Below are 55,067 nucleotides of genomic sequence, written 5' to 3'. Positions count from 1 at the left end.
AAAAGTATTGTTTTACCATACAAAGACATTTCAGAACACAGTAATGGTCGATAAAGAAGAATTAAAATCACTATAGACATTGTGCTTTAAATTAACAACAATTAAAGTAGCAGTCACCATCTTGAAATTTGTTTCTTTTAGGATCTCAGAGAAAAAAGGGTTTGACGAGACGTTTGACAGTGATTGTCATGAATTTATCAAACAGTCCAACAAATTTAAAAGTAACAAAAGTATCAAAGTTTTACTTACCATCCTCAAACTGTCAAACAGGTTTACAACTAACAAAAGAATCCAGGTTTTGATCATTTGCCTTAAACTGTTAAACGGGCTTGCTACTAGCTAAAGTATCAAAGTTTTACTTTCCATCCTCAAACTGTCAAACAGCTTTACAACTAACAAAAGAATCCAGGTTTTGATCATTTGCCTCAAACTGTTAAACGGACTTGCTACTAGCAAAAGTATCAAAGTTTTACTTTCCATCCTCAAACTGTCAAACAGCTTTACAACTAACAAAAGAATCCAGGTTTTGATCATTTGCCTCAAACTGTTAAACGGGCTTGCTACTAGCAAAAGTATCAAAGTTTTGATCAGCTGCCTCAAGCTGTCAAAGTAACACATAAATCAAGAAAATTAATCTCAGTATTTGACATACCCACCTTGCTATTTCAGAAAAGAATGATTCACTGATCTTTTGTTTTAGATTATCACCAATTAACTTCACTTAGGAAACTAGATGTTCAAAGCTTTTTGCAGACTGATTATTACACTGTCATAATTAGTATGGTCAGTCACACACTGTCTTTCAAATAACAGTCTTTAAAATGGATATAAGCATTCAAAGTTTCAAGAACAGACTTCTGTGTTAAGCATAAGGTAATTGTGTATCATATCTTAATGCACATCCGAATTAATCAGGAAAGAAAAACAAAAAACAAAGATCATTTATATTAAACTGTCTTTGCAGTAACAGCATAAGTCCTTTACGTAACGGGTACTTTTGAAAGATGTGAAACATACAAATTGTTCGGGAAAATGTCAGTTGTTACTTCAAACATAAACTTCCGTCCTAATGTGAGCCCATAGCAAATGCAGGTTCAGCCGTTAATGACATTGGCATTAAAATAAAAAGAATATTTGACTAATCGAGATATGTTTCTTTGAAGTAACACTGATTGTCTTTCCAACAACAAAATAGCTGTTACTGAAAAGACTGTTATGTGAGAGACAAAATGGAAATGGAAATTCAGACAAAATATTGGCTATTCCCTTTCCCATTTCAGACAACATCCCTGTGTTATAATAATCGTTCAAAATGCAAAGAGAAACACATATGTTTGGATTTTTTAAAATTGATAATTGATGTTACATAAAAGACACCGGTACAAAATATTCCCAAATGTTTACCTTTAAATTTCAACAGTGTGTTGAAAAATGTGTCTTGAACTTAACACCACATGTTTATCACTCTCAACCAGAAGTTCTTAATGTATGATAGGGAGTCCAACTTTCACAAAATTCAGCAAGAAAATGATACACATCTACCAGGAATGGGAAAAGGTCTATTCTTCTCAACTACTCCAGAAACAATATCTTCTTAAATGAAATTTACTGCACAGTAGACACATGATTTAGTAAATAGTAATAGGTGCTTTTGTTTGTAATAAAAGATTTCCAAGCCAGATTACAGGTTGCTAATGCAGGAGATATCAATTTTTTAACACACTGAAAACTTTGACGGTTATATTGAAGTTTTAATCTTGATACGTGAAACAGTTGCATCTTTTTAGAATGACTCATATACAGCCAACAATATGGGCATTTCGGATCTCATACAAATGGAGTAGTGGAGTGGCCTAGTGGTTAATGCGTTCGCTCGTCACGACAAGGCTTTGATTCGATGCCCCAAGTGGGTACAAAGTGTGAAGCACATTTATGATGCCATTGATGAGAGAGTAGGTGATACATGTTATTCGGTTGCAGGTGTGAGGTGGACTTTGCCACAAAGACAGGCGTGATCGATGGAGAAGACGTGCTGAGCTTCAAAAGAGTCAGGAAGCCAGTCCGTGACTGGAAGTGCTCTACGTCAGACGTAACGGACGGCACCCATGTCATTAATTTTGCCGGTTCTGATGAAGGTGCTAATACGGATGTGGCTACAAAGAGAGGAGTGACTGATGGAGAAGTTGCACACGACTTCAAGAGAGTCGTCAAGCGAGAGTGTGACACAAAGTGCCCTTCGTCAGGCATAATGAACGGCAGCCATGTCACTGATGTTGCTGCTTCTGATGCGGATGTGGCCACAAAGACTGGAATGATGGAAGAGGAAGTTGCACTCTACATCAAGAAAGTAGTGACGTCAGAGCGTGACACGAAGTGTTTTATGTCCGACATAACAGACGACAGCCATGTGACCGATGTTGCTGCTTCTGATGCGGATGTTGGCACAAAAACAGGCATGATTGATGGAGAACTTGCACTCGACTTCAGGAGAGTTGTGAAGCCAGACCCTGACACAAACTGCTCCCCGTCAGACAAAACTAACGACAGCCATGTTACCGATGTTGCTGATTCTGATGCTGATGTTGGCACAAAGACAGACGTGATACGTGGAGACGTTGCACTCGACTCTAAGAACGTCGTGAAGCCAGAGTGTGACACAAAGGACTCTCCGTCAGACAAAACTAACGACAGCCATGTCACCAATGTTGCTGATGAAGGACTGATTGATGTAGAAGTTGTACTCGACATCAAGGGCGTTTTGAAGCCAGCCCCTAATACAAAGTGCTCTCCGTCAGACAAAACAGACGGCAGCCATGTCATCGATGTTGCTGGTTCTGATGCTGATGTCACAAATACAGACGTGATTGATAGAGACGTTGCACTCGACATCAAGGTCGTCATGAAGCCAGAGTGTGGCACAAAGTGCTCACCGTCAGGCATAATGGACGACAGCCATGTCAGCGATGTTGCTGCTTCTGATGCGGATGTGGCCACAAAGACTGGACTGATGGAAGAGGAAGTAACACTCTACATCAAGAAAGTAGTGACGTCAGAGCGTGACACGAAGTGTTTTATGTCCGACATAACAGACGACAGCCATGTGACCGATGTTGCTGCTCCTGATGCGAATGTTGGCACAAAGACAGACGTGATTGATAGAGACGTTGCACTCGACATCAAGGGCGTCGTGAAGCCAGAGTGTGACACAAACTGCTCCCCGTCAGACAAAACTAACGACAGCCATGTTACCGATGTTGCTGATTCTGATGCTGATGTTGGCACAAAGACAGACGTGATACGTGGAGACGTTGCACTCGACTCTAAGAACGTCGTGAAGCCAGAGTGTGACACAAAGGACTCTCCGTCAGACAAAACTAACGACAGCCATGTCACCAATGTTGCTGATGAAGGACTGATTGATGTAGAAGTTGTACTCGACATCAAGGGCGTTTTGAAGCCAGCCCCTAATACAAAGTGCTCTCCGTCAGACAAAACAGACGGCAGCCATGTCATCGATGTTGCTGGTTCTGATGCTGATGTCACAAATACAGACGTGATTGATAGAGACGTTGCACTCGACATCAAGGTCGTCATGAAGCCAGAGTGTGGCACAAAGTGCTCACCGTCAGGCATAATGGACGACAGCCATGTCAGCGATGTTGCTGCTTCTGATGCGGATGTGGCCACAAAGACTGGACTGATGGAAGAGGAAGTAACACTCTACATCAAGAAAGTAGTGACGTCAGAGCGTGACACGAAGTGTTTTATGTCCGACATAACAGACGACAGCCATGTGACCGATGTTGCTGCTCCTGATGCGAATGTTGGCACAAAGACAGACGTGATTGATAGAGACGTTGCACTCGACATCAAGGGCGTCGTGAAGCCAGAGTGTGACACAAAGTGCTCACCGTCAGACATAACGGACGACAGCCATGTCACCGATGTTGCTGCTTCTGATGCTGCTGCTGCTGAGGTTGTCAATAATGGTAGTTTATCACAAAACTGTAACCACCCTTCCTCTGAAACACCATAGACAAAAGGTCCTTTTTGCCGTCCTGACGGAACCGTTGCGAATTTGCCATGCGTTTCCACATAAAATGAGGAGTATATATGCTCACATATACAAATACTGAATACTGCTACAATATAATACTACATAATACTACATTATATCAACAATAACAATTAGTCCATGTATATTGCGCTACATCCTCAGCGACACTATGGTCCTAGCGCAGGATTATTATTAGCCCTGATAACACAAGCGGCCTGTAAGAGATTAGTAGTCCTCTGACCTATCCCATCGGGTACCCATTTTCTGCTGGGTGAACAGAGGCAGTTTTGAACAAGCTCTCTTGCCCCAGGTGAGACCGCACGTACCACCTATGCCTCGTTTTGAGACTGGGCTGAAGTCTTAGAAGCTGAAGCCGAACAGTCACTGAACGCGGAAGACATACATATGTAAATTCGTGAATCTCACAGTACTCAGTCAGAGTGGAGATAGATACATAGATGAGAAAGTGTGAACGGCCATTGTCACCCCTGTATGAATAATGAGCAAAAATTAGTAAAATATTTGGGTGGCTTTTACTGATAGCTGTACCGGGAGGGAACACGTATTCAACATTCGTTGAGTGAGCCGGCAGGTACGATCCGTCGCTACGCCAGTACGAGGGTAATATCTACACTGAAAAGGTACCAGTGGGACAAAAACTCATTACTTGAAGTCTGCTTCTTGAAGAAGAAAATTATCAAAATGCGAAGAGGATTTAATATTTTCAGCTTGATGTTGATGTGGCGGCTTGAAATCGACAGAATAAACAGTATAGAAACACGGATTATTTTGTTTATGTTTACTGCTAAACTAAACCAATCACTGGGTCAGTTAATCTATTCATTGGATCGAGTAGATTAGTGAGATTGTTATTCCCTGACATGAGAAATGGAAAATGCCCATTGTCAGATGTGCAGTCAAATGTATATTCCTGATACTGTCACAAACTATCATGGGAGTCATAGTCGAAGACATCAGCAACTCGTACATTAAATGGTTTGCAGCACAATACACAAAACAATAGCGAATGAGTGTGGTTTTACGCCGCATTCAGCAATGTAAAATCGTTCTCGTCACGATATGGTTGAAACATTGTCGGTATGACGTTAAGCATTAAATCACTCTCTCAGTCATCGGCTAGACGTCCAAACGCTTTCACCGTCTCAGAGACTGGTGGGGACAGGGCGTGTGAGGTATTTCACAAAGACAAAGGAGCCCTGCGTTTAGAGTAAATGAAATGCACTTACTGTAAAAATGTGTCAGAAAACGTCCAATGGTATGCTCTGCAATATGGACACTCAAAAGTAGAAATACGTCAGTTTTGCTCGTGTTCATACACCATGAATACCAAATATGACGTTCTGAATATGTCTGTATGCATATGGAGTGATTTGTGTGAGTACAGTCCGTTTGACTTCAAATGATGAATGATTGAATAACTCGAAATAGTGATAAGTGCACGAGACATAAGTAAGACACGTGGTCATGAAACCTCTGTACCCAACAGGATCTGAAATCTAACGTTTTATTAATAATCACGGAAATATAGTATGACCAAAAATTATTGAGAATTCTAAGAACATGTTTAATTGGATTTCTAGTATTAAACAACCTTGATCAGCCATCAAATGTATCAGCGCCCAAAGTACAGTCCGAAATTTAACGTGTGGGATGGCATATTTGTGTTAAGGGCAATGCCCCTCCGTGTAAACAGTGAACGGTACACATATATTCTGGGGGACATTTGTTACCATCTGCTCACGTGTTACATGGAATGTTTTAGATTTTCCAGCAGGACAAAGACCCAAAACATCGTTCAAAGCATTCAAGGCCTGGTTTTTGGACCCAAAATGTCACGTTATTAGACTGGCCAAGCTACAATGTATAGCCCTGACCTAAATCCAAACTCAAACGGTTAAAAATACCCCCAAACGCAAACACGCGAGAGTATGAAACTGACGTGCAATATAAATGCTTTGACTGTAAACGTTATGGATGTTCATGTACCTGTCATCACATCTGGGCAGCAGGAAAGCAAGTCTGCCAGAAAACTTAACTTGATGCATTATAAATGCTCTGCCATTGTGAATTTTTTATTTCGTGAATTATGATTTAATAATACAAAATGTGGTATAACAAACTATAATTACAAAATTGACACAGTTCACAATTTGTTACGAAGGAGAAGTGAAGAAAGAAAATGGCGGGTGTGCGAGAAAGACTCATCACAGGTATATGAATCCATTTCACTCCTGGACCAAATCGTTGCTGTAGTTTCGGTTCGTGCTGCAAGTAGCTAAATATAGCCAGTGAATGGAATCATGTGAGCAAATGCATTATGTGCAATACACTGCAGGCAGTTAAACATTGCGGAACAAAGGACGGCACATGCATTTATTACAACACAAATGCATCCGAGAAGATCCGGGTTCGTTAATGAGATTTTAATCTCCTTTGGGTGACACCCTACTTGGCTTGTAAGGTGATGTCATGGAAAAACTACGTGCATGTGTGTTGACACGTGTGACTATTTTCGTGTCCTTATCAATGGTGATAGGTAGACGATATGGGAATGTGAAAACAGGAATCAACATCACTGAGATCAGCCGAATTAATATCCGTGATCTGATGCAAAAGAAGTGGGTCACAGAAGCAGGTACTACTAAATTGCATGATATGGAACCCTATATCGGTTACATCTACAGTCCATCTTTGAACTAATCATTATGCGACGTTGACAGTCAAGTATGACATGTCATGATTGTATTGATATTTTTTTTATCCCAAGGGATAAATATTTAAAAAATGTCAAAACAGTAATCTGTTATGTTAAGTATCATTTAAATTTTGAATTTTAAAAAGAAATAGAAGTATTACATTCGTTTTGATCAATGATTTGTAAAAGAATACACACTCTCGGTAGTTTGAATCGGGCAGGCGAGATAGTAGCTGTATCCTCGCAGTGGTTGAATTATTGTAAAATAATTACCCACCTTAGGTCTCAAAGCTATCAAAAGAAATCAATCTTACAACATAGTTTAAACGTAGTACTTATCTCTATAATTTTAAATTATAGCTGAATTCGACTACAATCACCAGTGGCTGAAGGGATGATGTTAATCCAATTATGCAGCAGGTAGCCAAGGTGCTGTAAGTTCCCATGGTCCCTAGAGTGATGAACTTCCTTCAGTTGCGGGTGATCTCCAGCAATTTATAATATGTTGTCCCAAAAACTTCAAATTCCATGCTAGGCGTAATTATCTACCTCTGATTATGTAGTCATTGTACTGCCCCATCTCAACAGATTTTCACTTTATCCAGTAGAGTGAATGAACTGTTTTAGTCTCGATATGTCGATATGTGGTTAAAATGTTGCCGATGTGATAATTTTAATCCACTCATTGTGTACAAAAGCCTTAAATCACATGATATATTTCTATATCAACAAGAGAATAATATAAATCACATGCTATATTGCTATTACAACTCTTACATTTTCCACCCAGGTAAAGTGTCACGGGAGGGTACTGATTAATTAATTTTGACATGCATAATTGGGTTAACCACCTAACAATCAAAATATGGTGGCAGGTGAGAGAGATTAGAGATAAATTAATCATCGTTTTGACTGATGACTTCACACCTGTCAGAAATAAGCTCTACTCCATGACGGTCCCCACGACGGTACTGGGACACCCGTAGAAGGAGTGGGATACTGGTGTCCACCATGGAAGGGCTGGGATTCTGGTGTCAACTATGGAAGGGCTGGGATACTGGGGTCAACTATGGAAGGGCTGGGATACTGGTGTCAACTATGGAAGGGCTGGGATATTGGTGTCCACCATAGAAGGACTGGGATACTGGTGTCCACCATGGAAGGACTGGGGTCCTGGTGTCAACTATGGAAGGGCTGGGATACTGGTGTCCGCTATGGAAGGACTGGGATACTAGTGTTCACTACGCAAGTGCTGGAATTCAGGTGTCCTCCGCGGTAGGGCTGCAATACGTGTGTTAATGAGTTGGGATACGGCGCAAATCGCTGGAAACCCCAGCGAGTACTCTTGCATAATCGCCTACAACCACCAAGAGACGGATCATCTTTTGTCAGAATGTTATAGTATATATACCAGTGTGTTGTTTGTGGACATTTCACATAATGTTATAAGTCAGTTGTATACCTTGTGTACATTGAACCTGTGTCATCAGTCAGGGACAGTCGTGTACAATATGGAGTGAGTGAGTGAGTGAGTTAGCATTTAGAGACATATCACCAACATTTCAGCTTTATCAATTATAGCTATATAAATCATAATTTCATAATATATAAAAGTAAATCATTAAACCTCGTCACCATAGGACAATTAAACAACTAGCCTATCACAGATATCAAGTTAAAACTAGTAATTACATTTAAAACAGATAACCATAGATATAAAATATAAGAAACATCATGCCATGTCTCAAATATACTTCCAGGAATAAACAACTTGAACTGCTCTTCTCAACAAATGTACAATCACTAGACATACAACGTCACGCTTGTTTTGGGATAGACAACTACTGTTTACGTGCGCATGATATTGTATAGGCAGGTAGATAGGTGCAGATTGGTGTGTGCCAGGGTTCTCGGGGACGACGTGAACTTTTGCTTGTGCCCACCGCTTTTCTCGTTATTTTTTAAAAGGTCTCAATCACATCAAATGTCCCATTTAAACAAACGAAGTATTCAGCTACTATGATTTGTGGTAGTGAAACTTTAAGCATTTAACGGCATGCATTTAGGCGTGTATTTATGACAAAGAAAAGCAAATATCCTTCATTATACAACTACATTAGCCAATTATTACAGTCAACACATATTCATTTGGTATGGAAGTCCGATGTCTGGTGTTTTGAAAAACAACTCCAGAACTTCTTTAAGAAAATATATGATCGAATTAATATGTAAAGCCACGTCAGCAATTTTCCAAACACATGCTCATGAGAACAATTTACACAATGAGGTGGTGTGGACTTGTTGTTGTGGACTTGTGCACGCTTGATTTGACTAGAGTTTCAATGGTCCTGTGATAAATTGAATGAGCGTAAGCTTATAAGCATCATGACACAAAATTAAACTCATTTTGTCTTAATTCAGCAAATTTAGAGGACAAGAGAGCGCTGGAGGTGGGGTTGCGGGTGGGCGTGGGGGGTTGCGCTCTCCTGCACCTTCCTTTTGGATCTGAATCTGCGGCCTGTAGTCGGCAGGCAGTAAGACAAAAAGCGCATCACATATTTTGATCTAAGATTTGCATGTTGTCATTATCACCTGGAAAAAAAAGATATCTGAATTGACCCTAGCTAGATTTAACACCATTCCTTCAGTAGTGGACGACTGTTGGGCAAACTAAGCATACATGAAAAGAACCTATATTCTACGATTAAGATATATATCAAATACATGACATACATACTAAAAGGGTGAGTGAGTATGGTTTTACGCCACGTGTAGCAATACTCCAGCAAAACTCAGCTTAACCCGGGGATTCGAACCCGTGACGAGCAGACACTTTGACTAATAGGCTATCCCACAGACCCATACTAAAAAAACGTGATTCAACGTGTGGTGAACTTAATGAATGTTTATCTGGAACTAACACAATCTTTACACCAAGTCAGTATACGAGGAAAAAGTCCTGTTCGTATTGTGTGTTGAACTGCTATGATAGAGTGTCGTGTGTCGAGACATGACAAAATCAGTATAAATATCTATGCCAAAAACGGCGTAAAACAATATTCGATCACCCACTGGACCCAGTTTTCGTTTCGTCAGATCTAGAAAGGGTTATCGTGACCTCTGAATGTTTTCCTCAATCTATCCAGCATTGTAAACCACTGGATATATTATGTATTCACTTATATTATGTATTGAATTTCACAGAACGTCACGCTTATTTGATAACGATAAACGGCTCCTCGTTATTCACACTGAAAGTAGGTACGTTGAAATCTCATTGTGGGTACAATGTAAACTCCAGCGAGTATTGCCGTCTGTCTGTGTTTGTACGTGCGTGCGTATATTTCGGTATATACTTGCAATATAATGTCTTTTGAAACGATTGCACCGAAGCAATACACTTCCCTGAGTTCCAGACTAAAACTTACCAGTCTTTGATTATTTACTGATGTCTTAATTACTCGAATCAGTGAGGAACCGGGTTAGAATTGGTCCTCAGCAACCCATGATTGTCATAAAAGGCGACTAAAGGGATAGACTTGTCAGACTTGATGAAGCTCGTAGTGTTGATCTTTGGATTGTTTGGTCCAGAGTTGATTATTTACAAACCGCCGCCATATAACTGAAATATTGCGGAGTCTGTTGTCCATTGTTGTTAGGCGACTAACGGGAACGAGTGGTGAGACTTGCTGATCTGGTTGACACATTTCAACATATCCAAATTGCGTAGATCAATGCTCGTAATATTCATTACTGGTATGTCTGGCTCAGACTGTCATTTAGCTGGAATACTGCCGAGTGTGGCGTTAAACAAACTAATAAACAAAGAGTGCGTAACCCGTCAAGTCAGTCAGTAAAGGAGACAACTACATGTTATCATGTTGACGAACGTCCAATTTCAGTTTCGCGGACTAGTAGACTTCTCGGATATACAACTGAAGCCTCTTCTTGGAAAGCCTCTTTCTGGAAAGAGGTCTCACGTGAGTCATACTATAAAAGGCGATACAGGCAGTACCACACAGTCAGTCTGCCGTCAGGTGTGTATAAAAATACTTCGAACGACAGGGATCCTTGTGAGTATTCACTACCATATCAGTTGGCTGTGGGTTGTTGTTGTTTAAAGCTCTACTCAGAAATATTCCACCAATATAACGGCGGTTTGTAAACAATCGCGTCTGGACCAGACAATCCGGGGATCACTACCACATCAGTTATGACGAGGTACAAAGAGCAGCACCTACAAAATGGTCGGGAACATGAGCAAGGGCGAGGACTGTGTCGTGGCGGTGAGGATATGCTACATGTTGATTTCTACGTTGTAACAAACGCACGATTAGTTGAGCCTAAAATATGTCACAATTCAATTCTGGATTCACCAAAGTCAAGAAACTCTCCGCACTCTGATCTCTCTCTGACAAGGGATTAACAAAACTAAACGTGCACATGTCATGTATTTGTGCTAAGGGTGGAAAAATGATATTTTTTTGAAAAATGAGAGCCTCAAAATTTAAACTTGCTCGCCCATGAACCAGCCGATGGAAGAGAATTTGGCCCAGTATTGGCGGAATATTTACTTTGATTCAAAATACATTATTTTCCATGTTTGGAGGCTGCAAATGAAGGAGGGTGTGCTTATAAGTATCATGACACAAATTTCACCTCATTTTGTCACAATTCAGCAAATTTAGAGCGATATTAAAAAATCTCGCCTATGGGGGAAAATATTTTGGCTAATGGACAAGAGTATAAACTTTTACTCAAAATACACGCTTTTCCATGTTTCGGCGGTCTTAAAAGAATGAAAGTATGTCTATAAGTACCATGAAACATATTTCAACTCATTTTGTTTCAATTCAGCTAATTTAATATGATCACAGAGGAGTCTTTAATCAAAGAAGAAAATATGATCACATAAAAGAATATGATCTCAGACGTGATTATGATCACAGACGATGAATATGATCAATGAAGAGAACATGATCACGTAAGAGAATATGGTTACAGAAGAGAATATGATCACAGACGAGAACAGGATCACAGGCGAGAATATGATCACAGAAGACAGTATGATCACAGATGGGAATATGGTCACAGAAGATAACATGATTACAGACGGGAATGTGATCACAGATGAGAATATGGTCACAGAAGATAATATGATTACATGCGGGAATATGGTCAGAGACGAGACAATCATCACGGGCGATAATACGGTCACAGGCGAGAATATGCTCACAGACGAGAATTTGGTGAGAGACGAGACTATGATTACAGACGAGAATTTGGTCACAGAAGAGAATGTGTTCACAGAAGAATATATGATCACAGAAGAATCTATGATCACAGAATAGACTATGCTCCCAGTCGAGAATATGATCAGAGAGGAGAACATGATTACAGAAGAAACTATGATCACAGACGAGAATTTGGTCACAGAAGGGAATATGATCACAGAAGAGAATATGATTACAGAAGAAACTATGATCACAGACGAGAATTTGGTCACAGCAGGGAATATGACCACAGAAGAGAACATGATTACAGAAGAAACTATGATCACAGACGAGAATTTGGTCACAGAAGGGAATATGATCACAGAAGAGAATATGATTACAGAAGAAACTATGATCACAGACGAGAATTTGGTCACAGAAGGGAATATGACCACAAAAGAGAATATGATTACAGAAGAGAATATGATTACAGAATAAAATATGATCACAGAAAAGACTATGGTCCCAGTCGAGAATATGATTACAAACGAGAATATGATCACAGATGGGAGTATGATTACAGAAACGAATCTGGTCACACCTGGGAGTGGAAGAAAGAGAGGAGTTACATTTCCCAGAGAATATGACGGTAGAAGAGGGCAACATCGTGGACGGTGTGGGCCTCATCATTTCTATTGCCAAGATGGAATGACACTTGTAAATGGAGACACAGCGAACAAACGCTGGGGCCAATGGGGTAGGTGGTCACTCAAGAGCAGTTCCAGGCAAGAGACGAGGAAACGAAGACGAAGAGAATATGATCATAGACAAGACTGTGATCAAAGATGAAAATATGATCACGAAAAAGGATAGGATCTCAGAGGTTATGATGCGGATGTTGCCACAAAGACAGGGGTGATTGGTGGAGAAGTTGCACTCGGCTTAAGGAGAGTCGTGAAAAGTGTGACACGAAGTGTACTTCGACGCACATAACTAACAACAGTCATGCCAGTGATGTTTGTAGCTCTGATGAGGATGTTACAAAGACGGGAATGAGGCACGAGGAAGTTGCACTTGAAGTCAAGAGAGCCGTGAAGTCACATAGTTACCAAAATGCGGAGACTTTATATTTTCAGGTTTAACTTGAAGTTGATATGGCGGCTTGAAATACAACTGAATAAACAATATAGAAACACGGATTATTTTGATATTGTTTACTATTAAAATAAATCAATCAAAGTGCGACTTAATCTGTTCATTGGATCGAGTAAGGCAATGCGATTGTTATCCGCTGACATGAGAAATGTGGATTTATAGCTGTGCAGTCAAATGTATATGACTGATACTGTCACAAACTATCATGTCTGAAAGGTATAGTCATCTTACTACTGCACAACCATACACACATCAGCATTAGACGACAGTAGTGAGTGAGTAAGAATGGTGTTACCCTACCGCGCCTTACACAACAGAGGGGCTGTACCAACGCTGTCTCGATAAAGGTTGTGAGATTTCTTTACCGAGATATATGAGCTCTTCGTTCTATAACATGCATACACTTTATATATACCTCTGCAGTACAGAAATGGAAACGTAGAAAACAAAGAAATAAATGAGTTTTACTGATATTCATACAACATGAATACCAAATATGAATTTCTCATGTTTGCCTGCATCGGGGCTGATTTGTTTGAGTAGAATAAAATATGGCTACCGTAAGAGTAGGTGAATCAATCACATGAGAGCATAGCAACCAAACACACCAACTTGAAAGTAATGTGCAACATGAATGTTCTGTCTGTTAAATCGTGTGTTTTATTGTGTCGTCTCGGCTGTTCAGCAAGTGACAGGGTGAACATTCAAGTGACTTCTAAAAGTCAACCGCGATAGGCGGATCTTCTTCCAGATTTTTCCAGAATCATCAATGAGAAACCCGACTCCCAGTTTCACCAGGTTCAGACAGGTTCCTACCTGTCTGTTAAAATATACAGCCAAAAAACAAACACATCCAACACCTACATGACTCAGTGTACTAGTCATAACGACGGTGTCTGATCAAGAACAGGTCACCAAGACCTTTGAATGGGTATCCCAGTCCACCCAGCAGTGTAGTTTGTAGTGTACACCACTTATATGAAACACCATGCCATGTCTCAAATATACTTCCAGGAATAGACAACTTGAACTGTTATTGTAGAGCTCTCAAGAAATGTGTACACAGAACGTCAGGCTTGTTTTGGGATAGACAACTACTGTTTACGTAAGCATGATATTGTATAGGCAGGTAGATAGGTGCAGATTGGTGCGTGTCAGGGTTCTCAGGGACGACGTGAACTTTTGCGTGTGCTCTCTGCTTTTGTTGTTGTTGTTGTTGTTTTGTTTTTTGAAAGGTCTTCTATCATATCAAATAATACAACTACATTAGTCTCGATGTGTGGAACGAAAATGGTTGAGTTAATATTTACAGGCACGTCAGCAATGTTTTAGCAACATCGCCACAAGAACAACTGAAACATTAAAGAATAATCAATTTGGAACATAACCAGTTCTCAGAAGACAGTAACTCTACAACAGTATCATCGTGTTTGATTGAAAACTAGCTTGTTGTCATAGAACCATGTCACTATACCACAATAGAGAACAATAGACCCAAATACACCACAAAAACCACGGCAGGTATCTACCAGATGCTACTTGCATTGACCCCAACTCGGTTTAACACCATTCATTCAGTTGTTGGCGACCTTCGCTCAAACTAACCATGTATGAAAAAACAACATCTAATAGACGTTTAAAATATATATTATGTACACGACAGCCATACCAATAGAGTGAGTGAGTATGGTTTTACGCCACATTTAGCAATATTCCAGCAATTGCAGGCAGTGGTCATGAGAAATCAGCTTAACCCGGCGATTCGAAACTGTGACGAACAGACATTTTGAGTATTAGGCTCTCTATATACAGTGGAAGTTGTCAAAACCGGCATCTGTCCAATCCGGCAAGGTGTTAACATTAGCATTAAATCTCAGTCCCGTCTGTGGCTTCAACATTTATCTTCAGCTCTGCAATCCGGCACGTTGTCTAAACTGGATTATTTCTTCAGTCCCGATGAGTGCCGGTTTAGACAGCTTCCACTGTACACCTATTCAGTATACGATAAAATGGCTTGTTCGTGTTGTGCGTTTAACTGCTATGATAAAGTTCCTTGTGTCAAGTAATGACACACTATTACCACTGAACAATTATGCTACGGAATGTGAACCATGATAATTATCATTCAAAACACTAAACGTTGTGACCCAATGGTAATTATTACTTAATTAATGATATAATTTACAGAAAATACACTCTCGTAACAATATGAATATCTGTGGCTCTAGGTAATCGGTATCTTACACTTATGCTTTCACCTACTTGTCTGAAGGGGTGATGGGGTAGCGGTTAAAGCGTCCACTCATCACGCTGCAGACTCGGTCGTGTGGAGCCGAATTCTTCACACACTGAAGTCCCCACAATGATCGAATATTGCTACAAAACAGCGTAAAACCATGCTCAGTCGCTCACTCTTCTCAGTGTATGAGTCATTCCGGTTTATCAGATCTGGAAAAGGTCATCAGGACCTCTGAATGTTTTCCTCAATCAACCCAGCAGTGTAAAGAGCGTATATTAACCGTTCTGTCATGTCTTATAGATTTGCGTACTTCCGGGAACAAGCCTCTTCATGTGATAACGAGGTATGAAGTCCCTATACAATCAGGCTTTTCCATGAACCGTTGTTGTAATAACTTCTAGGAAACATATTCATAGACTGTCACGTTTATTTCAATTGACAAAATTGTCACAGTAAACAAGGATGCCTTTCAGCACACCACAAAGTGCTCTCTCTTTTAACTACGTTTTGTGTGATAGTACACAGGTCGAAATACTCTTCCTTGGGTTACAATTCAGCGTAGCAGGCTGAGGTGAGGCTTTGTAATGCACGGGCTGCTCATCAGACCTTGTCGTCCTTCATTGAACCTTCTGGAAGATTATGTTTCAGGTAGAGTGATCAGTCTGACGTGAGATATACTGTGAGAGTCGATTATCGAACAGTCAGTACCACAGTCTTGAAACAGTGTGACGCCGGGTGTGTTTCCACATAATTGGGACGACAGGTACCCTAAGATCGTATTCACTACCATATCAGGTGGCTGTGGATTGTTGTTGTTTATCGCGGTGTTCTACCTGTGTAACTACGATTTATAAATAATCGAGTCTGGACCAGACAATCCGGGATTCACTACCACATCAGTTATGGCAAGGCACAACAAGCAGCACCTACGACAGGGTCAGGAAGATGAGGAAGGACGAGGACAAGGTCGCGATCGAGGACAAGATCGAGGACTGGCTCATGATGGTGAGGATTATGTTACATGTTAATTTCTATGTTGTAACAACAGCGATTAGTTACGCCTAATGTGTTCTATGGAAAGTAACTAATCTGTGAATTTTGAAGCATTATGCATTTTCTTTCTTTTGTAAATCATAGCACAGATTTGGCACGGATAAATATCAATATCTGCGATAAAATGACAAAAGTATGAAAATCAGTGTAGGCAAACATCTGTAAAGCATGATGTAATAATTTGAAATGTTTGTGCTAAAGAATACCAGACTTGGCCATCCTTAGAAACATATTTCATTGGCCATTGGTGATATCACACGAAATGAAATTGATCTTTGAAATTATATTTTATGATATGAAATCTAACAACATGCACATTTATGCCATTGTGAAACATCACTTTGTCGATCTTAAATGCACAATCGTTAGAGCATATGTGTTACTGGTACAGATCTGAGGCACAGGCTTCAAAACCACGATGTCGGTGAGAGTGACGTCGGACATGCACAAGACATTGTCCGAAGAGTGGAGGTAGTGCATAAGGACATAAAAGATGGGAGTGCAATAAGAGGGACAAGTTGGAATCCTGGTGGACATCGATGGGACCAGCGTACAGTAGAGGACATAGGTCGGACCAGCAGAAAGGGCATGAGTAAAGGAAATAATGTAGGAGTAAGATTCATTGAGACTAGCAAACGATCTGGTTCGCAGGAAAAGGATGGGATGCATTTAGGAAGGATGAGCAGATGTGGGAAAAGGCCCCACCCTGATAATAAGTCATCTGGACCAGGCGTCTTCCGAAATGACAGAAGCAGGTCACCGGATAGGATCAGAAGAAAGAAACACAAATGGAACGATGACAAAGGGGAAGATAATTCATTTAATCGAGGCTATTTTAATCAAAGGGAACCTGTCAGAAGGAACCTGTCATTAGCTGAAATCGGAGTAAATATGCAACAATATATCGAAGACAACGAAAGCGTCCACGACTGGAATCCGTCTGTAACTCAGGGATTCAACTGTGTAACCACGCCCTCGGTTGAGCCAATTGATTCAGAAGAGAGAATAAAGTCATCAAGTACAGCAGAGAAAGAAGACCTGGCCAGTTTGATTCTTCGAACAGTATGTGTAGATTACCTTGGCAAGGTTCATTTAGCAAACTTGAGAAAAACTCTTCACCAGAAAAGGATTATCAATTTTTCCAACACGCAAACTCTATTTGATTTCTTGAAAACTTATAACAGCGTTTTTGAAATAGAGGGCGACACTGACAGGGATGAGAGAGTGATTGAGGATGGTGAAGTGGAAGAAACAGTAGCTGAGGATAAGTTTCTTGTGACTGGTCATCCAAATCTACTCCTGTGTCAGCAACATTCAAGGAAAGCGGGGTCATGCAGACAAGACTGCAGGAGCCTTCACATCTGCAAATATTTCGTTTTGAGCAAATGTACCATGCAAGAACAGGGGAAGACATGTATCTTTGGTCATGACATGGACACAGAACACAATAAAGAGGTTTTGAGGAAATCGTTGTTGCACACATTCAAAACGGAAATTGAAATCGAAGTTCTGCGTTCACTGAGATATAGAAATTCCACAACTGTTCCAGCGATATGCAATTACTACAACAAGCCTAAAGGCTGCAACAACGCTCAATGCGGATTCATGCACGTATGTTCAAAATTCCTCCATGGAACTTGCGTGGCCTCATACAGGTGTAATTCTTCTCATGATATTACGGCTAACCAACCGTTACATTGTCTCCGACGTTACGGAATACGTCCATCAAATTATCAGGAAAAAGAAGTTGTTTTCAAAATTCTTAAATCCATAGCAACCAAAAAGAATCATCCAGTCGAACACGAGGACAGACAGGTTCAATGCTCAACTGGAACACAGGGCATGTTCATTGATGGATACAACAAAGACATACCCAAACCAAATAACCGGCATAAATTGACTAGTTATTCTGCTAACACCGGATGTAGTACAAGAGGAAAAATCAAAGTATCAGAGAAACTTACTACGGGTTGTAACCAAAATGGACAGTTCCGAGTGGAGGCGAAAGAGAGACAGGAGGAGAAGGAAGAAGAAGTCAATCTGAGGAACTCGTCGACAGGAGTTTGGACATGGTCATGGAAGAGTCCTGAGGGAACATGGAGTGATGTCACCGACAGTCAAATATTTGAGGATAGATACAAAGAATATATGCAAGCTAGCAAGAGGAGCTTTGTAATCAATGGCAAAATGTAAGTATTATTAAGATACGTTTTGTAAATATCTGTTGTGGGCTTGGCTTAGGCTTTTGATGAAAAATGGTATAATTCTGAAGTAAACACAATGCAAATTTCAGTAACGTTCATAGTGTATAGAGGTACATTGGTGCAGGTAGATTAGTGAACGTTAAAATCACTGGATCGTTGGGTCCACGTTCGGTTGTTTACAAACACCGTACGGCTGTAGAACTGCTGAAACAAATACACATTCACAATATAGGCAGACCCATGTAATCGACTCTTGCCATTAGCTGTTATTTTGTTACACACCCTCACAAATTCAGTTCTATGATTGCGTGTTTATGAAATAAACCTGTTCTACACTGTGTCAGATGAAATGGTGAAATCTGCTAGTACTTTTCAGTGCTCATAGTTTCCCCTCAACTGCCTCTCATAAAAAGTATTGCACTTAGGGTGATTTGGAGAGAATAATTTGATATTTCTGACTGATTTCTGACAATGTCTTACTCTTTAGATCATAAAACATTTACTTTCTAGTCCTGCTAATGAAGGACAGTATCATTATGTCAAAGATACTCTACGTTATTGGAAAGAAAATATGTCAAATAAATTTGAAAAACTATTTAATTGTAACTAAAATCTTTGCGTTTTACATTTAGAAATATAGTAAGTGTTACAAGTTACATCCATATCTTCAAATTAGGTGACTAACAACGACATGTTTGTTATAGAGAAGACAATTCATTTGTATATTTGAGTTAGGATAAGAATACATCAGTGGTATTGATGATAAGCTAGGTTCACATCAATCCGTTTCTAAAGTATTGTTTTACCATACTTGAAGAGCAAAATATATAGTCTATATTTAGAACTTTGCCTATTTGTTACCTTAAAGGCATGTCAGTGTTACTGGAAAGACATTTCAGAACACGGTAATGGTCGATAAAGAAGAATTAAAATCACTATAGACATTGTGCTTTAAATTAACAATTAAAGTAGCAGTCACCATCTTGAAATTTGTTTCTTTTAGGATCTCAGAGAAAAAAGGGTTTGACGAGACGTTTGACAGTGATTGTCATGAATTTATCAAACAGTCCAACAAATTTAAAAGTAACAAACGTATCAAAGTTTTACTTACCATCCTCAAACTGTCAAACAGGTTTACAACTAACAAAAGAATCCAGGTTTTGATCATTTGCCTCAAACTGTTAAACGGGCTTGCTACTAGCAAAAGTATCAAAGTTTTGATCAGCTGCCTCAAGCTGTCAAAGTAACACATAAATCAAGATAATATATCTCAGTATTTGTCATACCCATCTTGCTACTTCAGAAAAGAATGATTCACTGATCTTTTGTTTTAGATTATCACCAATTAACTTCACTTAGGAAACTAGATGTTCAAAGCTTTTTGCAGACTGATTATTACACTGTCATAATTAGTATGGTCAGTCACACACTGTCTTTCAAACAACAGTCTTTAAAATGGATATAAGCATTCAAAGTTTCAAGAACAGACTTCTGTGTTAAGCATAAGGTAATTGTGTATCATATATTAATGCACATCCGAATCAATCAGGAAAGAAACACAAAAAACAAAGATCATTTATATTAAACTCTCTTTGCAGTAACTACATAAGTCCTATAAGTAACGGGTATTTTTAAAAGATACATACAAATTGTTAGGGAAAATGTCAGTTGTTACTTCAAACATAAACGTAATAGTCCTAATGTGAGCACATAGCAAATGCAGGTTCAGCCGTTAATGACATTGACATTAAAATAAAAAGAATATTTGACTAATGGAGATATGTTTCTTTGAAATAACACTGATTGTCTTTCCAATAACAAAATAGCTGTTACTGAAAAGACTGTTATGTGAGAGACAAAATGGAAATGGAAATTCAGAAAAAAATATTGGCTATTCCCTTTCCCATTTCAGACAACACCCCTGTGTTATAATAATCGTTCAAAATGCAAAGAGAAACACATATGTTTGGAATTTTTTAAAACTGATAATTGATGTTACATAAAAGACACCGGTACAAAATATTCCCAAATGTTTACCTTTAAATTTTAACAGTGTGTTGAAAAATGTGTCTTGAACTTAACACCACATGTTTATCACTCTCAACGAGAAGTTCTTAATGTATGATAGGGAGTCCAACTTTCACAAAATTCAGCAAGAAAATGATAAACGTCTACCAGGAATGGGAAAAGGTCTATTCTTCTCAACTACTCGAGAAACAATATCTTCTTAAATGAAATTTACTGCACAGTAGACACCTGATTTAGTAAATAGTAATAGGTCCTTTTGTTTGTAATAAAAGATTTCCAAGCCAGATTACAGGTTGCTAATGCAGGAGATATCAATTTTTTAACACACTGAAAACTTTGACGGTTATATTGAAGTTTTAATCTTGATACGTGAAAAAGCTGCATCTTTTGAGAATGATTCCTATACAGCCAACGATATGGACATTTCGGATCTCATACAAATGGAGTAGTGGACTGGCCTAGTGGTTAATGCGTTCGCTCGTCACGACAAGGCTTTGATTCGATGCCCCACGTGGGTACAAAGTGTGAAGCACATTTATGGTGCCATTGATGAGAGAGTAGGTGATACAGGTTATTCGGTTGCAGGTGTGAGGTGGACTTTGCCACAAAGACAGGCGTGATCGATGGAGAAGACGTGCTGAGCTTCAAAAGAGTCAGGAAGCCAGTCCGTGACTGGAAGTGCTCTACGTCAGACGTAACGGACGGCACCCATGTCATTAATGTTGCCGGTTCTGATGAAGGTGCTAATACGGATGTGGCTACAAAGAGAGGAGTGACTGATGGAGAAGTTGCACACGACTTCAAGAGAGTCGTCAAGCGAGAGTGTGACACAAAGTGCCCTTCGTCAGGCATAATGAACGGCAGCCATGTCACTGATGTTGCTGCTTCTGATGCGGATGTGGCCACAAAGACCGGACTGATGGAAGAGGAAGTTGCACTCTACATCAAGAAAGTAGTGACGCCAGAGTGTGACACGAAGTGTTTTATGTCCGACATAACAGACGACAGCCATGTGACCGATGTTGCTGCTCCTGATGCGGATGTTGGCACAAAAACAGGCATGATTGATGGAGAACTTGCACTCGACTTCAGGAGAGTTGTGAAGCCAGACCCTGACACAAACTGCTCCCCGTCAGACAAAACTAACGACAGCCATGTTACCGATGTTGCTGATTCTGATGCTGATGTTGGCACAAAGACAGACGTGATAGGTGGAGACGTTGCACTCGACTCTAAGAACGTCGTGAAGCCAGAGTGTGACACAAAGGACTCTCCGTCAGACAAAACTAACGACAGCCATGTCACCAATGTTGCTGATGAAGGACTGATTGATGGAGAAGTTGTACTCGACATCAAGGGCGTTTTGAAGCCAGCCCCTAATACAAAGTGCTCTCCGTCAGACAAAACAGACGGCAGCCATGTCATCGATGTTGCTGGTTCTGATGCTGATGTCACAAATACAGACGTGATTGATAGAGACGTTGCACTCGACATCAAGGGCGTCATGAAGCCAGAGTGTGGCACAAAGTGCTCACCGTCAGACATAACGGACGGCAGCCATGTCACTGATGTTGCTGCTTCTGATGCGGATGTGGCCACAAAGACCGGAATGATGGAAGAGGAAGTAACACTCTACATCAAGAAATTAGTGACGTCAGAGCGTGACACGAAGTGTTTTAGGTCCGACATAACAGACGACAGCCATGTGACCGATGTTGCTGCTCCTGATGCGAATGTTGGCACAAAGACAGACGTGATTGATAGAGACGTTGCACTCGACATCAAGGGCGTCGTGAAGCCAGAGTGTGACACAAAGTGCTCACCGTCAGACATAACGGACGACAGCCATGTCACCGATGTTGCTGCTTCTGATGCTGCTGCTGCTGAGGTTGTCAATAATGGTAGTTTATCACAAAACTGTAACCACCCTTCCTCTGAAACACCATAGACAAAAGGTCCTTTTTGCCGTCCTGACGGAACCGTTGCGAATTTGCCATGCGTTTCCACATAAAATGAGGAGTATATATGCTCACATATACAAATACTGAATACTGCTACAATATAATACTACATAATACTACATTATATCAACAATAACAATTAGTCCATGTATATTGCGCTACATCCTCAGCGACACTATGGTCCTAGCGCAGGATTATTATTAGCCCTGATAACACAAGCGGCCTGTAAGAGATTAGTAGTCCTCTGACCTATCCCATCAGGTACCCATTTTCTGCTGGGTGAACAGAGGCAGTTTTGAACAAGCTCTCTTGCCTCAGGTGAGACCGCATGTACCACATATGCCTCGTTTTGAAACTGGGCTGAAGTCTTAGAAGCTGAAGCCGAACAGTCACTGAACGCGGAAGACATACATATGTAAATTCGTGAATCTCACAGTACTCAGTCAGAGTGGAGATTGATACATAGACGAGAAAGTGTGAACGGCCATTGTCACCCCTGTATGAATAATGAGCAAAAATTAGTAAAATATTTGGGTGGCTTTTACTGATAGCTGTACCGGAAGGGAACACGTATTCAACATTCGTTGAGTGAGCTGGCAGGTACGATTCGTCGCTTCGCCAGTACGAGGGTAATATCTACACTGAAAAGGTACCAGTGGGACAAATACTCATTACTTGAAGTCTACTTCTTGAAGAAGAAAATTATCAAAATGCGAAGAGGATTTAATATTTTCAGCTTCATGTTGATGTGGCGGCTTGAAATCGACAGAATAAACAGTATAGAAACACGGATTATTTTGTTTTTGTTTACTGTTAAACTAAACCAATCACTGGGTCAGTTAGTCTATTCATTGGATCGAGTAGGTTAGTGAGATTGTTATTCCCTGACATGAGAAATGGAAAATGCCCATTGTCAGATGTGCAGTCAAATGAATATTCCTGATATTGTCACAAACTATCATAGGAGTCATAGTCGAAAGACATCAGCAACTCGTACATTAAATCGTTTGCAGCACAATACACAATACAATAGCGAATGAGTGTGGTTTTACGCCGCATTCAGGAATGTAAAATCGTTTTCGTCACCATATGGTTGAAACATTGCCGGTGTGAAGTTAAGCATTAAATCACTCTCTCATTCATCGGCTTGACGTCCAAACGCTTTCACCGACCCACAGACTGGTGGGGACAGGGCGTGTGAGGTATTTCACCAAGACAAAGGAGCCCTGCGTTTAGAGTAAATGAAATGCACTTACTGTAAAAATGTGTCAGAAAACGTCCAATGGTATGCTCTGCAATATGGACACTCAAAAGTAGAAATACGTCAGTTTTGCTCGTGTTCATACACCATCAATACCAAATATGACGTTCTGAATATGTCTGTATGCATATGGAGTGATTTGTGTGAGTACAGTCCGTTTGACTTCAAATGATGAATGATTGAATAACTCGAAATAGTGATAAGTGCACGAGACATAAGTAAGACACGTGGTCATGAAACCTTTTCCAGTAGGACAAAGACCGAAAACATCGTTCAAAGCATTCAAGGCCTGGTTTTTGGACCCAAAATGTCACATTATTAGACTGGCCAAGCTACAATGTATAGCCCTGACCTAAATCCAAACTCAAACGGTTAAAAATACCCCCAAACGCAAACACACGAGAGTATGAAACTGACGTGCAATATGAATGCTTTGACTGTAAACGTTATGGATGTTCATGTACCTGTCATCACATCTGGGCAGCAGGAAAGCAAGTCTGCCAGAAAACTTAACTTGATGCATTATAAATGCTCTGCCATTGTGAATTTTTTATTTCGTGAATTATGATTTAATAATACAAAATGTGGTATAACAAACTATAATTACAAAATTGACACAGTTCACAATTTGTTACGAAGGAGAAGTGCAGAGAGAAAATGGCGGGTGTGCGAGAAAGACTCATCACAGGTATACGAATCCACTTCACTCCTGGACCAAATCGTCGCTGTAGTTTCGTTTCGTGCTGCAAGTAGCTAAATATAGCCAGTGCATGGAATCATGTGAGCAAGTACATTATGTGCAATACAGTGCAGGCAGTTAAACATTGCGGAACAAAGGACGACACATGCATTTATGACAACAAAATGCATCCGAAAAGATCCGGGTTAGTTAATGAGATTTTAATCTCCTTTGGGTGACACCCTACTTGGCTTGTAAGGTGATGTCATGGAAAAACTACGTGCATGTGTGTTGACACGTGTGACTATTTTCGTGTCCTTATCAATGGTGATAGGTAGACGATATGGGAATGTGAAAACAGGAATCAACATCACTGAGATCAGCCGAATTAATATCCGTGATCTGATGCAAAATAAGTGGGTCACAGAAGCAGGTATTACTAAATTGCATGATATGGAACCTTATATCGGTTACATCTACAGTCCATCTTTGAACTAGTCATTATGCGACGTTGACAGTCAAGTATGTCATGTCATGATTGTATTCATTTTTGATATTTTTTTATCCCAAGGGATAAATATTTACAAAATGTCAAAACAGTAATCTGTTATGTTAAGTATCATTTATATTTAGAATTTTAAAAAGAAATAGAAGTATTACATTCGTTTTGGTCGATGATTTGTAAAAGAATACACACTCTCGGTAGTTTGAATCGAGCAGGCGAGATAGTGAGTAGCTGTATCCTCACAGTGGTTGAATTATTGTACAATAATTGCTCACCTTAGACGGTACGTAGGTCTCAAAGCTATCAAAAGAAATCAATCTTACAACATAGTTTAAACGTAGTACTTATCATTATAACTTTAAATTGTGGCTAAATTCGACTACAATCACCAGTGGCTGAAGGGATGATATAAATCCAACTAGGTAGCAGGTAGCCAAGGTGCTGTAATTCCCCATGGTCCCTAGAGCGATGAACTTCCCTCAGTTGCGGGTAATCTCCAGCAATGTATATTATCCCAAAAACTTCAAGTTCCATGCTAGGCTTAATTATAAACCTCTGATTATGAGTCATTGTACTGCCCCATCTCGACAGATTCTCCCTTTATCTATTAAGATAGAATGAATTGTTTTAGTCACGATATGGTTAAAATATTGCCGATGTGATGATTTTAATCCACTCATTGTCTACAAATGACTTAAATCACATGATATATTTCTATATCAACAAAAGAATAATGTAAATCACATGCTATATTGCTATTACAACTCTTACATTTTCTACCCAGGTAAAGTGTCATGAGAGGGTACTGATTAATTAATTTGGACATAATGCATAATGCATAATTGGGTTCACCACCAAACAACCAAAGTATGGATCCAGGTGGAGAGATTAGAAATAAATTAATCATCTTTTTGACCGATGACTTCACACCTGTCAGAAATGAGCTCTACTCCATGACGGCCCCCACGATGGTGCTGGGACACCCGTTTCCGGCACACTCGGAAACTGGTGTCCATGGCGAGGGAGCTGGGATACTGGTGTCCACCATGGAAGGGCTGGGATACTGGTGTCCGCCATGGAAGGGCTGGGATTCTGGTGTCCACCATAGAAGGGCTGGGATTCTGGTGTCAACCATGGAGGGGCTGGGATTCTGGTGGCCACCATGGAGGGGCTGGGATTCTGGTGGCCACCATGGAAGGGCTGGGATACTGGTGTCTGCCATGGAAGGGCTGGGATTCTGGTGTCCACCATAGAAGGGCTGGGATTCTGGTGGCCACCATGGAGGGGCTGGGATTCTGGTGGCCACCATGGAAGGGCTGGGATACTGGTGTCTGCCATGGAAGGGCTGGGATTCTGGTGTCCACCATAGAAGGGCTGGGATACTGGTGTCAACCATGGAAGGGCTGGGATACTGATGTCCGCCATGGAAGGACTGGGATGCTGGGTGATTTAGAGTCATACCACCAACATTTCAGCTATATCAGTTATAGCTATATAAATAATAATTTCATAATATATGAAAGTAAATCATTAAACCTCGTCACGATAGGAAAATAAAAGATCTAGACTACCACAGATTTCATTTTAAAACTAGTAATTACATTTAAATCAGATACCCATAGACGAAAATACACTATAAAATATAAGAAACATCATGCCATGTCTCAGATATACTTCCTGGAATAAACAACATGAACTGCTCCTGTCAAGAAATCTACAATCACTGGACATATAACGTCAGGCTTGTTTTGGGATAGACAACTACTTTTTACGTAAGCATGATATTGTATAGGCAGGTAGATAGGTGCCGATTGGTGCGTGCCAGGGTTCTCAGGGACGACGTGAACTTTTGCTTGTGCTCACCGCTTATCTCGTTATTTTTTAAAAGATCTCAATCATATCAAATGTCCCATTTTAACAAACGAAGTATTCAGCTACTATGATTTGTGGGCTTGTTGTTGTGGATGGGTGCATACTTGATTTCACGAGAGTTTCAATGGTCCTGTAATAAATTCAGTGAGAGTATGCTTATAAGCATCATGGCACAAAATGAAGCTCATTTTGTCTTAATTCAGCAAATTTAGAGGACAAGAGAGGGGTGGAGGTGGGGTTGTGGGTGGGCGTGGGGGATTGCGCTCCCCTGCACCTTCCTTTTTGGATCTGAATCTGCGGCCTGTCGTCAGCAGGCAGCGCATCACATATTTTGATCTAAGATTTGCATGTTGTCATTATCACTTGGAAAAAACATATCTGAATTGACCCTAGCTGGATATAACACCATTCCTTCAGTAGTTTACGACTGTTGGGCAAACTAAGCATACATGAAAATAACATATATTCTACGATTAAGATATATATCATACACATGACAGACATACTAAAAGGGTGACTATGATTTTACAGCACATACCCCAGCAATAGCATGGCAGTGGACATGGGAAATCAACTTAACCCAGGGATTAGAACCCGTGACGAGCAGACACTTTGACCATTAGGCTATCCCACAGACCCATACTGAAAAACGTGACTCAACGTGAATTTAATAAATACTAACTTGGAACTAATACAATCTTTATACCTAGTCGACCCGTGAAGGTCCCGGGGTAGAATAGGCCTTCAGCAACCCATGCTTGCCATAAAAGGCGACTGAGCGTGTCGTAAGAGGCGACTAACGGGATCGGGTGGTCAAGCTCGCTGACTTGGTTGACACGTCATCGGTTCCAAATTGCGCAGATCGATGCTCATGTTGTTGATCACTGGATTGTCTGGTCCAGGCTCGATTATTTACAGACCGCCGCCATATAGCTGGAATATTGCTGAGTGCGGCGTAAAACTAAACTCACTCACTTATACCTAGTCAGTATAGGAGGAAAAAGGCCTCTTCGTGTTGTGTATTGAACTGTTATGATAGAATGCCGTGTGTCGAGACATAACAAAATCAATATGAATACCTATGGTTCTAGGTAATCGGTATCTAACACATACGCTTTCACCTACTTGACTAAGGGGGGTGGTGGGGTAACGGTAAAAGCTCTCGTTTGTCACGCTGAAGACCCGGGTTATGGGTCTGGGTGCCGTGTGCACATGTGGAGCCCATTTCCCATCGATGTGTGAAGTCCCCACATTGCTTGAATATTGTTAAAACGGCTTAAAACCATATTCGATCACCCACGTTTTACTCAGTCTACCCAGCATTGTAAACCACTTACATTAACCATTACGTCATGTATTATAGATTTGCGTACTTCCTGGAACAAGCCACTTAACCTGATAACGAGATATTACCTCCCTTTACATTCTGTCAGATCCATGAACTGTTGTTGTGATAACTTCTTCGAAACCTATTTATAGAACGTCACGCTTATTTCATAACGATAAACGGCTACTCGTTGCTCAGACCGAAAGTAGATCCGTTGAAATCTCAGGATCATTGTGGGTGCAATGTAAACTCCAGCGTTTATTGCTGCCTCTCTGTTTGTAAGCGCATGCGTATATGTAGGCATATACTTGCAATATCGGTTCAAAGAATGAATTTCAACTGACGAAATTGTCTCAGAAAACTAGTGGCTTTGAACACTCCACACAGTTCTCTCTCTTTTGCCTAGGATTTGTTTGGCAAGAAAATGACTCTTGCGATAGTTTGATGGCAATGGTCTTTAGATTCCTAAGTCGCTGTGACTGATAGTAGGTAAGACAGCTTCGAGAAAAGGCTGCCGGACGGACATTCCTTTATAGTGACAACCCACTGAGATACTGAGTGGCAAGTAACATAGGGGGTGAAGGGCAGTGGTTTTTAGATTCGTAAGTCGCTGAGATTGGTCGTAGTAAAGACAGCTTCGAAAATAGGCTGTCTGACGTACATTCCGTATATAGTGACGTAGAGTATCACGAATGTGCCTCAGTCTAATAACTCAGAACCGCCTGACCCTTGTTCTGTCTCCGTCAGTGTTAAGTTCCAGGAAGGGTAACCAGGGCCATCTTTTTAGGTTCAGCTGCTGGTGCTGAACTACAGGTTTTGTCAGCTGTTTCTTTGGATTGATGTCTTTTGAAAAGATTGCATCGGTGAAATACTCTTCCCTGAGTTCCAGACTAAAACGTACCAGTTCTTGATTATTTATTGAAGTCTTGATGTCTGAAATCCGTGAGGATCTGGATTAGAATTGGCCCTTAGCATCCCATGATTGTCATAAAAGGCGACGAAAGGGATAGAGTTGTCAGGCTTGGTGATGCCCGTGGTGTTGATCTTTGGATTATTTGGTCCTGAGTCAGTTATTTACAGATCGCCGCCATATAGCTCGAATGTTGCCGAGTCCGTTGATAAACAGGACACATTTCATCGTAACTAAATTGAGTAGATCAATGTTCATGATACTGATCACTCACATGTATGGCACAGACTGTCATAACAATGGAATACTGTCGAGTGTGGAGTAGAATAAACTAATAAAGAATGAGCACATAACCCGTCAAACCAGCCAGTAAGGGAGACAACTTCACAACTAACGTACTAGCAAGCGTCCCACTGTCGGTTTCGATTTCGTGAACTTACATGTGTAGACTTCTCGGAGGTACAACTGACTCTACTTGGAAAGGCTCTTCCTGGAAATTGGAATGACAACATACGAGACCGAATCATGCAAACCTATACATTCAGCGTTGCAGGCTTAGCCTAGTCGAGGCTTTGTGGTGCACACGAGCTGTCCACCAGACTTTGTCGCCCTTCACTGAAATGTGATCAGTCTGACGTGAGATATACTGTACAAGGCGATTATTGAACAATCAGTAACACACAGAAGATCTGCTGCCACGTGTGTTTACAGATGTATGGTGATCATTTTAAAATTGTTACACTGGATGTACACAAAAAGAGGAAAGACAGGTATCTTTGTGAGTACTGACAACCATATCACTTGTTTGTTGGTTGACGCTGTACACAGCCTGTAAAGAAATCGCGTCTGGGCTTAGACAATACAGTGATCACTACAGCATCAGCTATGAGGAGGCGCATCGAGGACCTCTTGGGACAACATCGGGGACAAGGACAAGGTCGTGACGGTGAGGCTCATGTTACGTGTTGATTTCTATCTTGTAACTAAGGTATAACGATTAGTCAAGCCATAGAAGACAGAACTGGAGAAAGACAGGAATGCCAACACTCACGAGATTCGCGTGACACCAATACAAGTAGGTTCCGTACGCGATAGTTTGGGATCTTCACTTCAGGTTAACTGCTTGTAACGGTGCGGCAATTGCTGAGTCTTTCATGGATCTGCTCTACTAAACGAATAAATAAATAACACCAATATCTATTTTAAATGAAACTAAAATGTCAAAATGACTTAAAGATAAGCAATAACGGTCAGATGCATATCTTGTTTAGGAATGACAGTAAAACACGTGACGTGATTTCCAGACTTTATATTTTTTGTCACGTACTGCATAACTGTTTTTTGGAATTGAGTTTTGGTTAAACTTTTCTGTCAGTTAGTCCACTAATAACATATCTTCCGTCTACCAATCTGAAGCGTAGCCGAGAGCTCTCTGTATTTTCAAGCAAAAACCAAAATAAGAGTCCTAATCAAAATGGCGACACGACAAAACGGCCACAAACTCCTAGTCAAAATGGCCATACTAAAAAAGGCGAAATGACCACACAATATTTTACTATACTCAGAGACCATATGGTCTCTGCTATACTTTAATACTCATAACATTTGCGATTTTGATACCAAGGTGTAAAAATGAGGAAAGAAGTTATCTCAAACAAAACTTGACGTTTATTAAGCATAAACAAATCATTTTATACAAATAACAAATATATATGTTCTTTATTCATGTCCAAGCACCTTTTTACTTTATTTTTACTGTTTATCAGTTACTTCTAGTCCAAGTCTTATCTTCTAATAGTCTAGTAAAACATTTGATCATTCCAACAGTCCTCCTGAAGATTGGCCAATGCTGCTTCCTTCACCTGAAAAGTATAAGAACAATTACAAAAGATGGCCGCTAGTTAATGAGGCACTTCTAGACTCACATATTAAATCAGTTTACACAGTGTATGTAATCATATGTTGATTAGTAATTAACGAGCCAATTAGAGGATAAGTGGACTGATCTCCTGAAGACTAAAATGAAAATATACTTAATAAATATTACATAATACATTATGTTTGTGCTATATTTACACTTTCATATGATATAATACAAGTTCGATGAGTGTTGAAAAGTAATAAAAGTCATCTTGACTTTTTTGTGTGGCCATTTTGACTAGGGTCAGTGTGGCCATTTTGTAGTGGGTGTCCTCCCAATACGACTACTCTCCAACTGGACTACTTCCCAACTCGACTACTGTTGAAATACTCATTTCAATTAGGCACCCTTTATAATAATGGACTCATTCCACTGACTTAGTTAAGTAAAGAACATAACATTTAAAAAAAAATAATTAAACAACCAGGAAACAGGACGGATTGATAATCCTCACTTGTTTGATCAGCTATTTGTTTATACAAACATCAGTTTTATCTGATTGCATCTTTAAAGTTGTGTTTGTGATGATCCTTAAAAGAACTGATCAAAGTATTCTTGTATAAACAAACAAACAAGCTTCAATGCAAAACAAAGGAGTAGTAGCAAGAGGTAGTAGAGAGTTAAATGTCTCAACGTCTCAGTTTTTCAAAACTTAACTATATAAGATTGGAATGGAAATTTCATGTTATAACTATGGCGAATGTTCAGAGAGCAGAGTTTGTGATATCACAGAGAGGAGCCCGGCAGGTTATACATCAGAGCTATAGATACAAGCTGAACCGCACTGGAGATACTGCAGTCTACTGGAGATGTGCTCAGACTGGATGCAAAGGAAACATCTCTACAGTTGGCGAATTCATTCGTACTGTTACAGGAGCACACAACCACCCACCAGAAGATGAGACATCAATGAAGTTGATCAGCAACCTCCGCAAGCGCTCCCGTGAAGAAACGACTGCAATTCAACAAATCTACAACGACGAAATCAACAACATCCCTGTAGAAGCTGCCGCCACTGTCCCGCCCCTGTGCTCTGTGAAGTCTGGACTGTATCGTCACCGACGCAAGACAACGCCTGCACTTCCAAAGGACCTAGCATCGGTCAACATAGAGGGTTCCTGGGCTAACCTGGGCGGTTTAAAGACTACATCGTGAACAACTGGGTGGACTTCGGTGCTAGATTCCCCATTGCTGTCTGGAACCACAACAACACTGAAGGGCCGAGAACAAACAACCACCTAGAGGGTTGGCACCATCACCTGAACCAAACTGTGCAGCGCTGTCATCCCAACATCTTCAGTTTCATCTCCACCATCAAGTCCTTGGAATCCTCAAACAGAAGACTGCTTGCTCAGATGATGCATGGTGCCAACCCTCCACCCAGGAAGAGGAAGTATGTTCAACTGGACACTCGTCTGCAGAACCTGAAGACCCAGCTGCAGAACAACCAGAAGACACCCTTGGAGTTCGTGGACGCTGCAGGAAGATTGCTGAAATTAGACTGAACACTGTGCACGATATACCTGTACCTAGCAACATTCAGTGATGACTATTTTGGCTATGCGACAAATTAAATGCGCTATGTGATAAATGTGTGATAAATGTGTAATGTGTTGTATGTAAAATAAACATGAGATTACACGTGTGTTTATATTTTTGTTGAAAATGAACTGATCCAAGAGTCGCATGATAGGGGTGACAGGTAGTAATTAGAAATCAGTCGTCCATTAAGTTTGTGTATTTAATGAGTAGTCCAGTTGGAGAGTAGTCGTAATGGGAGGGAACCTTGTAGTGTGGCCATTTTGACCTGTTCCCCCCAAATAACCCCAAATTTTGTGGTTGTAGCGTAGTTCGTTCAAAAATCAACTGAGAATTCACAAGTACTTATGGTACGTTGAATACTCATGTATATATGCAAGTCTATGGAAAGTACGCCAAATGACAAATACTTTTGTCCAATTACTATAGCCTGTAGATCTAACTTTGATGGTTGTTAAGTGGGCAATCTTTAAAATATACGGCCTATTTTATATCGCTCTGAATATGATCAGTAATTATTGTGCCTTGATCAGAATTAAAAAAACTTCACAGGGTCACTTATATGTGATAACTCGATGAAAAGAATTAATAAATATGTGACAATGATAATGGCGTCTCCCTGATCTACCAAAGATTGCTGTCCATTTTCACTTACTACTTTCTAACATGACATGATTATTACAGCAGATAGCTAACTGTTTCATCATTTCAAATGTACAGCCAGAAATGGATGATATTTTAAACACAATGATGGATGAATTTGAGGAGATTTTAGAGACAGAAGCTGATACATTAATTTAGGTGAGGCTTCTGAGTAATGAAACTGAGTAAAATAAATATGTGATAAAACAGAAATGTCACTTCCTTAAAAAATGACAGAGAAATGAACGTACAGGTATAATCAGAATTTTTTAGGACATGATTTTCTTCAATATTTCAAGGTGTTCAGTTTTGCAGAACAACAATAATTTGTTCAAATATGTTCCGTTAATTAAATGATTCAGAATGAGTCACATGTGTAGGAGAGAACTGTCAGTCACTAAGAACCTCATGTTACATTACATCACCAGTATTGTTAAATCCACTGAAATTAAATTCCATTACTTGAAAACATAATTTTCAGCATCCAAAGTCAGCAGCGTATTGCTGAACGATTTTGAAAAGTGCCTCTCCCGGGATTCAAAAATCAGTGGCGTTAACAGAGAAAGGACAATGGCAAAGTACTACAAAGTGGCATTTGGTAAGAGTTTCTCAAAGCTTATATATCTCACATATCCACAGGGTCGAAAGAATATACTATGCGTGGATACACTATGCGTGGAAATTACAAGATCACTCAATAATTCTCTATGCTTGGAAATTACAAGATCACTCAATAATTCTCTAACTCAAAGTGTGAATGTACAATGAAAACAAAATGTTACAAAGTGACGTAATTCCATGAAGAATAAAGAAGAAAACACATACTGTTGAATTACCGTAACAACTTGGAGATAGTGGAAACTTACAAAATGACAATGAAAACTCCAAAGATATGCTGGGCTTACTGGCCTTTTACTTGTCACAGGCCAGGGGGCCACTGACTAATTCAAACCTTGCATATACATCAACTTAATGACATTAATTTGTCACTGAATGCATCATCAGTAGGATGTAGTTTTATTACAATATGACTAAAATTGAAATCTGATGTGAAATTATTTTGTTTTTCATTCACATTTTTATTCAATAACATAATTGTCAAAAATACACCTCATCAAAAGTAACGCACCACCCTCAGTTTAAGAAAGTTGTGGTGCATAAAGATGACTGTGCGAAAGAAAATGGTATTCAAAGACCATTGAATGGGATATTTGTGATCTTTAGGTATCTTTCTCACTTTTCATTGGCAAATCACCTGTAAAAAATGGTAATACATGAATCTGAGGCAACATCTTTCAATGACAACAATACCAGCCAAAACAAGCACCTGAAAAGTATTGCCACCCACAGTTATTAAATGAACACAAGACATCGAATGTGCATAGAAATTGTCCTTCATATGGGACAGTTTCACACAGAGAAATGTCTTCAATATCCTGTGTATCCACCTCTGACAGCAATGGTCACTCTGACATGACGTCTCATGCTCTCAATGAGCCCCTGGATCCTCCTCAATGGTATTCTGTTCCACTCCTCCACCAAAGCTTGGGACAATTCCTGCAGGGAATTGATTGGAGGTTCCCTCTGCTTGACCTGGTGGCCTAGAATGTTCCACATTTTCTGTTGAAAATGCTGTGAACAACAGCAGGAGCATCGATCTATGCAACTGGTATATGATATGTGTCGAACAAGTCAGTCAGTCTGACCACCCTAATCCCATTAGTCACAAGCATGGAATCATGAACATCAATTACAACCTGCACAGGTCAGACATCTATGGGTTCATGTTGTCATGCATATCCATCTTTCAAAGCAAGCATGTATAGCTTCTGAGATACTGTGACGATCAACAATAAGTACAGGCTGACAGACCACCTATTTTCAACCAAACCATTTTTTTTAGCATAATCCATACAAAAAAACATCATTACATTGGTTAATACAGATAAAAGGGTTAACTCATGTTAAAAACTTTATGAAATGCAGGTAATGTTTCCCCAAGACATCAGTGTTTTTCTCAGATTGTAAAATTGTGAAACGAGTGCATTGTGAAGAAAGAAAAGTAAAAAGGGATATGGAACACCCTAATTTTTCACATCGATCCCATTTTTAAATTGCCTGAAATTTGCATCACAACATTTTTTGCCTCAAGGTGGATTTCTTGTACTCAAGGCTATCACTCAAGACCCCAAGCTCACCCAGTGGCTGGCACTTTAAATCTTCAGGCATTTTGTCAATTAACATTCAAGTCATTGTCACACAAAGAGTATCAGTGACCTCTGGAAGTGGTCATGCTTAAAGAACTTTACTAGTAACGTTAATGGTTCAACCACTGAACGATTTAGTTTCATTAATTTCTATACTGCAAGTTTCTATCTGCAATAATAGGAGAGAAATTACTTTTGGAGTACCAGTCCCAGGAAGGTATGATATGCATAAATGGGTTATAGGGGCACTGATGCGGAGTGAATAATGTTTCTCGCCAACGTTCTTACTACGAAACCAAGCTGCAAATTGGTCAGCTCCCGCTCCCTCGACCGTGACGGACAAAGGGACTGGGCTCCTGCCCACATCAGCAGAATTTCTTCACCCTAAACAGTCAGGAGGCAGGATGCCCATCATATGCCATTATTTAAAAATATCCATGGTATTCCTTGACTGAATGTAACAAAATATCCCAGCAGTGTAGTTTTTTCCTGATGCCCGGATGGTATAGTGACTGATCCCATTTGATCCTATTTCTGCGTTGTTTACCTTGATATTTAATCATGTCATGTAAATATATGATGTCAACAGGAATGTGGCAAGCCATTTGTTTCATATAAGTCTGAAAGATTCCAAAGCTTTATATTTAGATAGTTTTGAGGGTTGGCCCAGCTGTCATAGCAAAAATCATGCGTAAATTTTTGTAGCTTTGGTAGCTACCCTGGTTTATGATCTATGATAATAAAAACACACAGTTGATTTATTTGAATTCATAAACTAAAAACAACAACTTTGCCATTGACAGAAAAATCTGAAAATTTTCTTACATAAAAAAAACCCTGATTACACCTATTTACCCAAGTACACAACAAATGCCTGTATGTATTCCTTATGTAACAACGAAGTTCCATTGGTATCCTCAAAACAGTTTTGGCTCATAAGATTAGTGTTTTCAGACTGCATGCGGCACAGAGATTACATCTTCCTTGCTGTAACTCGTGTTTGATGGAATAAACCTACACGAGTTATTTGTCATCATTCACTTGATGGTCAGTTAATGAATTTATAACAGGTTTAATTAGTGGTTACACCACTCAGATTACTAGACAAATGTTCCCATTTGGCATTTCTCCTGTATGGTGTAAATACTCAACATTATTAATTAGGGTCTGATGTGGCAAATGTATTACATGTTATGTAATATGTGCATGTAAGGGTTTTTCAGCTGAGTTACAAAAACAAACATCGATCAAAGGATTAACCGTTAACAGTGATTGATTAATTACTTTTATCTTCTACAGCGGATTTGTCAAAAGGCAGTGTGTGTAGATGTACTAATCTATACTGACTACACCATGTCATAAAGTGCAAGTGTAAAAACAACATCCTCCCTTCAAAGAATTAACCACCATTGCGTTGATTGATTGATTGCTCATTATTGGTTAACTAAATTACTTAGAATGGCGGACATCATACAATTAGTTGCCAGGTGCGCTATCTTGGGTGACTAATGAGAGGTTTATCAGGTTTTCACCAATGTGAAAGACCAGAAACAATGTGTCACTTTTTCGCAAATTAGACTATTGTAAGACACACGACATAGAGCAGGATTATTTACCAGTTACAGATGAATAGAATATCATTCTTTTATGTGGATATTGATGAATATATTCCTGAACAAGGTAGTAGCCCTGACATTGTTGCTATAACATTAGTCTGTTTTAAATTCATTATTTGCATTTTGTTTTAATTTATTTGTTGTAGCATTCAGCAGAATCTATAGGACAGAAAAAACACACTAGATCGCGTATAGGGCGTTTGTAAAATAGGATCCACATTGGCTGTCTATACAATGTTTAAGTGTTAGAAAGTGTTAAGTGCAAGAAAGTCATGTTAGAAATTTACTATAAGTATAAGCAGACCGTGTGTTCTTTTATTAATTTTCAAAATCATACAAATATGACAATAAAATAATTCGGGTTATGAGACAAAATATAAAGACATACATTGGCTTTGTTATTTTTCCGTCCTAATAGGTTTTTTTAACCATTTCTACCACTGGCAGATGACTAACCTTCAAAGTGTTTGATTTGTGTTCATAACACATTTGTAATGAAGTAAAAATGACTTCACCTTAGTTGATCTGTTTATAATTAAACTCTCAGTTGCGCATACGAGCTGCGCTGCAGAGGTCACGAACCAGTCACGAATTCTGAGATATCATCCGAGTACGCATGGGAAAAAACAATAACAAAAGGAACAACCAGTCCACGGAAATTGCTGCACATCAATGCCCCTTTAAAGCTAATGTAGCTGCAATTTCCAAAGTAATGTTTTCTCTCTATTTTGGACAAGGGAGCATCATCAACTTCAACATGTGTCCTCTTCTGGTGGAAGAAAATTTCCTTTGTATTATATTATGGCAACATTTGACACAAAAGGCTTAATAATTGGGCAAAGGTTACCATATTAATGTTGCAGTCATTTGATAGCGTAAACAGGTCTGAATTATTAAACAAACATCCATATTAAACAGGTCTGAAATGACTTTTTGTAACGCACCCAAATGTCCAAGGGGTTGAATTCTCAGCCTGTATTCCCAAGCACCTATATCTTCCAAAGTGAGACTCCAGTGGATTCTGACAGAACTTGTTTGTAAGAACCATAGGGAGACAACACTGCAGGAGGAATCGGGTTGCATTGATCATGGAGTTGACTGAAACAATAATTTGTGTTATAAATTAATTTTGAATTTTATAATCATTTCATTTATTAAGTTTTATTAGGAAGAAATGACTTTTGTTTAAAATTTTAACTTGTTGTTTTGATATATGAACAGTTTTGTAACTGTTATAGTTTCTGATGAGAAAGATGTTTACAGATGCTGATGACAGACTAGCAGTACATAATACAGACCCACTGGTGCCTCTGTCCAGTTGAGCAAAATATCAAATGAGTTAAGTCGATGTGATTTTCAGTAGTGGTGTTCATATAAATTGAAATAATCAAAGATTGGTTGCCGCGACCAAACGACCATGTAATCGATCACATTTTGTCACAAACGATTTTCGAACCACTGTTTCATAGTTTAAAACACCTGATGATGGAGCATATCTTTGAAGTTGTCAGAGCCTGAAAACATGTTTATTTCTTAGAATTTCACTTCACAAAGTGAAACGTCATGAATGAATATTTCTTGAGGAGTCCAGGTAGTTTATATTAATGACTGATTAGTCATCACTTTTAAATAGCAAGTGCATCATGTTATAAATATCTGCAGCAAAATAACAGCAACCTGGATTGGAACACTGAGAAACTTTTATTTGTTCACTGATAGTTTGTTGGCAATGAAGCAATCATCTATTGTCACATTTCAACCGATTCCCAACACTGTTTTTCAGAATCACTCTTTGACATACCTTACATTCATTCAATCAAAACATTTTTCCATCAAAAGGACAAATTTTGCTGTTTCCTGACATTCAGGTCCCCCAAACACTTGCAAGGCTCTTCCAACAGAATTATTGAATACCTAAGTAAACATAACATTATTTCTTAGAATAATGTATATTTTGTACAGAAATTTATCTAAAAACAATAAGTTGGTTCCTCACACAATGAGTAAGTTCTTACCTGGGATCCAAGGTAGACTCGCATTACTGACTGTGGTGTGAGATGGACATGCTCTGCCGTCAGACGGGTGCGCCTCAGTTGCCTCCTATAGTCCTCATCATACAATCGGGATATGTGCTCTCATAGGAGCTCAGATCCTTCATTCTGATTGAGATAACAAATTTTAATATTCAGTAATTTCCAGTTGCATGTATAATATTTAAGGTATTTAACACTTTTCAAGGTAAAACGTGTCCTTATCAAGTCAAAACAAGTGAAATAACATGATGAAATTTGGTGACTATTTCATAAAATAAATAGAACCTTTACATGTCTTTGTGATGTACTTTGTACAGCTCATCTTGTAAAGCAGAAATTACAAAAGCACTTGTGGCTGCACGCCATGAGAAAATATAAACCTACTTGTCTTGTTATTTGACAATTAAAGTCAAACATATTCTAGTATTTAATATGGAGTCCAACTTAAATATGTTTTAATAATAACATGATATACCAATAGACGTATGGAAGTTTTACCCCAGCCAGACGATGCAAGATTATTCCTGACAGTCTTCACCAAATGAGGAGCATCGCTGAAGAAATACAAATATCCCTCAGGAGCAAACAAGTTCTGTGCCTTATATATGCTGTCATGAAGTTGAATCAACCTCTGGTTTGGACTGGCCTTGTCACTGGTAGATGCAATGACCTAAAAATACAAAAAAGACATAACATGTAACATCCACTTCCTTCCTGATTCATGCAAACTTTACTGCAATGATTGTATGTAAACACTCTACTAACCTTCTACATGGCTCCAGATAATTTTTCAACACATACTTCTTTTTGTTTCAATGCAGAAATACTGGAAAACCTGGGAGTACCGTATATTACCGTATATTACCGTGTATAAGTTGAATTTTGAGGACCAAAAAATGTTGTCTGTGGAAGGGGGTCGGCTTATCTATGAGGCACAATTTCACGAAAGTGTTTTTCTGGTCATCAGTGCCCTGTCAGGACGATCTTACAGGTTAGCGGTACACCTGCCAGGAAGTTTAGAAAGATTACAGCCACTTTGTTATACATGATTAATAAAACACAGATCGCAAACTTCATTCGATTAAAGTCTAGAGCATGAACTTCTGACATTTTTGCAACTGTAGCCAAGGCAAGTAAAAAAATAGCGTCTTTTGAGTCAGCATTTCAATTGAGGTCCGATCGAGCGGCTCATACGCATCACTGGTGTGATGTTGAAATACAACATTTAGCTGCAAAGTATGTAGATAATGTAGAGCCTTCAAGACCTCTGGAATGACGTAGATGGCAGATAATTGGCTATCTGAGGATGTGTCGCCTTCATCGCCATGAATCCCTTCTTCCTGGCGTTTGCCGAAAATCATTTCCACTTGTCATCATATAGTGTGCAAGTGGATTCCTGTAAGGCTAAGGTGGCTGCTCTCGCTGAATATCCTCTGTGTTCCAAACAGGTTTTAATACAGTCCATATGTGTAGTTGAAACGCGGATGGCTTGCTGTGTGCCTGTTTTGTGTGAAGATGAACGAGAAAATTCTTTCAATCTGGTAATTGTAGCACTGGTTGTCCTAACTCTTTTAAAAGTGTTGGAAACCAATGTCATGTTGGCCAGTAAGGTGTGACCAAGATCAGTTGTAGCTCCTTCTTCTTGTTTGATTTCCTTGATGACTTTTGGTAGCAGCACTGGAGGGGGAAACGCAAACGCGTTTAGTCCTTGACACAGGATGCTGAGAGCGTCTGTAGCCCAGACTAAGGGATCGGGTACGGATGACACAAAGGTTGCTGTCTGTTTGTTGAACCTTGTTGCAAATAAGTCTATTTGCAGCGATCCAAATATCTGGCTGATTAGTTAAAACACCTCTCGAGGCAGCATCCGATCTGTTGGTGATGGATGAAGAGGACGTGATGTTGCAGACTCCTGGAATGTGACATGCTTTTATTCGGAGATTTAGACTTTCGACCATGTTGAAGAGTTGAAACAAGAAGTGTAGTAGAGATGGCAATCTCACTAACCCTTGCTTGTTTATGTAGAGAGCCATTGTTGAGTTGTCTGTGTGGATGATCAGTAGCTTGTCTCTCAGTGTTGACGACCAGTGATGGATAGCATGAATCACCACTTTCATCTCCAACTGGTTAATGGGAAGAGTTCGGTCTTCCTTCTTCCAGATTCCTGCTGCAACGTCATTGGTTAGATGGGCACCCCATCCTTGGAGAGATGTGTCTACATAGATGGTTGTTGAATGCCAACTGTAACATATACGTTCCTGCGCAGACATTTGACTGGCAAGTTCCCCATAGCAGGTGTCGTCTCAGGATGTCCAGCATTGTAAACCGTGACTCAGGAATGACATATCCTGAGATGATGTGAGCAGACCGAGTAGACACTGACACTGTCATAATGGTAGCAGAGAGAGTAGAACTTGTTCTAACATCAACTTGAACTTTGACCCACCGATTCTCTGCGACAACCGTGTATTTCCATGTAGTCATGAATCAAGTTAGTTGCCTGATAGTGAAGTCCAACTGTAGACTGAGTTGACTTCTCTCATGAAGAAATTCTATGCCGTGAAGATACGTCAGTCTTCATTTTCAGATACTGTTCATTATGAGCATGTTGACATTTGCAGGAAGTCTGTTTATAGTTGGCTGCCTCTCCGATCAGGAGCTGTCATTCATTGCTGCAAGCCTCAAGATAGGCCATGCTGAGTCTGCTGTTAGAAGACCTCGACGCTGCCTGAAGAATCAAATGACGCTGTAAAGTGTTAATCTAGTGTGTAATCGACATCTTTCCAGCCTTGAAAGTCATCAATGACTTCCTGATACTGGAACAATAACACCACATTCTGCGCAGGTTGTTGTCTATCAAAGACCAATCAGATTGTAGACATGACGTCACCGGTGTAGCAGTCCACTGATCATCGTGAAATCTTGCTCAGACGGTGATACCCTTGCTAGCATTCAGGCATGTGTTTAGATGAGTAAAAGAGCGCGAAAAAACTCCCACCGTTTAAGGATGATGCAGACTGACAGTCCTCTAGGCAGATGTGTGGGAAGTTTTCCCACCAAATTTCTCCACCGAAGATGGAAGATGTGATCTGAGGTGTAGCCTGCGATGATATCTTGTAGTCGTCTCAAAGAATCTTTGTGACGAATTTGTCTGAAAGAATTCCACAAATCTTCCAGTAGAGTTGAAGATGACCACCCACTTGTATGGGAACGGCTAGGGTTAGAAGACTCCAGTCGTTCTGAACCTGAACTTCAATGTTTACCTCCTCTTCTGCTCTAGTATTAAACTTCTCATCTCTCAATCTCTGGACTCTGGAGAACTTGGACTTGTTACTGTAACACTGACTTGTCTGCTTAAGCACTGTTGTCTGTATCAATGGACTTGACCATCATGACTCCTCTGGAGTCCTGGGTGACCATCTGAGCTCTCTCTTCAATCTTCCCATACAATATTATGGGTGCTGACCACGGGGCTTGATATAAGGGCCTTGTGAAAATTTCTTTCCATGATGAGGCAGACAAGAGACCTTGTTGACGAAGTAGATTCAGTCCACAGTAGTAGAAGCGAGGTGTTAGAACATAACTGCTGATAATTCTTTTGTGTGACGAGTGCTTTGTATGCCTTGTCTACATCTGGTGCTCTGATGAAGGGCTCCATATGGTGAAGAAGGAAGCGACGAGTGTTGAAAAGTGGCATATGTTGTTGCTGACTTGAATACCGTAGATAACATGTCGGGAATCATAGCTATTCATAGCTATCAGCAGAAACATCAACTTGTCAATGTTTTCATTCTTCAACCTATAAATGTTTGTTTCGTTGGAGTTCTTGGATGGTGAGACCAAGTCCAGACCATTCGTGATCAAAATGTAACTTCAGAGTCCGAGAAGAGGGCTTCCTCTGGTGGTGAAGATCGGTTGTATCTGCCTTCATCCACCTGTGAATGCAATGCTTTCGATGGATGCCGATGATCCTTCATATGTGAGTCCAGGTTTGAAGGGGATGATGAGTGTTGACGCGCCTTCGACGAGCTGAGGAGACTGTGAGAGTATTCACCCGAGTAAGCGTCTTCACTCACGTAAGCGTAGTCACTCATGTGAGTGCACTCACCCATACGGGTGCACTCACTCAACGTAGGTGGCTCTCTCTCCGAAATGTGACGGGCTGTGAGAACATTCACCTAAGCGAGTATCCTCATTCACAACGTGTGTAGTCACTCACGTGCGTGCACGCACTCACCCGACATAGGTGGATCTCTCTCTGAACTGCGACGGGATGTCAGAGCACTCACCAGAGCGCACTCACCTGTACGGATTCACTCACTCTATGTAGGTGGATCTCTCTCCAAACTGCGACGAGATGACGATCTTCTTGTTCCTCCCCTGGAGTGAGCACAGATCCAGATGAGTGCTCACACGGAGCTAGTCTTCATTCCTCTTCAAAACGACGCTTCCCAAGCTCATGTAGCATGAGATGACGACCTTCTTGTTCCTCCCGTGGAGTGAGTGTAGATCTAGTTGAGTGCTCACACAGAGCAGCAGTCGCAGCAGCCGAGATGATCGTGTTGAACAGGTGTGTGCATCCGCTGGAGTGAGTGCAGATCCAGATGACTGCTCACACGGAGCTAGTCTTCGTTCTTCTTCAAAACGAAGCTCATGTAGCATGAGGGCATCTGTGTGGAAGGCTGCGTTGAGTGTAGTGATGGCTGATTCGTAAAGTTGTCTGCTGCAATGACCAATAATGCTGAAGAAGTCTGTGTTGTCTGACGACCCTCATAAGGGTTCCAGAGCAGTGACAATGCAGTCGGGGCAAAGTTGTCTATGCCGGTTGACATTCTGCTTGTTGTGTAGAATCAACGGCAGCTCATCGTAGACATGTCGTTCCTGTAGAGGGAACTGAGACTAAGTCTGAGTTGATGAATTACGTGATATATAAACACACAATAATCACAAATTTAACCAATAATGATACATATTTATAAACCAAATACCGCATACAACATAAATTAGTTAAAGCACCGAAATAGTTGAAAAACTTATCGCTGTAATGGGTACACCCGGTGCCTCAAGCCGCCCTTGTCGGGGCGATAGAAAGAGAGTGACAATCATGGCTGATCAGCTGACCATGTGCAAAGGGTAAAGGGAGGCTACTCGTGGGTGACTGTATTTTTACGCCCGCTTCTTTTAGAAGGGAATTTCATGGGATTTCAGGTGTTCCACTAACTTCGCCAGGAAGAGGTGTTAAGCAATTAAGCACAAGTCAGAATAAGGAAATATCTTATTATTTTCAAAGCATTTGCCATTCTAGCCTTACTGATTTTCGACAGAGGTGAAAACTTCCTCAGTTGTTTCTTTTCAGATATTGTACAGTGTTCACAAATAGTGTCTGACCCTCTGACAAATCTGACAGAAGTCCCCATCCTGCTCGCCCAAGTGCCTGACCGAACCTATTACAATGACTTTGTCTGAAGTTGTTATTTGTGGCATGTGACACTTGGTCACTGTTTATAAATTTATGTTTATAATGTTTGTCATTGTATAATGGTAATAATTTCAATGCCAATTATGAGAAATGTTAAATCTGAAATGTGTGCTTAATTTTTTTCTGGGGGACTTGTTAATATTCAATGGATCAGACAGACATCCGAAACTTACAGGACCCAAAGTCCTGTTACTTTGAATCACCATTCGTAAACACTGGTACAACGGATATGTTTCCGCAAAACTGACTGCCTTGCTGCAAGACATTCACTGCATTGCCCCAACACACCTTCTTCTGTAAATGCTTGTGCTTGAATGGTAGTGGTATATGTGGTGATGCCATCACTAGTCTGATAAACAGCATGCAGATAGTATCCTGAAGAAGACACTTCAGATGGCAATCTGCAAATGAAAATGTGCATTTAACTTTTGCAATGTATAAAAACTTCAACAAGAGAGAATGGGACAGTAATAACAAGGTGTTGATTCTACAATTGTCTTTCCTTTCCAAATAAACTGTCATTAACTGTTAAACTGACAAAGCACAATATATGGTCCTATAACATATGTTTTACTGCTACGGCAATACTCCAGCATCAGAGGGAGGGGAAGGGTTGTAAGTTGGTGGAAGATTTGCATAGCACTGCAGTTTCTCATTGTTTATCCCTGCGCATGGAATTGCTTGTGCATTATGATAAGGGTCTGCATCACAGTTATGTCCTCCAGTCTGCTGCCTGTCTTTCTGAAAAGTACAACATATAGTTGTGTGACACTGTAAGTTATGTAATATGAATATTAATCTCACATGACCATGTCTTTCATTTATAAATCTTATACCAGTGTTGACCATGCTGATAGAAAGATGTGAATTTCATTTGTATATGCAGGTGAACAATGTACTATTTCTTCAGTCAATATATTATTAAGGGTAATTTTAGGAATACTTTCAGTAGGTAAATTATTACACTTTGAATAATGGCAGCAATGCATGATCTCATTATACATAAGGTAAAATCAACGAAAAAGCTGAAACAAAACTTGTCAAAAGACTCAAATGCACATAGAATAAACCGGTTGAATATTTACATGAATAGTGTGAAAGCATTACATGAACATGCCAAAATATACTACCGACAGAAAATACGGGAACCAAGAAATTGAATGTAGATGGCTTTGACTGTGACAGGGTCCGTTATCGTGGCGTATCTCCCAAACGCAACATCCAATGACAATGGAATTTCGCATAATAATTAACACGTGCATACAGAAGTTAACTCCTGTAAATGTACTGGAGAAGTTGCAATCACTAATGCAACAGAGATTGACACTTACTGACAGAAATGCCTCCGAGGCAGTATCTCGGTGAAGCAACAAAATGGAGAATTGTGGGGATGATAGAGGGGGGGGGGGACATCATTATGTGAAGTTGCCCGGCAGATGGGTAAATCAAAAAGTGTCATTTCACGCCTCTAGGATAAGTACCGTCAAACCTGTGGGGTTGCAACAAGACCTGGGCGTGGTAGACCAAAATCAACGACACCATGACTGGATCGTCTCATTACGTTAATTGCTCTACGCGATAGGTTTAAATCGGCCCCTGCCATCAATAGAGAATTCCGCACACTCACTGGAAGACGCATTTCAACCTCAACCGTTAAAAACCGACTCTATCAAGCTCGTCTGAAAGCAAGACGGTCTTTTAAGGGTGTCACCTTTTCAGCTCACCATAAGCGCCTAAGATTGGCATGGGCTAGGCAGCATCAGGGACGGGCTATGCGCCACTGGCGTTACACCATGTTCTCTGATGAGTCAAGGTTTTGCCTACGATTCACAGATGGCAGAAAACGTTGTTGGCATCGGAGCGGGGAGCGATATGCCAGAGCAGCAATTCTTGACCATGATCGATATGGAGGTGGTATTGTCATGGTGTGGGGTGGGATTACACATGACAGACGATCAGATTTGGTCATCATTAACGAAGCCATGACTGGTCAGCGATACGTTGACCAAATATTGCGTCCTGTTGTGGCTCCATTGGCTAGAGTTATCGGCCGAAATTTTGTATTCCAACATTATAATACCAGACCACATCAGGCCCGAATTGTCTCCGCTTATCTTCGACAAGAAGGTATCCAGACATTGGACTGGCCCGCTAAGTCCCCATACCTGTCCCCAATTGAACATCTCTGGGACGTTCATGGTCGAAGGGTGTACGCCAGGGACCCAGGACCCGCCAACCTGGCCCAGCTTGGTGCAGCTCTCCAAGAGGAATGGTGGGCAATACCACGGGCAACCATCCGGAAATTGATTAACAGCATGCCATCAAGGTGCCGTGAATGTGTTGCCCAACATGGTGGACACACCAGATATTGAACTTGACGCCTAAAATTGATTTAGTGGATATTTAAAGCAGTTTCAAATTCGCTATTATTTCATTAGTTCCCTTATTTCTTGTCGGTAGTATAATTAAAAATTGACAATGAACAAAGAACAAATTAACCGCCTGCCTGCATTCCATAGACAGGCATATCTTGTATATGTACACCACCCTGATGCTGATAATATTGCAATATTACGATTTGTCTTCTATTAAAACATGTCAAAACGTAGGTGACCTAACTATTTGAATGTCAGGCTCTATAGCCAGTTAAATGCACATTTGAAATAGTGATTCTTGGATTCTATAAATATTTCTGAAGTAATGGCTAAAAGTGCAGACAGGCAATTTCCAAGACGAGAGAGGAACTTCTACAGGTCACCAGGCCCACTATCTGATGGAATGTAAAAATAACCCAAAAAACATAACTTTGCAAACTTACAAAATATTAACACAACATGACTGAACAACTTCTCACTGGTGGTTTTCTGGGTTTTGGGAAAGAATTTCTATTGATCTAACTGGTATGAAACAAGTAGGGAAACTGCCAACTTTCAAGGTCCGGCGTCCACTGGGTTCTACGGATTAATAAAATGCACAAGGCTAGATGATAAACAAATTGGTGCCGTAATATGAAAGATGCATCAAGTATACAGTAATTCCAATTTATGAAACATTCATGATACTGCAATGCATTCATATTATCATAAACATATATCTCACATCCTTTTGATACATGTGTAATATTTATTAAGTTATGGACGATGACCTTTGTCATACTTATGATGCACTATAAAGCAGTCTTCCTTAAAACGCCGGGAACAAATTTTGGCAGTATCTGCATTAAAAGACTTGTCAGACTGGTTGATTGACAAAATCAGGGCAGTCCTCCATGCATTAACTTCATCTTTAATTCCTGGAGACAAGTGAGAACACTTGTATCAGTGAACATGGTAAACAATGAAAATAATACACAGTAGGCCAACATAATTCAATCTTCTAACTTCTAACAATGGAATTTGAATGAAAACATTTTAATAAAATTAAATGCAGAGGTTGTTTTTAAACATTTCACATCTGAACTTTGGTCGGAAACACCATCCTACCCGTATATCCCCCTAAATTTCATTCCTGCAAAATCATATATCACCTGAATATATAAATATTTCTCATCTGATAAGCATTAGTTTTAATATGTTCCTTTCATTGCATCTGAACATCCTGAAAAGCATATCCATCTTCTAAAAGTGCCACTCAAAGAAATACTTCCTAATTGTTTAAGTCATAGAAATCGAGAAACACTTTCTCCACTTCTATGTTTTAGTTACGACGAGGGTTTACAGGTGGAGGTTTTACCCATTGGTCTATAGGAATACAGATTATACACCCTACTGTAATTTACATAGTAGTATATACATACCTTTCTTGGGTTATGCACGATTGATTGAGTTTACCCCGCATCTCAGCAATATTCCAGCTATTTGGCGGCGATCTGTAAATAATCGAGTCTGGACCAGACAATCCAGTGATCAACAACATGAGCACCGATCGGCGCAAGTCAGCGAGCCTGACCACCCGATCCCGTTTGTCGCCTCTTACGACAAGCATAGTCGAATTTTATGGCAAGCATGGGTAGGGTAAAGCATGAAAGGACAGCTCCCTACACTTGGTGGAGGAAGCGGCACAGCCAACTGCAGAAACTGCCACATAGTGCCAAACCTTTAATAATGAAGTAGTCACAATTCTAGTGAAGTATCCAAACAAACGATAACTTTCTAAAATTCTATTTAGATTTTAATTTGACGAAGTTCTAAGACCCGATTCTTGAATCACGACAGGCCTCTTACATATTCAACAATATAAAGTTCATGAGCATCACAGTAACAAACAACGATGCCTCACTCGGCTGTATTACGACATCAATGCCCGATATTCTATTCGTGTGCATTAAATACAACGAGTAATAAGTTAATGACTTACCGTTTCAATGATGCAAGAGTGGTGTCCACCGGCTGTCAAAAGGCAAACGGAAGTAAACACCACAAACTCAAGGACGCGCATGCGCGGCGCAACTTTACCCGCGAAATTTGAAGTTGGCAATCCTGTCTTTCTCCAGTTCTAAGGTTAAGCCAAATGCGTGACATTTCTTTGGGAAATAATTATTATATTTCTTTGGGAAATAATTATTATATGAATTTTTAAGTATGATAAACTTCGTTGTATATCAAAGCACAAAATTGGCTCGGCTTAACGTCAATATCAGCTATAAAAATATCAATGTAGGCAAACATCGGTCATGTAATAATTTGAAACTTCCGTGCAAAAGAATAAAATGCCTGCCCATCCATAGAAACAGATTTCATTTGATGTGATGGACAAAATAATTGAGAACTTACACCATTGATATCAGTGATGTCACCCGGAAATGAAATGTATATTTGAAATTTTGTTTTAATATAACGAAATCGACCCTTGTACATCATTTATACCGTAGTGAAACATTACTTTATCGATCTTAAATGCACACTCATCATTATAGCACATGTGCCATTGGTACAGATCGGGGGTACATGCATCAGATCAACGATGCCCGGAACGTGGGGGTGGTGCACAAGGAAGGCATGCAAGATGAGGTAATCATTCCGAACTGGAGTCCGACGAGAGAGACAAGATGGAATCTTGGTGGACATCCACGGCACCAGCGTACAGAAGAGGACATAGGTCGGACCAGCAGGAAGGACGTGGGTAAAGGAAATGACGTAGGTGTAAGACAAGGGACTAGCAGAAGATGTGGTTCACAGGAAAAGGATGGAATGCATTCAGGAAGGATAAGCAGATGTAGAAAAAGGTCCCACCCTGATAATAAGTCATCTGAACCAGGCCTCTTCCGAAATGACAGAAGCAGGTCACCGGGTAGGATCAGAAGAAAGAAACACAAATGGAACAATGACAAAGGAGAAGATAATTCATTTAATCTAGGGTATGTTAATCAAACGGCCCCGGGTAGGATGAACCTGTCACTAGCAGACATCGGAGCAAATGCGCGAAAATACACCAAAGGCAACAAAAACGTCCATGGCAGGATGCCATCTGGAACTGAGGGATTCAACCGTGTAACCGCAACGTCGCCTGAACCAGTTGATACAGAAGAGAGAATAAAGTCATCAAGTACAGCAGAGAAAGAAGACCTGGCCAGTTTGATTCTCCGAACAGTATGTGTAGATTACCCTGGCGAGGTTCATTTAGCAAACTTGAGAAAAACTCTTCATCAGAAGAAGATTATCATTTTTTCCAACACGAAAACTTTATATGACTTCTTGAAAGCTTATGACAACGTTTTTGAAATAGAAGGAGACACTGACAGGGATGAAAGAGCGATTGAAGATGGTGAAGTGGAGGAAACAGCAGCTGAGGATACGTTTCTTGTGACTGGTCATCCAAATCTACTCCTGTGTCAGCAACATTCAAAGAAAGCGGGATCATGCACACAAGATTGCAGAGGCCTTCATGTCTGCAAATATCTTGTTTTGAGCGAATGTACCATGCAAGAACAGGGGAAGACGTGTATCTTTGGTCATGACATGAACACAGAACACAATAAAGAGGTTTTGAGGAAATCGTTGTTGCACAAGTTCGAAACTAAAATTGAATTTGACGTCCTTTGTTCACTGAGATATAGAAATTCCACAACTGTTCCAACGACATGCAATTACTACAACAAGCCAAATGGCTGCAACAAGGATGAATGCGGATTTCTGCATTTATGTTCAAAATTCCTCCATGGAACCTGCAGTGCTCCATACATGTGCAATTTGTCTCATGATATGGCAAACCAACCACTACGGTGTCTCCGACGTTACGGAATAAGTCCGTCGAATGGTCATGAGAAAGAAGTTGTTGTCAAAACCCTTAAATCCATAGCAACCAAAGACAATCACCCAGTGAATCATGGAAGACAGGTTCAATGCTCAGCTGGAACTCAGGGCAGACTTGCTGACGGATACAACAAAACCACACCAACACCAAATAAACGGTACCAAGTAACTAGATATTTTGCACTATCCGGATTTAGTAAAAGTGAAAAGATGAAAGTACCAGAGAAGCTCACTACAGCTAGAAACCAAACTGGACAGATTCCGGTGGAAGCGGAAGAGAGACATGGGGAGAAGGAAGAAGTCAGTCTGAAGAACTCATCGACAGGAGTTTGGACATGGTCTTGGAAGAGCCCAGGGGGAACATGGAGTGATGTCAGTGACAGTCAAATATTTGAGGACAGATACAAAGAATATATGCAAGCTAGGACGAGGAGCTTTGTTATCAATGGTAAAATGTAAGTATTATTAACATACGTTCCACAGTTCTCGCATGTAAAAATCTGGGTGTGAACTTGGCTTTTCTCAGCATATACTTTGAATGAGATTGAAATAATTCAGATGTAAACTCGGTTAATATATACAGGTACATTGAACAAACTATCTATGTTTTCTGCATATATATTTTGAAGAATGCATGTTCTATATTAGTGAACATCACTATCACTGGATCGTCTGTCCTGATTCGGTTGTTTACCAACATCATACAGCTGTAGTACTGCTAAAACAAACACACACTCATGATACAGACAGACTTATACAATCGACTCTGCTTTTAGAAGAGATTTCTTAAGGAAATGTTTTGGTCGTTTCTGTTGTATGTATTTTTCCTCACTGTAGCCATTGAATAGCTTTAACATTTAAAACACCAACGATATTGGTTTCAAATCTCACACAAATGGTCAGCGAGTGAGTGAGTTTATTTTAAAGCCGCACTATATTCCAGGTATTCCAGTTCTGTAAATAATCGAGTCTGGGGAAGATAATCCAGTGATCAGCCACATTAGCATCGATCTGCGCAAAAGTTAACCGATGACGTGTGTCAGCTACGTCAGTGAGCCTGACCACCCGTTAATTGGCTCTTCCAAGTATTGGTTACTGAAGATCAATATTCTAACCCGGACCTTCAAGGGTCTCATCAATTAAACCATGTCTCAGGGATTAGGCTGTTGGTGTTATCAGTTTATCATGTTGCAGGTGTGAGGTGGACTTTGCTACAGGGACAGGAATAATGGATAAGGAAGTAGCACTCTGCTTCAAGAGAGTCAGGAAGTCACAAGGACAGGAGTAATGGATAAGGAAGTAGCACTCAACTTCAAAAGAGTCAAGAAGCCATATTGTGACACAAACAGTTGTATGTCAGACACAAATGACAACAGCCATGTCACTGATCTTGCTGGTTCTGATGTGGATGTGGCCACAAAGACAGACGTGATTGATTGAGACGTTGCACTCGATTCCAAGAGCGTCGTGAAGCTAGAGTGTGAAACACAGTGCTCACCGTCAGGCATAACGGACGACAGCCATGTCACCGATGTTGCTGCTTCTGATGCGGGTGCTGTTATTTGCTCCGATATAGCAGATTTACAAATTGAAGTTTACAAACTGATGTCCCTTGTCAGCAAACACGGATGTTGATGAGCCTGAGAGTCTCACCAATATATTGATCACCACAGCGGTATTGTACAAACACCATGCAGCTGTTGTGATCAGTATGTTCACCAAGGTACTTTCGAACAATTACAATGACAAGCGTAGGCCAAAACTACAGGGAGCTGTAGTAATCATGACATATACCGGTTTAGCAGGGCTGCGTCAGTCACGCACAGGCAACAGAAACTGTTTTTGTTGTTATTCAACGGCCGACGGTTTATTTGTGATGAGCACAGGTGAAAACAATAACCCTGAAACAATCTGGTGTACAATACAATAGATGTAGCAATATACACATGCTATTAACACAGACATACAAATATTATTCATACATATGATGTAACGTTATAAAATAGTTGCTTCAGTAACCAATTACTGAGTACAAAATGTCTTCCATTAAGCTGTGACCTAAGTGTCCACTTGCCAAGCGCATAGGACCTCTTGGATAACTCTTGATGAACTTTTTATTTGATGAACTCTTGATAAATGTGAAATCTCTTATCCGCTCATTCCGAGAAGTAATTTTGCAATCGTTGTGTAAAAACTAAGTGTATTCTGTAACAGGTCAAGTTTGCAGCTACACTTATAATGAACTCTCTCTTGTGATTGTAATGCCACCTGCAGTGTGACGTCATAGCGCAGTTATTACGTCACAGGGTCGACGTCGTAGTATCATTTGTCATTTCACCCGATGAAGGGATCTGGAATAACCCCTGAATGTTGTATGGACAGGATTAAAGAAGTTTAATCCATAAAATATCCTGGCCATCTATAACAACTTGTAAATGCCACCATCAATGATGGTGGTGCTGACAGTTCTCTGACTTTTACTGTTAACGGATGTGGCTAATGGCGTTAAATGTTCCCGTCAGCTTTGGTTCTGAGAGCCCGCAGATGCCAGTAGGAAGGTAAAATCTACACCGAAAGGTAACAGTGAGACAAGGACTCACTACTTAACGCCTGCTTCTTGAAGAAACAAAGTAAAAAAAGTTTAAAAAGAGGAATTCCAGGAACCTAACTTGAATATGATGTGGCGGAGTGAAATACATCAGAATAAAGGGTATGGAAACACGGAATATTTGGTTTGTTTTTGTTTACCAATCCCTAGGTCATTTAATTTATTCACTGGATCCGAGTAAATCGGTGAGATTGTTATCCACTGACATGTGAAGTACAAAATGTGGATTTCCAATTTTTCAGTCAAATGAATCATATCTTAAAGTCATTTGTTAAAGACATCAACAAGAATTATAATAAATTCTCACTGCAGCACCACAACAAACAAAACAGCAATAGACAACGAATGCAATATTCCAGCAATGTCACAGCGGGGGAGAACAGAAATGGTCTTCAAACAATACACCCATGGGGGAATCGAACCCGGGTCTTCGGCTTGACGAGAGAACGCTTTCACTGCCCCGCATGCAACTGAGAGGCAGTCACTATAACACATCGCAACCCCAACAAACCTGTGGAGGCTTGTGTGAAATCCTACGATATCTCTTAGGCGATATCGTCTTGACAGTAGATTTTGTTCAATGCGGTGATCATTTGGCTCAACCATAGAACTGGAGAAAGACTTTTCCGCTTTTTTTTCTTTCTCCAGTTTTATGGCCCTGATAATGCTATGAAGCTATAAACTTGATCGCATCACAATGCTATGACATTGCTGCACTGCAAGTCTAATGGTAATACAGTGCTGAGAGATTTACGTTTTGATTGGAAACTAATGAAGAATAAGATTTGATGATAAATAAAATCTCAGACTGATATCAATATCAACACTCTTTGATAAAACTAAAAATAACCTCGGCAAGCCTCGGATATTTGTAACTTTATCAGATTGTGTTGATATAATTGATATCAGTAGACGCTTGGGTGATATTCTCTGTATATTATGTGCACGAAAATGTTCGGTAGCATATTCTGTAAAACACAAACGCAAGAGTCGGAAATAGAGAATAGTGTTCGTAGAATAAAGTATCATAAAGGTGAGCGAATCGCGAAAACGCAACCGCATGAGAGCATATTTCAGGGACATCTTTTATATATGATGTTATGATATTGTTCAGAAAAAGGAAAGATGAATGATAATGACTTTCAGTTAAATATATAAACTGAGTTCCGTTGCGTTGAATTCACCTTCCTTTTTCCTCGTTACACAAAGGGGTCGTGGGGTGGCCCAGTGGTTAAAGCGTTCGCACGTCACGCCGCGGAGCCACGATGTGTCTAGTCCGTTTCTGGATAGTGTTGAAATGAGTGAGTGCGGGGTTATAGTCACATCGGCATTACATCAACCATATCGTGTCTAAGAAAGTTGCACATTTTTGCAAATGCTTACCTGTGTGCAAAGGACAATAAAACAACCAGACTATCCCATAAATGCCTTTAAAACTAGTAATCAAATCTGAAATACATTAACTATAAATAGCAAGTAATATGCAAATAGGCTATAGATCGCCAACAACTGGAGGTAGATCACCATACTAAGAGAGATCGCCAACAACTGAGGTAGAATACCATACTAGGGACCATGGGGGCTGATATTA

At 40.1% G+C, this 55,067-nt stretch overlaps 3 protein-coding genes and 1 long non-coding RNA gene across 7 annotated transcripts in view; 3 read left to right on the top strand and 1 right to left on the bottom strand.

The window, feature by feature from the left end:
• LOC137295947 (uncharacterized) overlaps window positions 1-4,837 on the top strand; it is a 17,762-nt gene extending 12,925 nt beyond the window's left edge. For all 3 annotated transcript variants that reach the window (XM_067827544.1, XM_067827543.1, XM_067827545.1), the window contains one exon: window positions 1,981-4,837. In XM_067827544.1, coding sequence (XP_067683645.1) covers window positions 1,981-4,036 — 2,056 coding nt within the window. In that variant the 3' untranslated portion in view covers window positions 4,037-4,837. The remainder of the gene's footprint in view (window positions 1-1,980) is intronic.
• Window positions 4,838-15,930: 11,093 nt separating this feature from the next.
• On the top strand, window positions 15,931-23,414 carry LOC137296750 (uncharacterized). Its single transcript, XM_067828592.1, has 3 exons — window positions 15,931-16,385; window positions 16,825-18,622; window positions 21,251-23,414. The coding sequence occupies exons 1-3, from the start codon at window positions 16,283-16,285 to the stop codon at window positions 22,611-22,613; spliced, it is 3,264 nt and encodes a 1,087-aa protein (XP_067684693.1). The 5' UTR covers window positions 15,931-16,282; the 3' UTR covers window positions 22,614-23,414.
• A 5,876-nt stretch (window positions 23,415-29,290) lies between these two features.
• Window positions 29,291-53,611, top strand: LOC137295504 (uncharacterized). Of its 2 annotated transcripts, XM_067826868.1 has the most exons (4): window positions 29,291-30,126; window positions 33,764-33,880; window positions 49,553-51,323; window positions 52,063-53,611. In XM_067826868.1, the coding sequence occupies exons 1-4, from the start codon at window positions 30,066-30,068 to the stop codon at window positions 52,154-52,156; spliced, it is 2,043 nt and encodes a 680-aa protein (XP_067682969.1). In that variant the 5' UTR covers window positions 29,291-30,065; the 3' UTR covers window positions 52,157-53,611. The 2 variants fall into 2 exon arrangements, with proteins under 2 accessions (XP_067682969.1, XP_067682970.1); XM_067826869.1 differs by lacking the exon at window positions 33,764-33,880.
• Window positions 39,127-49,011, bottom strand: LOC137295507 (uncharacterized). The gene is made up of 4 exons (XR_010957587.1): window positions 48,974-49,011; window positions 44,906-45,018; window positions 39,637-39,808; window positions 39,127-39,264 (listed from the first exon to the last, which is right to left on the bottom strand). It is a non-coding gene; the product is annotated as an uncharacterized lncRNA (long non-coding RNA).
• Window positions 53,612-55,067: the final 1,456 nt, after the last annotated feature.

The sequence above is a fragment of the Haliotis asinina genome, chromosome 9 (assembly GCF_037392515.1).
Source record: "Haliotis asinina isolate JCU_RB_2024 chromosome 9, JCU_Hal_asi_v2, whole genome shotgun sequence".
Taxonomy (NCBI): domain Eukaryota; kingdom Metazoa; phylum Mollusca; class Gastropoda; order Lepetellida; family Haliotidae; genus Haliotis; species Haliotis asinina.
The sequence above is the reverse complement of the archived record's forward strand: the minus strand, read 5'-3'. Positions and strand labels throughout refer to the sequence as shown.

Excerpts from the sequence above, each read along its gene's own strand:
- LOC137296750 (XM_067828592.1), top strand. The coding sequence starts at position 16,283 with ATGGCAAGGCACAACAAGCAGCACCTACGACAGGGTCAGGAAGATGAG. Across the intron at positions 16,386-16,824 it reads TCGAGGACTGGCTCATGATG|ATCTGAGGCACAGGCTTCAA; the intron begins GTGAGGATTATG and ends TTACTGGTACAG. Across the intron at positions 18,623-21,250 it reads TTTGTAATCAATGGCAAAAT|GTGTGAGGTGGACTTTGCCA; the intron begins GTAAGTATTATT and ends ATTCGGTTGCAG.
- LOC137295504 (XM_067826868.1), top strand. The coding sequence starts at position 30,066 with ATGAGGAGGCGCATCGAGGACCTCTTGGGACAACATCGGGGACAAGGA. Across the intron at positions 30,127-33,763 it reads ACAAGGACAAGGTCGTGACG|CATCCAAAGTCAGCAGCGTA; the intron begins GTGAGGCTCATG and ends CATAATTTTCAG. Across the intron at positions 51,324-52,062 it reads TTTGTTATCAATGGTAAAAT|GTGTGAGGTGGACTTTGCTA; the intron begins GTAAGTATTATT and ends ATCATGTTGCAG.